The 71,888-nt window shown below is 33.8% G+C and overlaps 6 protein-coding genes across 8 annotated transcripts; 4 read left to right on the forward strand and 2 right to left on the reverse strand.

Annotated features, from left to right (window-relative positions):
• Positions 1–6,005: 6,005 nt before the first annotated feature.
• Positions 6,006–10,264, forward strand: LOC122586622 (CDPK-related kinase 5). Its single transcript, XM_043758601.1, has 11 exons — positions 6,006–6,966; positions 7,264–7,394; positions 7,478–7,519; positions 7,617–7,725; positions 7,975–8,053; positions 8,153–8,449; positions 8,543–8,658; positions 8,752–8,859; positions 8,999–9,061; positions 9,158–9,325; positions 9,720–10,264. The coding sequence occupies exons 1-11, from the start codon at positions 6,391–6,393 to the stop codon at positions 9,861–9,863; spliced, it is 1,833 nt and encodes a 610-aa protein (XP_043614536.1). The 5' UTR covers positions 6,006–6,390; the 3' UTR covers positions 9,864–10,264.
• A 3,403-nt stretch (positions 10,265–13,667) lies between these two features.
• LOC122587402 lies at positions 13,668–26,565 on the forward strand. Of its 2 annotated transcripts, XM_043759562.1 has the most exons (13): positions 13,668–13,707; positions 13,817–14,056; positions 19,364–19,481; positions 21,229–21,290; positions 21,374–21,510; positions 21,611–21,709; positions 21,788–21,905; positions 22,035–22,656; positions 23,563–23,609; positions 23,695–23,834; positions 23,940–24,038; positions 24,101–24,218; positions 25,585–26,565. In XM_043759562.1, the coding sequence occupies exons 1-13, from the start codon at positions 13,686–13,688 to the stop codon at positions 26,382–26,384; spliced, it is 2,622 nt and encodes an 873-aa protein (XP_043615497.1). In that variant the 5' UTR covers positions 13,668–13,685; the 3' UTR covers positions 26,385–26,565. The 2 variants fall into 2 exon arrangements, with proteins under 2 accessions (XP_043615497.1, XP_043615496.1); XM_043759561.1 differs by lacking the exon at positions 13,668–13,707 and having other exon boundaries at positions 13,732–14,056.
• A 2,340-nt stretch (positions 26,566–28,905) lies between these two features.
• LOC122589139 (zinc finger CCCH domain-containing protein 62-like) lies at positions 28,906–32,818 on the forward strand. Its single transcript, XM_043761381.1, has 7 exons — positions 28,906–29,106; positions 29,717–29,834; positions 31,469–31,530; positions 31,610–31,749; positions 31,861–31,959; positions 32,057–32,174; positions 32,241–32,818. Exons 1-7 carry the CDS (start codon positions 28,923–28,925, stop codon positions 32,630–32,632), a joined length of 1,113 nt encoding a protein of 370 aa, XP_043617316.1. The 5' UTR covers positions 28,906–28,922; the 3' UTR covers positions 32,633–32,818.
• A 3,771-nt stretch (positions 32,819–36,589) lies between these two features.
• On the forward strand, positions 36,590–49,046 carry LOC122586532. Of its 2 annotated transcripts, none has more exons than XM_043758520.1 (25): positions 36,590–36,703; positions 36,823–37,005; positions 38,495–38,604; positions 38,728–38,893; positions 39,102–39,202; positions 39,289–39,361; positions 39,472–39,607; positions 39,882–40,042; positions 40,865–40,989; positions 41,071–41,170; positions 41,794–41,890; positions 42,133–42,184; positions 42,786–42,887; positions 42,970–43,116; positions 43,213–43,375; positions 43,456–43,686; positions 43,767–43,921; positions 44,118–44,246; positions 44,384–44,501; positions 44,586–44,781; positions 44,863–44,974; positions 45,041–45,195; positions 45,283–46,693; positions 46,795–46,989; positions 48,232–49,046. In XM_043758520.1, the coding sequence occupies exons 2-25, from the start codon at positions 36,873–36,875 to the stop codon at positions 48,706–48,708; spliced, it is 4,845 nt and encodes a 1,614-aa protein (XP_043614455.1). In that variant the 5' UTR covers positions 36,590–36,703; positions 36,823–36,872; the 3' UTR covers positions 48,709–49,046. The 2 variants fall into 2 exon arrangements, with proteins under 2 accessions (XP_043614455.1, XP_043614456.1); XM_043758521.1 differs by having other exon boundaries at positions 36,859–37,005.
• A 1,277-nt stretch (positions 49,047–50,323) lies between these two features.
• LOC122587304 lies at positions 50,324–54,866 on the reverse strand. The gene is made up of 9 exons (XM_043759434.1): positions 54,312–54,866; positions 54,045–54,161; positions 53,296–53,793; positions 52,343–52,707; positions 52,157–52,256; positions 52,002–52,061; positions 51,720–51,803; positions 51,508–51,624; positions 50,324–50,926 (listed from the first exon to the last, which is right to left on the reverse strand). Exons 1-9 carry the CDS (start codon positions 54,399–54,401, stop codon positions 50,624–50,626), a joined length of 1,734 nt encoding a protein of 577 aa, XP_043615369.1. The 5' UTR covers positions 54,402–54,866; the 3' UTR covers positions 50,324–50,623.
• A 5,940-nt stretch (positions 54,867–60,806) lies between these two features.
• Positions 60,807–65,173, reverse strand: LOC122589801 (transmembrane protein 131 homolog). Its single transcript, XM_043762123.1, has 3 exons — positions 65,077–65,173; positions 62,977–64,606; positions 60,807–62,613 (listed from the first exon to the last, which is right to left on the reverse strand). The coding sequence occupies exons 1-3, from the start codon at positions 65,088–65,090 to the stop codon at positions 60,811–60,813; spliced, it is 3,447 nt and encodes a 1,148-aa protein (XP_043618058.1). The 5' UTR covers positions 65,091–65,173; the 3' UTR covers positions 60,807–60,810.
• Positions 65,174–71,888: the final 6,715 nt, after the last annotated feature.

The following is a 71,888-nucleotide window of genomic DNA, read 5'->3' on the forward strand; positions in this document are numbered from 1 at the left end:
ATAGTAGGGAGCTTGATATTATTTTTTTTAAATTTACAACTATAAAAAGTATAAATATAGATGGATATTTGTGAATGAACAAAAATAAATATTTTATGAACTAATAGATATTTAGAATTCCAAATATGAAGGCTGCCAATATATTTTATTAGTTTTAGCTTTTAGGTAAGGTAAAAATTTTATTAATTTTGGTTCTTTGATATATATTATTGCTGAACATAAGTTTAAATTATGAGATTATAACTTATTTTTTAAAGTAATAAAAAATATGAAAATGCCACGTAGGTCAAAATCCTATGTGGCAATGTTTAAGACTAACTTTAGGTTGGAAGAAGGCTTTAAAATGCTAAGATTTCTACTGTTTTAATATATATATATATATATACACTTCAACTAAATCAATGATGTAAACAATCGTATATTAATTCATTTACAAAAACATATGATCATTTGCGGCTTTGTGCATTATGGTTCATCAATCTAAGCTCAGTTATCTCAAAGGAATTTTCCATGAAGAAGGAATTGGAGTTTCAGAAAATCTCTGGTTAAAATTGTCTCCATCACGTCTGAATCGAAACTCACTTTACAAAAAAAATATATATGTTTGGTTAAGAATTTACAACTTTGACTTTGATAATGTAACATCATTTAAACAAACCGTTTAAACCGATTGAAAAGACAAAGGCATCAATATTGGAGTTGCGCAATTTTATCTTGTATCAGTAGGCTCTTTTTTTTTTCGGTGAGTTATGACCATAAAAGAGGCATTACTTCGACAAAATGTGTAGATACCAAAAAGACGGACAAATGACAAATCTAGCGAAAATTTCATGCTTTGAAACTTACCAAGATTCATTTGCAATGTTTGCCATCAAAATCAAGTCCTACTGCCATAGCTAGCTCATAGGCTAATTAGAATGTTTGCCACTTCCCATCATGTTCCCACTGGCACTATAATTCGTAGTTTCAAACTATATGTCTTCCAACATTATGTACATCTTACTCTTAATTTCAATTTCAAATAATTAAAAGTGCCAATTTATCTATCATCATGATTATAAGTTTTTAATTTTTAAATGAAATTATTAATAATAAATAAATTAAATATAATGGGGTTTAATCACCGACTTTTTATTACAAGTTAAAAGAGTTAGGAGGCTGATGTTAAAAATTTATAGTCGTATTTGGTGTTTTCAAGTACCAATACTGTTGGAAAGTCTTAAATAACGTTAAAATTATAGAATTTTTATGATATAAGAGCAGATTAAAAAAGAAAACTATTTAATTTCATGGTAATATAATTTCTCTTATATGTTATGTCTCTCCTCAATTGTGTGGGATGCCCTATTTGTAAACAAAAGTTATCTTTCAATAAAATACTTTGTGTTTGCAATGTGTATTTTACATATCTGTTTTTTAAAGTTAGGGTTTATATGGCTGTTAAACATCCAAGCTTGGGTATAGAACCTCTCACATCTTTTTTTTTAATCCATAAAAAGCATGAGGTCAAACATTTATAAATATATTAAAAAAATTAGTATGTGAGATGTTCCACACCAAAACTTGAGTGTCTAACAGCCGCATACTCCATTTTCTCATGTTTTTTACCCAAATTTTCAACTTTAGTAAATTATAAGAAAAAATTTGATAATCGTGCTTAGTTTTTTCCTTTTTGGTAGGATTTTAAGAATGCATAAAAAATGTAAAATCATCAATAAACTAAAAGATACGAAATCTGATTGATTATGGAACAAATTTAATACTACGATTGAATAAAGGATTAGTGCAGGCAAACCCACATGGACATCCACCGTACGTACAGCTTGGACCACATATTCGTGGTTGACCGTCAATGGCTTTCAATTAAACATTTCTTTAATTTCACATTAATCGTGTTAAGATATTATCAACAGATAATATATTCTATAACTATGGAATAGTTATAAAAAAAAAAATCCTTACACAACACAATTTTACCATACATAACAATATATACATTAACAAGTTGTACAGTACAACTGTCTGATGCATATATTGTTGTGTATGACAAAATTATGTTGGGTAGGGATCACCTAAAAAAAAAATAGAAATAAAAAACTTTGGAATAGATTTTGTAGTGGTCAATAATCATTGATCAACGATTCTTCAATGAAGTAGCTAATACTAGTAGTTAATAGCATATGTATTGTTAATTGTCTATGAAAGGGATACCCGCACAATACTGCGGGAGAGCGGTGACGACGGGTGATAGTGACATTAACGGTGTGGTTATTAATGTAAAGGTAGTTGACGTAAAAGGATAACATAGTTAATGAAAATGGACACTTATGAAATATGAGATATGTGTAAAGATGTTTGGTTTTATGTAAAGGTGTTTTAGGGTTTATGATACATGTGTTTAAAGGATAGGGGTAAAAAAAAAGTAATTTAAGAGCTGAATTGTTTAAAGAAAAAAAAAAAGAGTATATATTCTCTTTATTATATAATATAGAATATAGATAACTTAGGGATTCTGCCTTCTAACTTTGTTGTCAAGCACTATTCACCTACACCGTAACTATAAGGTTTGTTTGTTTGGTCACCACGTAATAAAATATTTGAGATTGTGTCTTGAATTTTAAAGTTCAAAATATACGAATTTATCGTTATTTAATAAGCTAATAAAATGTTGGTCTTGCTAAACGTGTCTCTAAGGGTTTTGCTCAAGATTTTTAAATAGTTATACATTTATCGAGTTTTTGATATAAAAGTTATAATTTTTTTATTCACATTAAATACACCTCAAGAGATTGTATTTATCATTTTTAAGTAGCCAAAGTTATATGGAATTTCTGTGGAAGTACTTTTGGCAAACATAGCTATGGCTGAAGTTGCGATTGAATGTTGAGATTTAAACTTGGGCTTGCTTTTTTAAGCTTTGTTTCAATAACAAAAATGTTGTGACTTATGACACCATACTTGGAAAATCCTCATAAACATCTACTCATTTTGCACTTAAAAGAGACAATGCCCACATAAGTATGCCAAACGGCCCAAACATATACCAAGTTCAAGTCTCTCTTTTTGTACACCTCCAAACATCGAATGAACATAAGTGTGGCTGAACCACACAACTTAACAGCCTCCAAAATTGTACTATCTCAGTACTGACCTGATCAATCCACTTGTGCGGATTTAGTCTACAAACAAAAATATACACCGGCTCTTAAGGAAGAAATAAAAGTGAGGACTTATGTGACAATTTTAGTCTTGTTAACTTTTGCAATCCTTTTCATCATTCTTTGATCTTGTGATACTTCGTTCATCATCGAAAATCAATTGCTTTCATGTTTTTGTATTTTTTGCTTTACACATGAAAGTGTGGTCCATTTTCACATTTGGCCTTTTCTTTTTGTTTTAGTGTAGACTTTTGTTCTCTATAATTTAGGCAAACATCATGAATTTATTTTTTTTATAATCTTGACTTCGTTTCATCTAAAGTACACCAAGTCTTAACACTCTTGATTGATATACGGTCTGTTTTAACGTGTTTTATAATATGTGTTGCGTAAGTTAAGAAGAATTTATATAATGTTGGTTAATTTGCTTCATTTCAGTTCAACTCATATTTTAAACTAGAAAAGTTCACCCGCGCGTTGACGCAGGTATTTGTTTTCTTTTTTCTTCGGGATCCGTTTTTTTAAGGGCAATACTACAATCACAAAAGCGTGCTCATAATTTTTAAAAACAAAATGTTACAAAACAAACGTATTACAAAAATTATAACAATAGCAAAAGACCTACAAAATATATGTTTAAAAAAACAAAATAGGTACAAAGTATTAATAAAATGGTAAAAAAAATAATGTTAAAATAAAAACAAAGGTTAGAAAAAAAAATGAAATAGAAAAATAAAAGAAAATTAAAATCCAAAAACCCAAAAAGAAAAACAAAAAAGGTGAGGGGCTAATTTTATAAAATCAAAAGTATATATATAAGTTGAGGGGATACAAAAAATTCAGAAACAAAAATGGAGGAGCTGGAATGAAAAAAGAAAACAAATAAGGGCCAAAATTGCAAAAGTTAAATAATATAAAAAGGAGGAAAAAAAAGCAGGTGGGCAGTTTTAAACTAAGGATCTTTTAATCTAAAGATATAGAAAGATATAGCCCTCAACTAATGAACCACTTGATATTCTTGTATTAAAATTAATAAATGTATTATTTATATCAGAAATGCATAAAAAGACAAAATAGTTACTGTTTATTATTCTAATTGTTCTAGTGTTTTAATCAAACAATTCTAACAAAGCCTTATTCTTTTTCATTCAAGTTGTTTTATTTAAATTGTTTTAATGAATCATTATATCTAATATTTCAATCAAACTTTTTATAATTAGATATTTTTTTTTAATTGTCAACTATATGTTATAAATCATGTTAAATGATTTCTACTATATTTGTATAAGGTCACAAAAATGTCTCTATCATTTTACTTCTTTCACATTTTCTTTTATCTGTATTCTCATCGAAGAAAATGTCTATCTCTTATCATTTTTCATCCTACTTTTTTTTTAATTAAAAAAAAAGCCAAAATCATATATAAAATAGTAAGAAATTTTTTCCCCAATAGTAATGACTAGAGGGGGTACACGTGCAATGCAGTAGCGGTAACAGAGGTTACGGGCGACAATGACAATGGAGGTGTCGATGCCGTTATTAATGTGATAGTGATTGATATAAATAAATATAGTTTAGTTATATTGAGGGTTCAATGATATTTTTTTTAAAAGAGCAACACGTAAATGACAAACAATTTCCACATGAGTGCACCCACACTTTAAAGGGTTTGTTTCTGACAACGCTCTAAAGGGTTTCCCATGTGTGAGATGGGTTTAATGTTGCTAAAGTCCTCTCACAAGTCACCACATTTGCATATGGCGTAATAGTTTCATTAAAGGTATATACATATATCTGATGAAGATATTTAAATTAATGAATCAAAAAATGTAATTTATGTATTCTAAAGGCTGCAAGTTAAAAATGAGAAAAAGTTAGTTTGTTTTACATAAAAGTAAAAGTAAAAATAACTCAATTTAAAGTATTATAGTTTTTTTTAATGGCCTTTTCATTAAACAATAAACCTCATTACATACACCAATTGAATCATACACACCCTTATAGCTATTTATTTACAAAAAAGAAATTTTTTTCCAGTTTTCCCATGTCATTGGGACCTTCTTCGCCCGGTTCTTGATCCAAAGGTAATCAAGAGATTGTATATTCTTGATCCAAAGATAACTAAGAGATTCTTGATCAAAAGAAAAATTATAGTTATATTAGATGGAGATGTTGAAGTTAATGAATAAGAAAAAGGTAATTTATGTATTTTAAAAACTAAAAGTTAAAAAGTAAAGAGTGATAGTTTATTTTATATAAAGTGAAAATATATCAACTTAATAAACAACTTAAAGCCTATTCATATGGGAAGGTTAATTAATTTTTTTTCTTTAATTGTTTTTTATCATAACAATATGATTGATTTGTTACGTTGCAGACAAAATTTAAACTCACTTATAAAAGAAACTGACTCTTCCTCCTTAAATTTTTAAGAACATGATATGTTTAATTTACTCTCATCTTAACTCTTAAGACATCTTTATTTATATTTTATACACTGTGATTTAAATACTCTTGAAAAAGTTTAGACTTTATTAAAATTCTTTTTGTTCGTTATTTTTTTTATTATTATCAAAAACTATTATACAAATAAAAGTTTCGATTAAATATTTAATTTAAAATTAACATTGTCCACCCAAACATTATATATTTTTCTACTGTAAAGCACGGTCACCCGTTTAATTACATAAAGTACAAATATGCACTTTCAAATTTACTTCTATAAAGTATCAAACTTTAAAATAGAAATCAAATCAAAGCGAAGTACCGTTACATGTACATTCAATCTTTTCTATAAATAAACAAATAATAAATAAATAAAATTCACAAAACTTCAACAAAAGTAGAATACACACAACACATACATACAATTCAATTCATACACTTTGAAGCTCCTCTATCTCTCTCTTTATCACCAGATCTCCATCCTCTTCTCTTCTCACACACACTCTCCCCTTTTATCCAACACAAATTTGTCTCCAAACCAAACCCTAAACACACAAACAACAACAACATATTTCAAACATCATACTTTTTAATTATAATTTTTTATTATATTAGTTTCATCATATCATATCCACTCCAATTTAATCCAAACTTTCATAATATATTACTATATATATGCGAGTTATTAATGTCTCAAACAAATTATTAAAAGTAAAACCTATAGTGATACTTATATATATTTTTTTTGTTTGGGGGTTTTTAGATTAAAAATAAAACCCCCAAACAAATGGGTGCTTGCAGCTCCAAACCAGCAACCGGATCCAAATTCTCGGGTCGATATGATATCGATATTCCGGTCAAACCAGATGATAACAATAATAATACCAATAAGCAGCTTGAAGAAAATGAAGCCGAAACCGAAACGACGTCGTATGCCAAAAAATCACCTTTTTTTCCTTTCTACAGTCCAAGTCCAGCCCGGAACTGGTTCTCCAAAAAATCATCTCCGGCGAAGTCTCCGGCGCCGACACCCAGTTCAAATTCGACACCCAGGAGGTTTTTCCGGCGACCCTTTCCGCCGCCGTCTCCGGCGAAACATATAAAGTCTGTTTTGGCAAGAAGGCATGGGGCAGTGAAGCCTAATAACAGTGGTGGGGCTATACCTGAAGGGAATGAGGTTTCGGGTTCGGATTCGGGTTCGGGTTTGGATAAAAGTTTTGGTTTTTCGAAGCATTTTGGGAGTAAATATGAAGTTGGTGAAGAAGTTGGAAGAGGGCATTTTGGGTATACTTGTAAAGCTAAGTTTAAGAAAGGTGAATTTAAAGGTCAAGATGTTGCAGTCAAAGTTATTCCCAAGTCAAAGGTTTGATTTTTTATTTATTTATTTTTATATATAGTTTTTTTTGCTCAATTCATTTGGCATTTGGAGTTGTGTGATGAAGATCTGAAGGGTGTTTTGTTATATGAATAAAGTTTGGATCTTTTTTGCTTTAATTGTGAGATTGTTGATATAAGTACTGTTACATTAAGTCGGGTTTTGTGTATGGAGTTAGACTATATAGGATGATAGTTTTAGAAAGTATGTAACAAATGGTTATGTGTGTTGATGAGATTTATAGTCGTATCGAATTCAAAGTATTTTATGGTGTTTATTGTGTAGATGACCACGGCTATAGCTATTGAAGATGTGAGAAGGGAGGTGAAGATATTGCGAGCGTTGTCGGGTCATAACAATTTAGTTAAGTTTTATGATGCATATGAAGATCATGAAAAAGTCTATGTAGTGATGGAGTAAGTGTTCCGAATCAAAAGTTTTAGTCTTTATTCTCTTTTATGTTTTTTATTATGCAACTTATATTTATTGGTTAATGTAGGTTATGTGAAGGAGGGGAACTCTTAGATAGAATTCTTTCAAGGTATCATTTTTATCCCTTTACGGTATTGAGGTTATTGTATATGTTGATCAATGCCAAGTTTTATTAAATAAATCGAGTCGAAAATATGTTTTCTCAGGGGTGGGAAATACAGCGAAGATGATGCGAAAGCTGTGTTAATTCAAATATTGAATGTTGTTGCCTTTTGTCATCTTCAAGGTGTGGTCCACCGGGACCTGAAACCAGAGGTGACAACTCTACTAGCTCAAACGTGTAGATCTCTTTTATGTCTAAATATTATCTTTTATATGAAGCGGCCCGACACCATATAGTTCTGTCGACTAAGACACTATACCCCATGAACTTCAATGTTTTACTCAGCGTACAATTTAATTGAATTGTTTTAATATTCAAAACTCACATGCTTGTGTATATTTGTGTGTGAGTATACTCTCTTTTCTTTAATATTCTTCTGATGATTCTCATATTTGCATCAGAATTTCTTGTTTACGTCCAAGGATGAAAATTCACCGCTTAAGGCCATAGATTTTGGTTTGTCAGACTTTGTGAAGCCTGGTATACTCTTGGTCTACATATAGATACATGTTTGTGTGTACATACACGTACTGTATGTATGTATTGCTCCCATTCTAATGTTGTGTACATTGTTATCAGATGAAAGGCTTAATGATATTGTGGGCAGTGCATACTATGTGGCTCCAGAAGTTCTACATAGATCATACAGTACCGAGGCAGACGTATGGAGTATTGGTGTCATAGCATATATTCTTTTATGTGGCAGTCGTCCATTCTGGGCTCGATCTGAGTCTGGGATCTTTCGAGCTGTTTTGAAAGCTGATCCCAGTTTTGATGAAGTACCTTGGCCTACACTATCATCTGAGGCAAAAGATTTTGTCAAACGCTTATTAAACAAGGACCCTAGGAAAAGAATGACTGCTGCTCAAGCCCTCGGTAAGCATTTCCCTCCATGTGCTCTCTTTTTTTTTGTTGCTTCACTATTGCTTATCTGTAATATTGATTTGTTTATTATATGACATGATGCAGTTCATCCATGGATTAGAAACACTACCAATGAATTGAAAGTGCCTCTTGATATCTCGATATTAAGACTCATGAAGGGTTATATGCGTTCTTCTGCTCTTCGTAAAGCTGCTTTACGGGTGTGTTCTTTTTCTGTGTTGATTTGACATTGTTGAGAGTTATTCATTTGTGTTTAATACTTTAATGTAGTTATTTCCATACTTGGTTTGCAGGCTTTATCGAAGACGTTGACCGTTGATGAGTTGTTTTATTTAAAGGAACAGTATTCTTTGTTGGAACCAAGCAAAAACGGATCCATAAGCATGGAAAATATCAAAGGAGTGAGTGCCAGATTCTATTATAAATCTTATGTTATCTCATGTAACTGAATAAGAAGTAGCTCTTGTATAATTGTATTATTAGAATTGGGTTAGGAAAGTCGCAATGTTTTAGTCTTATGTAATCCTTTTTATTTTCCAGGCATTGATGAAACATGCTACGGATGCCATGAAGGAGTCACGAGTTCATGATTTTCTAGCATCGGTACGTCATTGAGAAAGTGAATTGTAATCTGTCCTTTTTACATTCATATTATCGGATCATTATGTTTTTTTTTCTAATTTTTTTTTTTTATTGCAGCTTAGTGCCCTTCAATACAGAAGGATGGATTTTGAGGAGTTCTGTGCAGCTGCCATTAACATCTATCAGCTCGAGGCTCTTGATAGATGGGAACAACATGCTCGTTGCGCCTACGAACTCTTCGAGAAAGATGGCAACCGAGCCATCATGATAGAAGAACTTGCTTCCGTAAGTTAAATCTCTATTCTGTTTCAAGATATTTGCATGCAGATGGCAGAATGGATGGTTTAGGCAGGATAATGAGTTAAAATGGTTTGGATTGGGTAAATTTTGAGTATATGACCATCTTATTACTTGTTTTCTGCATTTATTTAAATTTCATTGTAGATAACTAATGTGTTAAGCATGACCAAATATCTCTATTATTATTTTCATTAATTATTATACGAGTAGTGATCTTACCTTTTTTATACATTTAAGTGGTTGTATGCATAAGAAATACAACTATTAACTCAGGCATAAGTGCATAACCCAAATCTACCTACTCATAAATATTGGGGTCAAAATTGCCACTGCCAAGTGTTTGCTCATCTTCTAATCACACAAATCTATATTTTTCCAGGAACTCGGCCTCAGCCCATCCGTCCCTGTTCATGCCGTCCTCCATGACTGGATTCGACACACTGATGGAAAGCTCAGTTTCCTCGGATTTGTGAAATTGTTGCATGGTGTCTCAAGTCGAGCCCTCACTAATAAACCTCAATAACACTTGTTTACGAGGCTCTGGCATCTGTAAAGACGGTTACTTGAATTTGTGTTTTATCTGCATTTAAAGGTGGGAACCACTTCACTTTATACATCAATTCCTGACTAGAAAAAAAGAAAAGAAAGAGGAACATGTTTGCAATTGCCATTGTCTTTTTATTGTAACATCAGATGCTTCATGTTCTAATCAAGTAATCAACTTACTACAACCTGCCACCATCCATCCTGTACTGCTAGGTTTTCGAACTGGATTGGTGTTTGTGACAACCCTGTTTGCTTTATGTTTAGGCCTCTAATATGTTGGACTAAAGTTTACCGAGTTTTGAAATGTGTACGTATATGTAGAGTACCGGGTTCAAGTTGTTGAATCTTTGCAGTTCGAACAAAAAAAAAGTTGTTGAATCTTTGACTATTGATAGAATTTCAGCTTGTAGGACATCATGCTGTACTTGTTGCTCCAGCATGTTACTTGTATCAATATAAATGACAAGCTGGTAACTTAATACGGAGTAATATTTAAACAAAGCAGACTGTTTTCATTAGGAACCACCACTTGTGGGCTGGCATAACGTCTGGCTTAAGTCTAAGACATATGATTCGCTTAGTTTATGGAAAAAAAGCCTTTCACAAAACTTGTTTTTAAAGAAGATTATACATCTTCGATAACATTTACTTTCTTCAACCTGCTTTTGATATTGTACGGAATTTACTTTTTGCATATTGGTTTGACATTATTCAACTAATATAAAGGAGATTTACGAACTTCGTTTGTTGTATACATTGATTTCCATTGTCCTTGACTTCGAGTCTAGATAAAAAAAAAAAACTGATATAAATAAACATGTGTTCGGGCCGAGATAATTGGGCTTAGCCCTGCCGGAGTGCCGGTTATCACTTTGATGTTTGCCTAATCACACGTCCTGTTATCCGATCCAACAGAAGTGGTTATGACTAGGCATACCTATTCCCCAAGACCGACCTGAACTAAATCGATTTTGGTTAACGGGGATCAAAAACCGATTTTGACTAAACCTGAACCGGTTTCAAAACCAGTTTTGGCCAAAGGCTTACCAAATTTTTTTGGTTATTTACCCAATAACTGAACCCGACCCGGTCTCAACCCATTCCTAGGACGCGAAACCATAATTGGTTTCAAATCTTCGGTTTATCCCGAACTCGAACCGGTTTCGTCAAACATGACCAGTTCAGTTTTCCGCTTTTTCCGACCCAGTTGGGAAAAAAAATTGTTTTTGGGCACCCCTAGTTACAACTCCGTCCATTTAATTCAAAATGACTAATTATTGTGTCAATGATTAAAGGTGGAAAATTCATCAGATCAAAATGATATTTCGTAAAACTTATGTAACTTAGAAAAAAGGCGAGAAATCTAGTTTAAAAAAGGAGTTGTACCAACAGAACGATTTTAACTACTTTTGAGTGGGATATGTGATTACTAAACAACCTTGCAACTCACATGAAGGGAATTTGTACCTTCCCTAATAAATATGTTTACTCAATTTTGTTGTTGATATACAGTTATATACCTATACTATAAGCTAGGAAACCATCTGTATCCAAACCCTTAATCAGAAAATTCGATCCTAACTTTGAATATCAAACTTTCAATTTCAAATAGTAATTTTTGAAATTTTCAAATATTACGAATATCTGAAAAATTATTTTTGACCTTTCTTGCAATTTTTTTTTCTTTATAAGTTAGAAAGATTTGACCGAGTCAATTATATCTAAATTTTCAAACCGTCCCTCCTAATTCACAAACTCATACATATTTATTCACATGTCAAGTTTTTTATTATGTGATGAACCTAAAAATAGTAATTTCATGAGTTTATGCTCGTATGGTTATGGCCTATACACATATTGTAATTTTTTTTCCAGTTACTAAAAAATATGTAATGATGGTATATGATTTTTATTTTCTTCCCTTTTTATGTGTAAATAATTTCAGATATTAAGGTATTCGATTTCGAATATCTGAGAATTTTGGATTATGTATGCGGATACTAAGATTCACTATCCGAAATTCAGATATCTGACTTTGAACACTCCTTTAAGCTGATGAGATTGATGTATAGTTGGTAATATCGAGGGACCTTTTTTGGGGGTTATAGGAGAGGGATGTTGGCTGAGAGACCAGGGATCAAATCTCAATTTCCCATGGTCTCGGGCATTTACCTTCTCAGACGCGTGCGGGTCGTGTTATCGCACCCTTGGTCTCCAGTAGGGGTGAGCAAAACCAAACCATAAACCACAAAAACTGCAAAAAACCAAAAAAACCAAACCACAAAACCGCCCCATAATGAAAAACCGATTTTATGGTTCTTATATTTAGAAAAACCAAATTAATGGTTCGGATTTTGGTTGCATATAAAAAACGAAACCAAAAAAACAAACCGAACCGCATTATATATTATCAATAAAATTAAATTAATTTTTAATATTAATTTAATTCATATATATTTATATATATCTCAAGATACTATACCCTAACCTTTCATACGTATATAATGGGTCAGTCTATTTACTTTCGTATTGCTCAAGATAACGTACCTTATACTTTCATACGTGTATATATATATATATATATATATATATATATATATATATATATATTGTATACCTTATTTTCTCATAATCAACAAAGTAGTCTTTTTCATTATCAGTGGTGTTTACCCATTTTTAGTGGTGCTTCTCCAACTTCCAATATCACATATAGGGCTGAGCAAAATCAAACCATAAACCACAAAAACAACAAAAAACCAAAAACCAATCCGAAAAAACAAACCGCTATAAACCATTTATAAATGGTTTGAAATTTTAAAACCCCACAATAATGGTTTGGTGTTTGGTTTTAACTAAAAACCGCACCATACTCACCCCTAGTCTCCAGGGGTGCCTTTGGGTTCCAACTTTTAGTATACTGCCCGCTTAGATGTCACTGTTAAAGTTCGAACCACTAATAAACTAACACGCCGTTCTCTCTCTCTCTCTCTCTCTCTCTCTCTATATATATATATATATATAGTGGCTATCAAATGAGAACCAAATTAAAATGAGAACAAATGAGAACACTTAAAAACTACATTTTGATGCATTAAAAGTCCATAAAACTGACATAGTGCATAACTAATTATCATTATTTAAGTGTTTAACAACACATTGATCCGTCAAAATAAAAAAAAATCACGATTTTTGTTGGATGCATCATTTTGATGAATATGCATCCAATATGGATTTACAAGTATTTAATGCATTATTGTGGTAAGTTTATTAATTTTTGTGGTACAATATTCTATGTAGCACCGAAACGGGTACGGGAACGATAAGGAACGGGGAACGGCAAAACTAAAATATCCAGGATACGGGTACGGCAATAAAAAAATATATAAATATAAATTATATCAATTTTTCATAAAGAGAGACTTGAGACTTGAGAGATTATGTATAATTATATATGTAGAAAAGTATAATACATGATTGATTAGTGATTACTCATTGAATGTTTAGTGTTTAATAATTGGGTTTGGAGTATAAAAAATTTAATGTTGATCAAATCGTATATATTACAACATGTTTGGGTTTGGGGATTAGAAAAAGTCCTTTAAAACCTTGATATTAATTAGAAAACGTATGGAAATTTCATACGTGTTTCGTACATGGAAACGTTTCCATAAAATTTCGGAAACGGGTAAGGCTAAACGTTTGGAGATTCGGTATAGACAGTATCAGTGCCTATATATAAAGGGATGATTTCAATTTTTTAATTAACAAACAATGGAGTGCATTAAATTTCTACCAAACCATGCCTTATAATAGATCACACGGTAATTCCGCGATTACGTCTGCTACTTGACTATTTCAAATTATCCTAAATTTTAGCGGCGAGTTTATCTGTCGTCAGTATGACGGCTGACATCGTTTTCATCTCTTCAGACGAAGAAGACGACGGAGATCACCTATCAAATTTGATTCTAGAAGAACAATTAGATCCTGTTTCAACAATCTCCGACGACAACGCCATCGTCGTCGGCGGCGATGAAGTAATAAATATCGACGATGAAGATTATGTTGTTGTGATTTCCGACGACGAAGACGGAGACGGCGATGGTGAACGAGAATCTGATGAACAAGTAGCAGATGCTCTACCCGATGTATTCGATTGTGTTCTTCAAGGTTTGTATCGTTTCTATTTTTTTAATATATATATAATTATGATGAAATTTGGGTCAAATTATTTTGTAGTTGATTTAGGTTTAGATATATATGTGAAATTATTAGTCTCCCGTTGGTTATAGTTTTTGTTCATTAGTGTGTCATCAAGGGCATAAATCGATGACTTTTTAGTGCGGGATAAGCAGCGATAGGTAGGCGATTTGAATTATGTTTTTATGCTGTCCAAGTAAGTTTTCTCCAAGGCATTGCCTTTAATTGACTAGAATTCCAGGTCTAAAATTCTGTGTGGGTCGAGTAACCTAGGCTCTCAGACTATCCCTTTGTGGGTAGCAATTAGTTTTTTCTAGTAACCATTACTCTCCGCAACTCCATTTTGACTAAGAGGGGGATGGGCGCAGCAGCTACATGGAAATCTAGTCTTAGCGCTAGCACCGTAGATGGAATAAGCATTCCCTTTTTGACAAAACTAAGCATCTTGCCGCTGGGTTAAGGCAATAGGAGGAGGTTTGGAACCCCAAAACAAGTCTACGTACTCAGACGCTTGTGAACCTTCGGGTACTGTTTTATTCAATGTTTGTTCAGTTACTCTTTTACCCGCAAAGGCGATGTAGGCATTGGGTTCGACAATAATGATCCCAACATACTAAAACTGATGAGGTAGTGCTGTAGTAGTTACTTTGATCTTAGCGTTAGTGCTGTAAATCTTGGCCGATATATCGGATGTCGCCCCTTTACTGATACGAAAATGTGTTATCGCCTACATATCTTAGCCTGGTCAAATATTGGTCAATCTTGGCCCATCTCAGTCCATCTCAGGGAATACTATTAAGAATTAGGGTTTCACAATTTGATATACGAAATAATAAGTCAGGGTCATATATAGCAACAATAAGAGTTTAGGGTAGCAAAGTGTAACAGTTCATAAGTTTGTTACTAGCCGTTATAGGTTAGAGTCAAAGATAGTCCAAGCGCTTACTTGGTTGTAGAAATACCCGATACTAGTGATGATATACATTTTACAAATCATTTCTTCTTCTTCTAGAAATTCTCTCTTTAATTTGGAATCAGAGCCATCGGTCTTCCGACATGTTTCTGATTCTGGAAACAACAAAATTTATCCGATCAACAATTTCGATTAGGTTTCTGGCTGTTATTTGATTCTCTCCTCCCTAAAATCGATGGCACCTGATACTCGAAATTAGGATTATGAAAGGATGCAGAAGGAATTCGCTCAAGCTCAAAAGGATCTGGCTTCACAGATTGAATCGTCATTGAATATGCGAGCTACAATTGATGAATTGACATAAGAAGTTCATAATTGGAAGAATCAACAACCGCTGACAGTCTGTCAAGACGGAGATCACGAGTACAAATAAACTTACAAAGCTTGATTTTCCGAGATTTAATGGCGATGAAGTTAAGGCTTGGCTCTATAATTGTGATCATTTTTTTACTACCGATGAAACTCTCGAAACAAGTAAGGTGCGGCATGCAGCCATATACATAGATGGAAGAGCACTACAATGGCACTTAGGATACATGAAGTCTAATGCCAGAATAATGGAGGATATTCCTTGGACAAAGTATTCCAAATCTGTCACCACTAGGTTTTCAACCACTCTGATGGAAGATCCGAAGGCTGCTACTGTGGTAGTTTATCTGAAGAATATACTGTTAGCCTCTTCATAGAAGGACTGAAGCCTGATATTAAGTGTCCAATTAGGATGTTTAAACCTAAGACACTTAGAGAAACTTATTCCTTAGAGAAAATGAGGAATTTGAGCAATAAATCCTTTAGTAAGCCTAATGCAGTTTTTCAGAGTTATGGATATAAGGGAGGGGGATCTAGAACAAACTCACACTTGAAAATTCTCACACAATTAGTAAACCAAAACTGGTACCGGTATTGAAAATCGGTACCGATAGGGATTTAGTTTCGGCTCTTGATTTGCGAAAAATTCGGTTTCGGTTCGTTACCGGTATACCGAACTTTTTATATAGCATAGAATTCTAATTGTAGACTGTAGTTTCTTCCCTTCTTATACTGCTAGTTCTTTTCCGAATTGGCATAGATTGTAAGTCTATTATCCTTACTTTGTTTCCAGCAAATCCATTTGCTGCCATTATTACTCGAACAACTAAAATTCTCTGTTAGTAACTTCAGTGAATTCTGTGCCTTCTAATGTATTAGGGCTAAAATATTATAGGAGTTTGCTCTTTAGGCTATAGATAAGACTAGTAAACTGGTGTACACTGGCAAAGTCACTACATCATAGTTTCAAGATAAAAACCAAAAGGGATTATTACTTGTGAATGTTACTAACTATGACAAAATGTCTATGTTATGTAAAGATCTCGTAAAATGTCTATGTAATGTAATGAACTTTCAAATCCCCTGGTTATTGGATGTACCCATATATATGTGTGGCAACCATATAAGCCGCCATGTGTAAGTTTTTGATTGGTCAGGTACATCCAATAATTGGGATTTGAAAGTTCATTACATGACATAGACATTTTACAAGATCTTTACATAACATAGACATTTTGTCATAGTTAGTTACATCCATATGTAATAATCCCAAAACAAAATTGTAAGATGTTCTAGCCCATGTGAAACAATACTTAGAAAAATCTAACGTTCAGTACAAAGAGTACGAATAGCAAATTCCAATATTAATATATACTTTCTTGTTAACCGCTCTATCAACTAACTTCTTTCGTGTAATCTTTTCTTCTTGTTTGGCAAATGATGTTGCGTTTCTTTATATTATACTTGACAAAAACTCGTCCCTAGGTTTCCTTCATAATACTTGGCATTCGACTTAGTATTCTCCATCATTAGCTCAACATACTTACTGTTGGGGAATCGTTCCTTTGTCACATGAATTGTAACTTGACTCATAGCAGCAAGTAGCTTAAGTCGTTGATGTTTGTCACTAGACTCTTTGTACTGAACATTAGATTTTTCTAAGTATTGTTTCACATGGACAGGAACATCTTCCAATTTTAATTTTTTTTCTTGAAACTATGATGTGGTTACTTCACGAGTTGGATATCACACATTGGCAACTCCATCCTTGTCCTTTGAGATGGCGATTGAGATCTTACCACTCTTAGACTTTGATTTCACCAGTAGTCTTTATCCACTAATATTGTACGCGGTCATATGCATTTCTATGTGTAGCTATACTCATGGAATGATGATTCAGTGTCTCATTATCGATATGAGATTGAAAGTCTTTTGTTGGAATGTTTCTCTTTGTCTAAAGGAGAAATGATTTGCATGACTAAGATATATGAATGGTTGCTTTACCATCATTATTCTCTTGCTAAGATACTTGAATGATTTGTTGAAGTTGTTATACTAATCACAAAGATTGTCATATAGCATGAGAATCGATAATGAAGGAAGAAAAACATCCTGTAGTGAACAATGTATTTTAGATTTTTTTGGGTTTAATCACTGAAATCCCAACATACTTTTCATTGTGTACATAGTAACATCATGAACTTTTATTGCACCGGTTGCCAAACAAATTTTCAAAGTTTGTTCACATGTGCACATTGTACTTTATTATTACCACCAAACTTTCAAAATTTGCTTAAAAATGGTCGGGTTCGAGTCCCACTTCCTACATATGTGAGGGTGGATTATTTGGAGGGTAGAAGGGGAGGGGTGGGGGTTGGGGTAGGGATGTTTTAAAAAGTCCTGGTATACCTAGGCATTCTTGTAGTTCAGGAGTAGGATAGTTTGCCGTTCAAAAAAAAAATTGGCCGTGAACCTTTCAAAATTGTTTACATATGGTCATCAAAATTTGAATGTTCTAGTGACCATATATGTATAGATTTCGATAGTTTAATGACCATATCCGAACAGTTGTATGATATGCATATGTGAACAAATTGTGAAAGTTCATTTGGCAACCAGTGCAATAAAAAAGTTTATGGTGCAACTATGAACAAAGGGAAAAGTACGTTGGCATATCAGCGATTAAACCTTTTTTTTTTTTAATATGAACTGTAACAATGGGACCGGTTGTAATGATTTTTCAACGATTGGCTTATTTTTGCTCTAATACCATTTGAAGACATGAGATTGCTACTATGTAGACAATCCTATCTTGCCAGATGTGTGGAAGGACTAACACCATTTATACTAACCCTTTCGCAATCATAACGAAAACCTTGCCCAGCGACTGATTTATTCTAGACAATGAAGACTAATAGGTTATGAATTAAGGAGTAATTTGAATATTTGATAAATACCAATAGTATTCTTATGAAGCTAACTCTATGGTCATAGTAGTCTACTGAAGAAACATTAAATGAAGATAATACTAATTAAAGTTAAAGACTTCCAAAAAATAATAGATTACTCATAAAACATAAAAACGCTTCCTTGCTGACCAAGTAACCGTCCATTTTATCTGGCTCAAGTTTTCTCATTTTTGTCAATAATGTTCAGTATCTAGAATCATTATTTTAGTTGATTTTAATAAGGTATGTGGTCATGCGCATTGGATTCTTGACTACTATGTCTGATCTGTTTGTTGGGCATATCCTTCTGCTATAAAGAGGTGACTGATTCAAGAAACACTTCTCTTATTATGTTACAATTCAGAGGCGAAGACAGTTACTGTTGATTGCCTTACATTCTTTGCTTCCCCTCACATTATTTGCTACAAGCATTCTTCCCGTGCTATAACGGGATTCAAAATTTTATTTTAACCAGTCTATATTTTCATAGCAATGTCATTTATTTACTCCTTGTGTTAATTAGTCATTGTGGTACATATGTTATGATTATATGTTTGACAAATACATTTTAGGTTGGGATGCGGTGGTAGAAGTCAAAAGATACTTTGTGTTGAGGTGGCTTTATATTATAGTAGGATAATAATTTTTGGCCTTAATTTGAATTATAAAAGAAGATATTTCTTTCTTATAGATCACATTATAAGTTGTTTTAGACTTGTAACTACATTAAATAGCTTAAACTTACTAACTTAGTCATTAAATTGGTAATTAAAGAGAATAAAAGATGTTACACATGGATGAACTAAAAGCGTAGGCTTTATTTGATTGTACATTTTCTTTATAGAAGATCGGGAATTGATGAAACTCACTCTTATAAAAAGAAGAGGCTAAATGCTTTATATGTAGTATAGATATAGATTGTGTTTTTGAGCTTGAATTTTGCGTGGAAAAAGAGAGATATATGGAGACTAAATAATCAGAGTACGGAAGCGAAAATTGCATTTTTGAAGCCGCAAAACGCTAGTTGACGCCATTTTGGCTTTTCAGGAAGTAAGGCTTTACAGGAGTTAAGTCTTTACGAGTGTGAATCGTACTTGCGGAAGCATGGAATTAGGGTATCTGGGACCAAAGAGGAATGCATACAGCGAATCGAAGAACATAAGAGGTTAGTTGTCAGTTGCAACTATAAACTAGTTGCACTTATCTGCTAATGGTATATATGTGTCCTTTTATTTTAAGTTTCTATATTTCTGCCGATCACTAGCTGCTATCTCAAAGAGATTGGGTAATTTGTAGATAGAGCTGACATTTTTAAATATGCTAGAATGTTATCTTATTTTTCCATTATCTAAAATTTAGGATTCTAATTCCAATCATAAATTAGAACTTGTCTTAAAATATTATTTGTTTATACTTTTGTTGTGCGATCTCTCAAAATAGTAATATTTTTAACTATATGATACTAGAACGCTCTTGTAGAATTTCCCTCCTTGAAAACTTTGGAGTGTAATTTGTAAGGCTAACGGTGTTTCAGCTTTTATAGATCATGAGACCAGGGATACTATATCGGTCCGCAAAATTTTGATATGATGAAACTAGAAACCAACTCTGTCATGGTCTATAAACATTAAATGAGTTTATGTTGATATATTATGGACTGGGTGGTACCACAAGAACCTTATGCATATACTTGGTAAAACCAAAGTAAACCACTCATCGACAGAAAGTTTCATGTGATGTATGTCCACGACAGGGATTAATCATCATGGCAAGGCTCTACTTATGCTTTTTTAGTTGTTTTGGACTTCTGCTAACAATTGATCTCAATATTCATACTTATAAAGCATGTAGCTAGGAAATGTACATCTATACTTTTGGAAGTGGTCAAAGACTGGAAAACAAGATCACGGGTATTCTCTGCCTGCAAGAAATAGTGAATGAACTTTCTTTGTTATAAAAGAATAAGAGGCCAGGCTCAAAAACTGGAAAACAAGATCACCATGAGAAGCTTTTGCATTTACTTGGTAGAATTAAAGTACACAACTCATCGACAGTAACGTTCATATGATGTCTTAGTCACACCTTACTTATAGTTGTATTGGACTTCCGCTATCAATTGATCTCATTACCCGTAAAATGGCCGTAATTATATAGCATGTAGGCATGCAGCTAGTAAATGTCCATCTATACTTTTGGAAGTGGTCAAAGACTGTAAAACAAGATCATGAGTATTCTCTGCCTGCAGTAACTAGTGAATGAATTTTTCTTATTTGTAAAAGAATAAGAGGCCAGGCTCAAAGACCAGAAAACAAGATCATCATGAGAAGCTTTTGCATTTAGTATAGACCATCGTCCACTACAGGGGTACATCATCATGATGAATTAATGAGGCTTTATTTATAGTTGTTTTGTACTTCCGCTATCAATTGGTCTCAATACCCATAATTATATAGCATGCAGCTAGGAAATGTCCATCTATACTTTTGGATGTGGTCAAAGACTAGAACACAAGATCACGAGTATTCTCTGCTTGCAGTAAATAGTGAATGAACTTTCTTCTCTATAAAAGAATAAGAAGCCAGGCTCATTAGGGTTTGCTAGTGACGTGATAATTTTATAAATCTTTTATACTCTTCCTTTTAAATTTTAGTATTCTAAGTCTAACCTTAGTTAACTAGCAAGATAAGATGCCACAAGGAAATAGTGATAGAAGAACTTGGTTTTCTTTTCTTAACATTGTAGATACTTGTATACATGATCTCTTACCATAAGAGTTTCTATCCAGATCCTAGAGAAACTTAAGTTATAAGTTTGATGCTTGTTGTGTATCATAAAAAAAAATACCATAGCTTGTTTAGCCTGTCTTGTAAGGATATCATAGCTTTGTTTTTATTGATCGTCTCACTATTCAGGTTAAAAGATGGACATGGTGAATCACTATATCCCATATCATCATTTTACATCAACTGCACAGGTAATAGCTCTCTGTTTTTCTCGTTACCTTCTTGAGTAGTTTGCTCATCAGTGTTTTCAAGGAAAGTGTTTTTCCAAATGCAGGGGATGCATGTAGAGGAGATGTTGTGTTGTTCAAGCAACACATAAAGAAGGGATTAAATATAGTGGGTAAAAGAACTGTTACAGGGAGGATACTTGAAGAAAGTTATGGTGAATTAGACCAACAGCATACATTCTCGGTTAGGCAGATAAAGATAGTGGGAACCTGAACTTGTAGTTTATTATTAGGAATCCTCTAGTTCTAACTTGGTTCATGTTATGTGTTTTTATAATTTCAAGGTTGAAGTTTTATGGAGCAAGCCATACAAAAAACTCAACCCCCTTTCCATTTTGCTGGTGAAGGGGCGCCATCTTTACGGGCTTAAGACATTGAGACAGGTAAGTCATTGATTATTGAAACAGTGACACACTAGTATTATGGTCTCCTAATCTTCTGTTCTATATGCTGGTTTTCAGCCTTGGAAGAACGAGGCAGAAAGATTAGAAGTGCTTGCAGAGAAACACTGTCGTGGGGATGCAGCTAGGCTTAAACGGAAATTGAGGCAGACGGAGTTTGGTTGCAATAACTATAAAGGTATGAGAAGCGTTTTGTAATGCATACACTTGCAGATTATATGCTGCTGAAAATCCACTTTTTGAAGGTTTGGTAAGGTTGTAAGCCAGAACAAGTATGTTCATTTTTTCCCTTTTTGACCATAATTAGGTGCTAAACGTCAAAAGTTATCACATATAGTATCATCTCAATGTAAAGAGCCTATTCAAATGGACAAACAGAAGTCTGCCAAGAAAGGGGCTGCAGCCACTTCAAAGGAGAGTACTTCAGCTCATGAGAGGAAGGGTGCTAAATGTCAAGAGATATCACATATAGTATTATCTCAATGTAAACAGTCTATTCAAATAGACAAACAGAAGTCTGCCAAGAAAGGGGCCGCGACCACTTCAAAGGAGAGTTCTTTGGCTCATGAGAGGAAGGATGCTAAACGTCAAAAGGTATCACATATAGTATCATCTCAATGTAAAGAGCCTATTCAAATAGACAAACAGAAGTCTGCCAAGAAAGGGGCCGCAGCCACTCCAAAGGAGAGTACTTCGGCTCATGAGAGGAAGGCTGTACCTGAACGGCTCCAAAAGTTGAAATTCAAAAAGGCAGCACAACTAACCTTTCCCTTTGATGCGGAGCCGAATCTAAAACGAAAGCGAAAACGAAAACAAAGCCTGAACCCGAACCTTAACGTACAATCTGATTATCACCTACAAGAAGTGTCATCATCCTTCCCCAATGATAAAAGTTACCATGATCACAACGATGAACAACGCATTCTCAGGTATTGGTTTCGTGGCTGTCAGAATGCAGAACATCTCTGCGTTGCTGACACTCTGATATTTGAAATTGTGAAAGTTTAGGTACATTTGTGTGAAACATGTGGAAAATCTTCTAACAACAGGCGTGATACAAGCTGTTGTGTTCTATGTGGTATTATTAAAATAGATTGCTGCTCTGAAAGCAGTGAAAATGATATTTGCTCTTCACGCACCAATTGTACACATGCATACGTGCACCATTTGCATGACAATTATACAAGAGTCTGATTGCAATAATTATTAATATTTTTACACTGCACTATTTGGTATATGCAACTGCATATCCAAAGGACTACATTGGTTTGCCCCTAGCTGGAGGCACTTGCTTAGAAAAGAAAATCTTGCAAGGGATTAAACGTATCATGAGAATATGTGAATATCATATGCATCATGCAAGGGTATTTGGACTCGAAAGTTTCATGTCCTAATGGTTTTATCATTTCTTCCCTTGTTGTGATGACATTGGTTCTTGGTGCTTCTATAGATTTATCCGATAGCTTTTAGTATTTTACTTATGATAAGCAAGTTATGACACCCCTTACTCCAAAAACCACAAACTAGCCCACTCACACCTGCTCCTTTGCAGTGTGGACATATGGTGCGACTATGTCAACATGCAACATTATTTCTACTTCTTTTTTACTTAGGGTGTTTCCATCCTTGTCTGGATGGAGTTTTTTTTATTTGATATGCTAATCTATTGAGTCATTTCAAGTTACATAGGAGACATACTTGATTACTTGAAGCAACCCCACTGTGTAGTCCAGTTATTAGATCTGTTCTTGCTAATGCTTTATACATCAATTGTTTATGTTTTGTCATCTTTAACCTCAACTGAGTTATATTTTTGTTCGTTTTTATCTCTTCAGGTTTAGATCACTTTATGCTAGATCATCATTTTCCATCAACTGCATGGGTATTTGTCTTTCTTTATCCCTTCATTATCATCTTGAGAAGCTTTCCCGGTAATGTGTTGAAACGTAAGGTTTCTTCAAATGCAGGTGATGCGTGCATAGGGGATGTTGTGTTGTTCAATAAAAACAAAATCAAGAGAAAAAAAACAACGGGAACGAAAGCAATTGTTGCTGGAAGGATAGTTGGGGAAAATTATGGTGCTTCAGAAAAACAAGATACATTCATGGTTAGTCGTGATTTTTGGGAACCATAATTTTGTGTATTTGGGTATGATGTAAGTATGTCATATTCAAAATGTTTAATTCATCTTATTGTCTCTTTTAATTTCAAGATTGAGGTGCTGTGGACCGAGGGATACCTAAAACTCTCTCCACTTTCGACTTTGCAAGTGAAAGCTTGGGATCTCTATAGGCCTGAGACGTTCAGACAGGTAAATCGTGGACTATAGAAAAACTGATTTTTCTTCATTATATCATATGGTTTTTTTTTTAGCCGTGGAAGGATGAACAGAAAAGATCGGAAGTGCTTAGAAGGAAACACAGTCTTGTTGAAGCAGCTCGGCATAATTGTACGTTGAGGAAGAAATGCATTGCTTCCATTGACAATAAAGGTATCAGATTGACATTTTACATACAAATTTAGTAATTTATACATCTACAACTAGTACTAATACCCGTATACGATGTACGGATTGACACATCAGATATTTATATATCATGATATACATGTGTTCAATTATATTAAACAACTGAATAATAACATAGCAATTCGGAGTAAAAATCATATTCATATATTTTTTGTTTCTTTAATAGATTGAGAAAGCGACCATACAAATAGATATTTGGATTAGTTAATGGAAAAAAATCCATGAACAAACGAATCCATGTTGACATGTCTTGGCTTGTTACAATATGAATATAAAGTTATAATTATTGATTTAAATAATTTAAATTATGAGGATGTATGTATATATATGTATAATAAATTAATAATTAAAAAAGATAAATAAAGAGCATAAAATATTATTACCTTGAAGAAGAATGCATGCGAACGATTTTGAAAGCCGCAAGTGTTTGTGACAAAAGATTTTCGAAACAATGGTATTTATAGTACATGTTAACAATTAGTTAGTATCCTAATATAGTAAGTATACATTAGTAAAGACACGTGTCCACTAAGTATTGTGCCACATGTCGCTTAAAAAAATACTCAATCCTGTTTTAGTTTATTGGTAGATGTTAGGAACGATTGCACAGTGGAAGTAATAAGCAAGAAAATAAAGAACATGAGAATTTTACGTGGTATCAAATTTAAATGCGTGTGAGCTAATTTACGGCTGCAACTAAGGTTTTTTGTTAAGCTCAGTACAGCAAGAATTACAATGCATAGGGTCATAGACTTTAATATATATAGCTAACAGGTTTAGAGTTTATCTTTTGGTGAACAAGGAAACCTAATATGGGCCTCCTAATCACTAAAACCAAGCAAAGGCTTAACTGCCTGTAAGAGCTTTACAAACCCAACATACAGATGCACCAATTATTTGCTAGTTGCACATAATCTCATTCATTTTTAATTCCTAAAACAACATTTGGATCTCAATAGTAACAGATATGATTTCAGTGTAGTGCAACTAATATAGCAGAATATCTATTTGGTCTCTGAAAATATGGGGAATTTTTAATGAGTTATGTTACTTGCTCGTTTCTTGATAATGAACCATTGTTTTTGTGAACATTCACAACAGATCACTATGGTTAGCTATGTTTAATTCTGGACATTGTGGAACTTGAAAAACAAAAATAAGCATCTTATATGGCAGCTTAATGCCAAATAGTCTTTATCTTTTCGTATTTGCAAGAACGATTGTTTGTTGAATGAACTAAAGTTATAAGGTTTGAAGACTTGATAATTAGTTTATTCATATCTGAGCCAAATTACATTCTAATATTATATTTTTCTCTGGCCATAATCAGCTGTAAAATGTCAAAAGGTTTCCCATAAAGGACTGTCTCAAAGTAAACAATCAACTCAAACTGATAAACAGAAGTATGCCAAGAAACTCGGTGCAGCCATTGTAAAGAAGAGTACAACTCACAAGAGGAAGGCTGTAGGATCTCAAAAGACAGAATTGGAAAGAGCAGCACAACTGACCTTTTACTCTGATCCAACCCCAATCTCAAACCCAAACCAAAACCCAACACCAAATCCAATTTTAAAGCCGAATTCTACACCAAACCCCAGACCAAAGCGGAACTCAAACCCAAAGACAACGCTGAAACTCAAACCCAAACCAAAACCCAACGCCAAATCCAATTTCACACTAAGCCCAAATTCAAACCGAAATACAAGCCCAAACCCAACATCAAACCCACACTCAAGCCCAAACTTAAACCATCACATGTCTTCTGATTGTCACCTACAAGAAGCATCTCCTCCGGCAACATTTTTCTATCACTCTGACAGAACTTCGTTGCCTAGTCAGCCAGCTCCAGGGTTTTCTTTCAATCAACCACACTCCATGTTCTTGCACGATCAGCTACAACACGGGTTTTCATATAACCAGCCACCCTGTGGGTTTTCGTATAACCTGCCACCCTATGGGTTTTCGTATAACCTGCCACCCTATGGGTTTTTGCTGCATAACCAGCCACCCTTAGGGTTTTTGTTGCATAACCAGCCACCCTTTGGGTTACCCTTTCAGTTCCCAGGTTACGTTCAACAATGGGTACAAAATGATGTTTGCCATGAGCCACCTGGCCACTACTCTCTATGATTTCAGATGGTCAACTTGTCAAAGGCGGATCATCTCTTGATTAGCAACTGCCTTGCTATGTGCATACTATTCTTTTACAATTGCTTTCTTTTATGTATATCATTCATTTGTTGCGAACGCATTGTAATCATTTGTTGACCCTTGAGGTTCATTATAAATACAAAGCAAATGCTTCAACGTTTTTAACGTCTTAAAAAATTTATATTGACAGATTTGTGGGTTGTATGCACCTGTGCAGTGGTTTTAGCAAAATAATTTGGATGTGTTGTTATTATTTTAGTTATCGTATGCACAACCTAAAGAACCAGACGGGTCTTGTCGTGCTTGTTTTGACTTTTCAGATGTATTGAAGTTCTTTTCTATTATTGGATATGAAGCTAACTAACGAGTAAGGTGGAGGGGCTGGTGTGGTTGAAAATTGCATCCCTTTCAAATTATACCAATCAAATACCTTCAATTTAATTTTTCTTTTCAACCCTCCCAATCAATCCTCTCAACCATTTTTAATGACATTCATCACCTTCTTAACCTTCTAAATTTTTTTTTTCTTTTACATTTAATTTAATCAAACAATTTTTATACAAAACAATATAAATAAAACATAAATCATACATACTAAAATTAAACAAAGTTCATTACATACTTAGATAAATAAAAATTAAAATGTTTGACACATGAAAATAAACGATAACTAAGTAAATAGATTAAAAACATAAAAATACGCCGTATGAAAACAACCCTCGGCCGTTTGATACCACTCATACTCTTGGCCGTGGGTAAGGGGAGGAGGATGCATTGCGCGAGAGGGAGGAGGATTCATTGCGCGAGGGGGAGGAGGATGCATTGCGCGAGAGGGAGGAGGAAAATACGCCGTATGAGATTGTGAGGCGTAATGATATTGAGGTTGAGTAGTCGGTGGTGGGTCGGGAATATAATATTGTGAGGGGTCGACTTGTTGAGGTTGATATTGAGGTCGTTCTACTCTTCGTGGTAGACGAAAGTTGCCTCGTGTCAGTGCTCGTGACCCGTTAAGATTTTCCCCCTCCTTGGATCCATGGATGGTGTATATGAAATGATATATGAAAATGGTTGTATAAAATGAAATATGTAGAAGGTATTTATAGATAAAGTTAAGGGGTATTTTTTTTTTTAAACAACTAACGGCTAGTTTAAGGGGGTAAAAAAAAAAAATTTTTTTTTTTAGGTTGAAAACGGTCAAATGAGGGTCGGACCCCACCTCCACACGCTCCCCTAACTCCTCAACGGTCACATTTTCCTCCAAACCGTGCAGGGCTTAAAGCCCGTCCAGCTCCATGCCACCTTGATGCCGTGTTAATGGCAGCGGTGTTCGTTCAGAGGGCTGGGGTGCTGGGCAAGCCGCTTGCCATGCCGTGACCACTCCTCTTTCCCTAACTTCCACTAATAGAATCTATCCTATCAATAGGTTTGATAGCACAAATACTTTTATGCTATCAAGTATCAACTATTATATGTGAACATTAAATTTGAAAGAGTCGTAAACAAGTCTGTGTATTGGGAAATGGGAACTAAATTTAGTTTTTTTTTCTGAACAATAACTAAATTTAGTTTAATGTTAAAACAAAATTGAAAATTTATTTAGAAAATTAAAAGTTCAAAATTTAAATTTTAAGATACTCGGTTTATATTATATGAGTTGTGATCATTTGAAAATTAAAATTTTTGTGAAAACTGGCCAAAGCACACTGTGATCTGAATTTAACACAATGTGTGGTTACTTTTTTTTTTAGAAAACACATTGTGTTAAGTTCATATGATGGTGTGTTTGAACATTTTTATGATTTTCACACGCTATCAAAAACATACTGTGATTTAAAACTTAACACTATGTGTTTTTAAATTACACAATAAAAACACTAACATAACTAAAACACATTATATTAGATTCAGATCATAGTGTGTTATTTTCAAGTTTTAAAATAAACATTTCACTATATTTTAAGATGGATATAATATTTTAAAAATAAGTTTTAACCGTCGTTTGGTGTTTACTGCGAATTAATTATAGGGGCTATGTTCCAACTCCTAAATTAAAAGTTAATGACTCACTAGTTAATCGGTCCGACTTCAACCCGGACATTTTTAATAAAATTTTAAAAATAATAAAAATCTAAAAAAATGTATATAGTTTTTTGTTAATTATATATTATAACTCGGCTTGAAGATATTAAATTGATTAACACAATAATTATATATATTACTACCTATTGCATTAATAAAACATAAAAAAACATTTATGATATTATATAAAAAAATATTTATTTTGTTTTATAATAAAAAAATAAATTTGTAGACATCATAAATAAAATAAAACATTTTAAAAATATTTAATTGACTATTTATGTTTAAAATTTTATTAATTAGATATTACATCATAAATAAAATAAAAAGTTTTATAGATATGTAACATAATAATTGTTTTTAAAAATAATTTAAAAAACAATCCTTCTTTATTATATAAAAAAAAAATTATCACTCCTCCTAAATTCAAGTTTTGTTATGGAATCTCTCGTCGTTCTGATATCCTCCTCTTCTTCAGACGATGAAGAAGAATCTGAAAACGACAGCGTTTATAGTGAATCAGATGATAAACAAAATGACGATAATAATGATTCCGATAGTGACTATAAGATTTCTGATAATAATCATGAACTACAACGCTATCATAATCCTCGCCATCAAGGTTAATTAATTTATCATACCCATATCATATACATACATATATATATATATATACATCATTATATTGTATATCATTTTTAATTTTAATATAGTGTGTTCTCCATTAGTTGAATTAATCAAAGTTAGTTTTCAGCCCCAAGTTTAAAATCTGTGAATCAGGTGATTTTTTTCGCCGTGAAGTGAAGATAAAAAAAAATCGGATTTTTTTCGATGGCATTAGGTCCTGAGTCTGCCAAACATTAGAGTAGTTTGTTCGTATAGCATTTGCTTATATCGAAAGGACAAGGACGAATTGCTATCTGTGTAGACCGTAGATTATTACAGCACACACTCTTTATTCGTCAATAGGGGTGCCTCGCTCGCCTGACTGTGAACATATCACAGAGTGTGAGAAGCGTTCCCATTACAAATGATTAGAAAGGAAAAAAAAAAAAGGCAAGTGCATGTGCATTTGTTAATTAGGCCCGTTATATCCTTTCCTTTTATGACATTTTCAATACTAATTAAGAACTCGTGACACTAGAAACGAGAGAGGAACATAGAACCAAGCAGGAGAAAGAAACAAAGTGCGTTTCCTAAACTATCGTAGACCTGAGTTTTTAGCTTTTCAGGAAATGATGAATTACCAGAGCTAAGTCTTAACGAGTGTAAAGAATACTTGCGGAAATATGGGTTGAGATTATCTGGGACCAAGGAGGAGTGCCTACAGCGAGTGAAAGAGCATGGGAGGTTAGTTATCAATTTAATTCTTTAACTACTTGCAGCTATCTATCGAATAGTTTCTTTGTGGTACTATATGTGAAATTGTTTTAATTTTGCCCGCTATTCTGAAAGAGATTCGGCACTTTTTTGTTCTTGTCCGTATAATGACAGATTTATCAACATTTGAGGATAGAATAGTTTATGAGTTTTCTGTTGATAAATAGCAATGTCAATGATAAAGTACTATTGCCTATATGCAAATACTTTATGACCTACATGTCGAATTCTTGTAACTTCCCTGTTTTTGTTCTAGTTCTTTCCACAAAATATTCCTATGATCTTTAAGAAGTTGAATTTCTGATATACCTACTTATATCTGAATATATATAGTATAATTATATTTTACCTATAAATCTTATTTAGTTATTTGTTCTGTCTATGAAAAGAATGACAATTTTTAATGCATATGAAACTGGAAAGTATCTTATGGCTTTTTGCTCCTGATAAACAAAATATTATTATTATTATTATTTTCTTATGAAGAATGTTTGGAAATGCAAGGGAATGGTGCTTGAAATCTATCTAATGATAATGTGAGTGTGAGACCGTCTGACTTCTGTCATAGTGTATGAAACCTTAGTGGTGTTTCAGTTTTTATATATCCAGGAATGGAGGCTACCATATTGGTCTATAATGAGGGTTCTTTATGTCCAAGTTATTGCAGTATGATGAGGCTTCACCTATAGGAGTATTATTTTGGTTTCAAAAGAGTAAGAGACATAAATATTGAATGAACATGTAGTTTCTAAAAGAGTACAAGGTCATCTATACATGTGAAATTTTTCAAGGAGGTCTCATGTTTGATTCACACTAGCTTCAACTCCTTGGTTGACCTGGCATTTCCAAAAAAAGTGTGAACAAGCCACAAGGCCAGTCTCATTTAGGCAATATAGATTGCTAGAGATGTGAGTTTCATCTTATAGGCTTTTTTCCCAAGATTCTATAGTAAAACTATTGTTTTCTTGCATAATAATCTATGATACCATTATGCCATGAAGAAATTCTAGCTACTTTTACCATAGTGCTAGTGAGGAGATTGTAGGATGCAGATACTTTGTTTTCATTACAAATACTATATTTACACTGGCAGTTAAGAAAAGAGTCCATTTCTGGTTGTTCGAAAACTTGATGCTGTAAGTTTTAAGCTGATTTTACGGAATACAATGGCTTGTCTAGTGTATTTAGCTATTTGTTTCTTATTAATTAATTAATATGTGGCTTAACTTCCATTTTATTTGTACTTTTGTTCCTTCAATACAGAAAGGCATACTTGATGTTTCAATTAGTAGCAGACTAAAACACTACCATTGAATTTAATTTGAGCATTTGGGTCTTAATGGAATTGAGAGCTTTGGTGGCAATTTGCAAAAAAAAATAAAGACAATTATAACTCCATATCATAATAAGTTAACACTCAAAGGTAACCACTGTTAAATCTTTGCTGGTTATATGGGATCCTAATTTATTAAGCTGTTTTACGTTACCTAGAATCTTAATCTAGCTATTGCACAATTCTAGCCACAACGTATGAGACAGGTTCTTGGTAAAGTTTGTCATCTTTAATATAAGACAAGCCTTTTCTCAGTACTGTCAAATTTTAGGTTAAAAGCTGGAAGGGGTGAATTACTATATCCCAGATCATCGTTTTCCATCAACTGCACTGGTAATATTTGTCTTTTGTTTTTTTCTCTGCAGAAGTTTACCCATCAATGTTATGAAGCATTATGTTTCTTTGATTTCAGGGGATGCATGCAAAGGAGATGTTGTGTTCTTCAAACAAAGGGTACACAAGAAGCAAGGATATATGGTGGGAAAAAGAAGTGTTGCTGGGAGGATAGTTAAAGAAAGTTATGGTGCATCAAAACAACAACATACATTCACGGTTAGGCAAATAGAGATAGTGGGATTAGTAAATTTTGTCGTTTGGAATTTTGCCCTAACCATGTCGTATACTGACTCAATTCATGTCATGATTTTTGTTTTTATCTGTAAGATTGAAGTCTTATGGAGCAAACCATTCAGAAACCTCCCTCCGCTTTCCACTTTGCTAGTAAAAGGCCGCAACCTCTATAAGTTTGGGACATTCCGTCAGGTAAATATATTGTTTGTGGAAACAGTTATACTTTAGTCTTAATCGTCTCTTTCACTGATGATTCTCCAATATCTTCTATTTATCCGCTGGTTTCTAGCCTTGGAGGAATGAAGCAGAAAGATCAAAAGTGCTTAGCGAGAAACACGATCGCGGGGATGAAGCTAGGCATGTACGAAAACTGAGGCAGACGGACATTGCTTCCATTAATGATAGAGGTATGATCGATGTTTGTTCCAATACCAGAATAAGCATAGAGAGAAACCAATAATTAGTTTGTTCAGGTACGAAGCGTCAAAAGCTACACCACGGAGGACCATCTACAAGTAAACACCAAACTCACATAGATAAACAGAAGTCTTCCAGGAGACGAGGTACAACCCCTGTAAAAAAGAATAAAACAGCTCAAAAGAAGGATGTACGGTTTAAAAAGACGGAATCGAGATGGCCTATACAACCCCCAGACCATGTTGTACATTCTGGTCATCACCTACAAGAACCATCATCATCTTTTTCATATGATACAACTCCATTGTCTGGTTTTCCGCCTGTTGGGTTTTCTGTCTACGGTCCTTACAACAATGGACATCCTCGACCTAATCATGTCATATATCAACCACCTCATTACCATCATCACCACTACGAGCAACCTGCTCCTAGGTATAGGTTTGGTTAAGTACTCTAAGACTATCAAAGACAAATTGTCTACCTTACCATGTACAAACCAATCATCTTTGGATCACGTTTTTAAATCAGCAAACAACATGACGTGATATAACTATGGTTGGTTTTTACTTCACCCACAGAGTTACAAACTTGATGTATCTATCATCTTGCAAATGAAAGTCGACAATTTGATGCAGTCGTGCACTATTAAGAAATGTTATTTTTCAACTAGCATTTTGCAGGTATTAAATTCATTTTCAATAGCAAAAGTTATATGTGCATTATGTTGGCAGTGAGATAATATATATGATTCGATTAACATCAAATTTGAAATGGTACTAACTGCATGTGGCAAAAATTATATAAAATGAAACTTTCGTGGCAAAAGTTAAAAAGTGAAAAGTTATAGAAAATGAAACTTTCGTGAAAAAAGTTACAAAGTTGAAAGTTATGTGGCAAAAACACAAAGTTATATGTTAAAAAGTAAAGAAAATAAAACTTTTGTAAAAAGTAAGAGAACGAAACTTTCGCGGCAAAAGTTGAAAAACTAAAAGTATAAAAAGTAAATAAAACAAAACTTTTGTGCAAAAAGTAGAAAAAACGAAAAGTGATGTGACAAAAAGTAAAAGGTGAAAACTTTAGTAATTTATGTGATAAAAAGTAAAGAGAATGGAATTTTCATGACAAAAGTTAGAAAAATAAAAGTTTAAAAAATAAATAAAACAAAAATCTCGTGCCAAAAGTAAAAGAAATAAAACTTATGTGACAAAAACTAAAAGTTTATGTGATAAAAAGTAAAAAGAATGAAAGTTTTGTGACAAAAGTTTAGAAAAACAAAAGTTTAAAAACAAAATAAAACAAAACTTTCGTGCTAAAAGTAAATGAAATTAAAGTTATATGACAAAAAATAAAAGGTTCAAAGTTTAGGTGATAAAAAGTAAGAGATTGAAACTTTTGTGGCAAAACTTAAAAAAGCAAAAGTTTAAAAACTAAATAAAACAAAATTTTCGTGCAAAAAGTAAAAGAAATTAAAGTTATGCGACAAAAAGTTAAAAGGTTAAAGTTATGTGACAAAAATTAAAAAACCTAAAATTCTAAATAAACTAAGTTTGTGTTAGAAATAAAAGATATGAAAGTTTTGTGTAAAAGTGTGAAACAATAAAAGTTATATAAAAAAAGGCACGCAAAACGATTCATGATTTTTAGAATATATAATAATAATATGACAACGAATATCCTCTTCTTGATACTACTTACGAGTGCATTTCAAGATTTTCTATTCATTTATTTGTATCTTTTCGGTTCATTGTCGTACTGGTAAAATCTAATTTAAGTTTATATTTGGTGAATAATATAGTTCATAAAATCAAATGAATCACATGGCTAAATCACATCATAATTAATAACAATGAATCACATTCATATTAAAATTTTAACATGTGTCGTCTTATAGCAAATCTTTCGCCAAGTTACACAAATAATGCCTTGAAAAGTGGTTTTGAATAATGGATATGTATATGTCTCGGAAAATGGTTAATTCTATTAAAGATTCTCATAAGAATTCTCTCAAAATCACCAAAACATGAGATGTGTAATTATCTCTTTTTTTCTAATCATATATCTTGATTTTATCACATATCATGATCTTATAGTTAGAAAATTTTTAAGGTGAATTGTTAAAAACATATATTATTTCTCGTATCTCATGAGTTCCTTTTCTACCTTATATTTTACTTTGCCGATATACTTTCCCAATATAAATGAAATGCTTCACAACTCTTTTAATAATTTTGTTTTTTTAAAATAAAATAAATATGACCTTCCTCCTATTGTAGGAGACTAGGAGTTAAGGTTGACTTAAAAAAAAATCCAAAAAACTTAAAGAAAATAAAAAATAAAAATACATACTTAAATCTTTCATTCATGAATAGCATTTAAAAATGATATAAAAACTGTACAAGTAATAAAAGTAAACAACTAATGTCGTATTCTATGGGGATGAGTTTTAATATTTCGACTGTGTATGAGGAGTTTAAAATGTAGATAGTCTTTACCTTTACCATGAAAGTATAAAATGGCTATTTCGAGGTTATATTTATCATTAAAAAAAACATCAAGCTTTTCAAAATATGAAAATAAAACATTAACAAAAATGTTAATCATTTGTCCAACCTTTCTGGTTTAAAATATCGTTAACCTAGCTAGGTAAAAAAATAATCCATAATAACATAATTTGGGGCTACCCATCTTACTTATTACTATACCTATAAGTGAGGATAAGTTCATCTTATGTGGCAGTCACTCGACCTGCCCACGTCATTGTTTAAGTGGCATGCTGAGATTACACCAATCCTACGTGTCAAGCAGATACAATGTCCTCGTCATACGCTACATGGCATTAGTAACAACATCCATCAACATAAGCCTTTAATTAATATAAAAATAAAATTATGCATACAAAGACCGTTTCGAACCCGAGACCAACAATTTCACAAAGTGCACCTAATACCACTGAACTAACGTTCTTACATTTAAATCTAAAGATAAACAATGATATAGAATAAGAGGACACTTCCATTCACATAGAATAAAGCTATATAGATTTATTTTACATTTCAATTAAAAAATAATGAATATAATATAAATAAAAAAAAGGCTTCATCATCATCATTAATATATACATGTAGCTGTTCGTAATTAAATTTTATTTATATATCTAATTTCGTAATTAGGTTTTATACGTACGTATATCCAGTTTATACAAATAACTCTTTTATGATATTCTGCAAGGATAGAAAATTGATTATCCATTCTTTTTCGCATCTATAATTCTTCAAGGATTGAATTTTTTTTTACTATGTATAAAAAACTTTTTATATATTTTTGTTATTAATATGTACATTTATTCCATTTAAATATCAATGAGTTAAAAATATATGTTTTTTGTAAAGAAAGATTAGTGTAGTTTTGATTTACTAGGTCGATTTATTTTAGTTAATTAATTTTCATTTCTAAACTTAAATGGTTATTTTGTGAAAGATTAATGTAATTAGTGAAAATTATATTAAAGATATCTTTCAAAAAATTTGTAAAAAATATGTCACATTAGTTGTACATTAGTTGTGGCCGTTGGAAATATGATGTGACGATGACAATGAAAATGGCATCGAAAATGACAATGAAAACATATTTATAGATAATTAGATATATCAAAATGTCAAATCAACTATTAATTTCGAATAGTTGTTCAAAGTATGTCATAAACCAAAGAATAAATATCGTTTTTGAATTACTAAACAACGTGTCAACTATGTTGTTCAAATTAATACTCTTCGTGTTTCTCCGCTTATATGATCCTGTTACAAACCAAAAAACAAATGTCGTTTCTAAATTACGGAACCGTGCTCGTGCGGGTTATAACCTAGTCTATAAACCTTTATAAAACATATTAAAACTCTAATTTAAGTAATTTAAACACTTTTTTCCAATATGCTCATACTACCCCTAGCTCACACATTAACTCTAATTTTATATCTTTAAAGACAAACACCCTACCATGATATAACATACAGTAATTTCTTTGTCTCCATATCAATTCTTCCCCAAGATTTTTTATTATAATCAACCGTTTAACCGCCGCAACTAGCACAAACCCTAAAAAATAAGTAACTTCCAATGCTGTCTTCCACGAGTTTTTGGTCCCAATACCGTCTTCGACAGTGTATGGGAGAGGTTGATATGTAGACAACCTTACCCTTACCAAAGATAGAGAGGCTGCTTCCAGATTTTACCATAAGTAAAAAAAAGGACCTCCAGCCTTGCTGGGAATGAAGATCGAACCTATGATTAGAGACATGAGCTCCAACCACAAGTTGGTTAACTAGCACAGACCCTAGTTACCGAGTAAGTATCTTGATGTAACAATCAATATCGGGTCGGATCATTTGCAGAAAACATAAGTCAATAAAAACAACCGGATCGAGCTCCCTGTTATAATTTTCTTTCTCACTTTATGATTCCGTGATTCACAGTTGATCTTTCTCTCACACGTCAATCATATATGCTGTATCTAACCCTTGAGGTATGCTTCTATATTCACTTTACTATAATTCTTCCATTCAATTTCAACTAGATCGTATTCTTATTATTTATTATATAATTATTATATATATGTTTCTGTATCTATATATATATATATAGAGTGTTGGAGTTATCTTACTTGAGGATCATCATCAGTAATTGAGAGATCGATGGAGTGGACGACGGTGCAGCATTTGGATCTCCGGCATGTTGGCCGCAGTTCCAAACCTTTTCAGCCACACGCTGCCACATTTCATCCCAACCAAGCGCTCGTCGCTGTCGCTGCTGGAACTTACGTTATTGGTATGTCTATGTCTCTATATATAAGGGTAACGGGGACCTTGCCTCGTACCACAATTGAATACCCATCGACTCACCCCATATGAGTCATGATGCCGGTACAATACCTCCATCTTAATCCACACATGATCTGGGTACCCTGAAAGATCAAACCCGCGTTTTAAAGGAATTGTTTTTTTTTTTGTGTGTGTCAAACGGGGATCGAACTTGGGACCTTAAGGTCATCAAGTGCTTCACTTACCACTAGGCGAACTCCTTGTTGTTATGTCTATATCTATATATGTGTAGTTTTTATTAGGGATTAGGGATAAGTATCCTGTAATGTAACATACTTTGAACGAATATCTATAATAGGAAATAACTAAAGTTGTGTGTATTGTATGTAAACAACTTTAAAAAATGTTTATTGTATGTAAGAAAACATAGGTGGCAACCAACTATAGACAATACACACATACAATACATTCATTCAAAGTTTGTTACATACAATACACACAACTTTAGTTATTTCCTACTATAGACATTCATTCAAAGTTTGTTACATTCCAAGATACTTATCCCTACGGATTAGTATCCTGAAATGTAGCCATGTAGGTAACTATGACTGAATGTTCATAGGAGGAATGAACTTGAATCCTATTCATTGTATGTTAGTAACTAGTTATTTTGTCCAATTCGTGTAATGAATCACCGGCTGAATAGTTAGTTGGTTACTTTTTGATTTTAGTTAATGAGTTCCTTGGGATTAGTGTCCCAAAATGTAAGAAGCTATACACAAATGTGCAATGTGTGTAACTAACTATGCACAAATGTTAATTGTATGTGCCGCAACCAGATTCAGCCAGTTTATTACACGAATGTGACCAGACAACAATTTACTTACATACAATGAACCAGATGTAAGTTCATTCCTACTATGAACATTCGGTCATAGTTACTACATTTCAGGATACTAATCCCTATTTAAATATTATATATCATATATTTAATTAGAAGTCAGAAATGAACTACTTAGCAAAGTAGACCAATTGATCATAGATCAACCGGTACCGCCACCATGTGACCACATGGGCCCACAGATGAAGGCTGCAAGTCACAGGTTCAAACCTTGCCAAAGGCAAGTGGAGAAACTATACCTTGTGATCCATGTGTGAGAATGGTGAGTCACCGGACATGAGATCTATGCGGTATGTGCTGTGGGTACCAAGACGGTACATATGGACCATAGGGTTCCCACCCATTTACCCTGTTTTACTTAGCATAGTAGATCTTCTATTTCGCTACGTGATCTGGCTTTGAAGCGTTAGGCTAACTTGTAGAAATATGTTTACACACACTTACATATTCTATGTATGTATTTGTATTATAGTTTAATTAGAGATAAATTTGAAGTTGTTAGCAAAATTGATCTTAACTTAGTTATTTGATGGAATGGAATGATGAAGTGTTAGGTTACCAGAAGAAATGTTAATAGCTGTTTTGATATATGCAGAGTATGATGCATATACTGGTAGCAAGATATCTTCCATTAACATTGGTGCTCCTGTTGTCCGGATGTCGTATAGTCCCACTAGTGGCCATGCTGTTGTAGCTATACTTGAGGTTAGCTTTCGTTTCTGTCTTTTATTCCCTCACACTGATGTGTAGTGTAGATAACTGTACCAGTATTTCTAAGCCTTTTGTATTAGAGAATTGGGAATGTAAAGTATGTATGACTTAATGCAGGATTGTACAATCAGATCCTGTGATTTTGATACAGAGCAAACTTGGGTTTTGCATTCTCCCGAGAAGAAGATGGAACGGATTTCAATTGATACAGAAGTTTATTTGGCTTTGACTCCTCTCCAACCAGTAGTGTTTTTTGGTTTCCATCGCAGGATGAGTGTAACAGGTTTTTACTTTGTCACTGAATGTGTACTTTTACATGTGTTTAGCCTTCGGAGGAGAATACTATGATCATCTGATAAAGCCCACCCTTCAATATCAGATTTTTGTGAATAATTCTATTAGGGACATTGTATTGTTATTGTAGTAATGATGCCAAAAGAAGATGTATTCTTTTAGTAATTTACTAGATCTTTTCATTTCAATGCATGAAGTTGTTGGGACTGTTGAAGGGGGGAGAGCTCCAACAAAAATAAAGACAGATCTGAAGAAACCCATTGTCAATCTTGCTTGCCATCCTCGTCTTGCTGTGTTGGTAAGGCCCTCCTCTATGTTCCAACCATTTCCAAAGTGTCATTTCTCTTTATACTTATATATGGCGACTAAATTTCTCGATTTCAGTATGTTGGCTATGCGGATGGCCTGATTCGAGCCTATAACATCCATACATATGCTGTTCTCTACACCTTACAACGTATGATTTGAGAGCAATTTCAGTAAATTTATACTTGCTGTATTGAAGATTACGTTCTGTAGCTTACATATACTTTCGTCTGATCAATCTTGTTTTTGGTCTGCCTGTAGTTGATCAAACTATTAAGCTTATTGGTGCTGGCGCATTTGCTTTTCATCCAACTCTGGAATGGATTTTTGTCGGCGACAGACGTGGTACACTTCTTGCTTGGGATGTCTCTACTGAGAGACCTATCATGATTGGCATGTAAGTTGTCTGCATGTTCTTTCCATAAGTAAATTTAAGTTAAGCTTCCTGTTATGTAAATGTATATATGCTCAGAGGATTGTCTTGCATCTTGCAAGTGCTGGAAATCTTTCTCGCCTTTTCAATTATCCAAAACTGATGGATGACATGTTGCCCATTAGTACATTCTGAGTTCCTCTGTGAAATGCTTCTAATCATACCATTTCCATCTTTCGCATCGGTTTTACCTCATAGTAAATCTTTACCTGAGTTCAGTTACTCTTGTAATTTGCAGTACACAAGTGGGTTCTCAACCAATTATATCGGTTGCCTGGCTCCCGGTGTTGCGCATACTTGTCACCTTGTCTAAGGATGGAACTCTTCAAGTTTGGAAAACACGAGTTGCTGTGAATTCTAACAGGCCTCCAATGCAAGCTAACTTTTTTGAGCCTGCAGGTAGTAAGGATTTATAATTTATTGATATGGTGACTGAAAAATTAACCAGGGTGAAATCCTTTTACCCCAAAAAATATGGTGACTGACAGAAACATTCTAACCCTGGTTTCTTTGTTACTGAACATAGAAATCATAATGAAAAATTTATTCAAGCTAATCCCGAAAGACAAATTGGACTACACAGAATATTTAAATATGAAGTCATAGTTTGAGCAAAAAGCACATCTTTAGTGGAAGTATGGAACATTATAACGAAATCTACTTACCAACATATTTATGCAAATTAAAAGGCAATGAAGTACTTAAAAGAACGTGCATGCATATTATACTTTCCATTTTGCTGTTATTGTTGAAATACTATCCAATTGTCAACATAGTGTATAAAGCATGACACACAAGAAAGTTGTGAATGGAAAGTTTGGAAGAGAGTCACTTTCTTGCACTATGTTAAATTATTTACTATCTCGGTCAACATAGTAAATGATTTAACATAGTGCAATTATAGGTTCAAGAGAGACCAGTTTAGTCATATGACAAATGCCAAGGGACCACCATAGTTTATATGGTGCACTTGCTCTTGTCCATTTATACTGAAATATTGTTAAGTCAACTTTTAATGATATGTTACTAAACTTCTAATATAGCGGACTTGTACATAGACTTACTTACCATACAAACACATGCAACCCCCCCCCCCCCCCCCCCCCCCCCCCCCCCCAACACACACACATGGCGCCCATACACAAATAGTTCACTCCCATACACCCTTTACAAATTGGGGATTGTTGTTAATTTGTTACTCTGTACTTTAATTTCTTGTAGCAATTGAACAAATCGATATCCCACGCATTCTATCCCAGCAAGGCGGTGAAACTGTTTATCCCCTACCAAGAATTAGAAGTTTAGAAGTCCACCCAAAGTTGAATTTAGCTGCCTTGATGTTTGCAGTTAAGCGTTGCCTTTGCTATTCCTATCCTATTCGAACAGATTGTTGATTTTAAGAGAACTGACTGGTTGTTTTCCAGCAGAATATGACAGGTGGGGAAAACGCAAAAAATAAAGCTGCCTACACCAGGGAAGGCAGGAAACAACTCTTTGCAGTCCTGCAAAGTGCAAGGGGATCATCAGGTATTTAATTATGGCTTTTTTTGGGGGAGGTTATTCTTATTCATGCTAACCATGACTGTGTTTAACAGTTTTTTAGCATCATCAGATAGTAAGATCTTCAGTTAATACTTAATTGAAATCATTATGTTTAAGTTGTTGCACTGAGTACAAAGTGGTTTGTTTTGTAAACAAATTTCAACTATATAACCATCAAGAAATTGTGAGCGTTGCATTACTCCATATCTTAGGGTGCTACTCATTTCCTAATTATGATATCGGGCAGGACGTTTTGTTTGCTTTAGACTTGTGAGCATAAAATTGACAAATACTTGATAGCTGTCATGTATAGCTTAATATAAAGTGTAAGACATCAGATGAAGGGATGAAGATTCACGAACTCGATCTTATATCATGCTTTCAAGAATTCTGATAACAATTACTGAAGCAAACTTAATCACAGAGATTTCTTGGAACTCTAAATCATATTACATAAGATTACAAAACTATCCATTCACATGCACATTTATATAATGGTAGACCAGAGCACACATGAAAATGGAGGAAGTCTTGTAAAAAGTAATGTTTAAAAAACAGTTGCTTTCTGTAAGTTTTACTTACTGTTTGGTTTGATGTGATTTCGATAGCATCTGCTTTGAAGGAGAAACTCCAAGCCCTTGGGTCATCAGGAGTTCTAGCAGATCATCAACTTCAAGCCCAGTTGCAAGAGCATCATATGAAAGGGTAAAGCTTACTTTGCTTTGTCCTCGTTACCCAAGATGATGATATTCAAAATGCTGCGCATTCAATTTTTTCATTATAATATGCTATGCGGAATTTTTAATTGAAATGTAATATACTTGAGAGCTTAATAAGTAAAAAACAACTCCCTCTCCCTCTCTCCCTCTGAAATCTGAATAAGTGGAAAACAGGGTGAAGGTTTTGTTGATTTTAAATGTGGTTTTTGTTTTGTTTTGTTTTGCCAGGCCCAGTCAGCTTACAATCTCAGATATAGCACGGAAGGCTTTTTTATTCAGTGTATGTTCTCATTCTTACCTTGTTATCTCTTCATTAAATGTAACACTTTCTCTGTTCCAATGAGGATCTAAGCTTCCATCTGGGACTAAAAGTCTTACTGTTTAAATTTATACTTGATGCGTGGATTAAAAGCTATCTGAGAAAAAAATTTCCGACTACATTAATCTTCATAGAAAATACGTGTAGAATAACATTGGTATCAGAGCCAGAACTACCTTTCGAGGTTCCAACACTCGGAGCGATGGTTTATGTAGTAGTGACTTGGACTAAAAAAAAGGTTGTCAGCCGTGACCAATGAGGACGTTGGCTCTTCAATGGGTGGGGTATTGTTACAATTTCACATCAACCAAGTATGGGATTGGTTGGTTGTTTATAAGTCTGGGTGTCCCCTCCTCTTCTAAGCTAGCTTTTTGGAGTGAGTTCTACACCTAGATTGTAGGTTGGTGGAAGCCTATTATGGGATGGCTTTGTATTAGAATGAATATTGTATTAATTTAAAGAGCTTTTGGATTGTAGTGGGTTACATGTATTATTAGGAATATAGATCAAATGTGAGTGTAATTGAGGAGATGGGATTTATTAGGTTTTTCTGGTTTTGCAGCACTTCATGGAAGGTCATGCAAAAAGTGCTCCAATATCTCGCCTGCCTCTCATCACTATCTTAGATACTAAAAATTATCTGAAAGACATTCCAGTTTGTCAGGTAATCTAGTTTTGCAGTGACTTATATTTGCACATTGCTATAGTTTGAAAATGTTTCTAATTGCAATTGGTGACTTTGACAGCCAATTCATTTGGAGCTAAACTTTTTCAGTAAAGAGAATCGGGTTCTACATTATCCTACTAGGGCTTTCTATATAGAAGGTGTAAATCTAATGGCTTACAATCTGTCTTCTGGAGCTGAAATTGTCTACAAGAAGCTTTTTGCATCGGTACTTCAACATTTTCAGTCTCCGAAAACTGTTGATTCCAAATGAGTAGTTGTATGATTGAACTCTTATGCTGAGCTGTCACTTATTTACTTTCAGATGCCTGGACACGTTGAGTTTCATGGAAGATACTTGCTCCATAGTAGAAAGCAACACTTGTTTCTTATTGTTTATGAGTTTAACGGTGCTTCCAGTGAAGTCGTTCTTTATTGGGAAAACACGAACTCTCAGTCATCAAACAGTAAAGCCAATACAATCAAAGGTCAATTGTTGACTTTTAAGTTATACTTAGATTCATTTTGCTGTTGGATTAGGAATCATGAATGTTTGGGAATGTTTCAGGTCGAGATGCTGCATTTATTGGTCTTAATGACGGCCAATTTGCGATTCTTGACGAGGATAGGATTGAACTATCCGTGTACACTTTGCCTGGAGGCTCGTCAAAACCTGCTGCTGAAAAGAATATGATAGATGAACCAAAACAGTACGAAGATCTTGATGTTTCCTCTATCAAGGGTCCACTGCAGTTTACCTTTGAAAGTGAAGTTGATCGCATTTTTTCTACTCCAGTAGGTAAGCAATAATCAATAACAGGGTGTTTGGTGGTGGGCCTAGTTTCTTGCACATTCTGATGAAGGTCTATTGTATTGTAGAATCAACCTTAATGTTTGCTTGTTTTGGGGACAAAATTGGCATGACAAAGCTTGTTCATGGATACAGCATTTCTACTTCTGATGGGCCTAATATGTACACAAAAGGTGAAGGGAAAAAGTCAATCAAGTTGAAAGCAAATGAGATTGTTTTGCAGGTTGGTAAAATTTATATTAAGCATTTATAAACAGTCCCTCCCTTCCCCTCACAAACTCACCATGCCGGAAATTGTGTATAATATAAACTGCTATTGTGTTTCTTCTACTTTCTTACCCATGCCTTCGCATTGGATTGATACAAGGATAGTAGAAATCTATAGTCTGGCTGACTTCATATTTTGTTCATTTTCTCAGGTTCAATGGCAAGAAACTCTCAGGGGATGTGTTGCTGGAATATTAACCACTCAGAGAGTACTAATTGTTTCTGCTGATTTAGAAGTTCTTGCCAGCAGTTCTATGAAGTTTGATAAAGGACTTCCTTCAATATCCTAAAATCCTTACGTTAGATCTTTAGTTTTATTTGTCCCAAGTCCCCCACACCCTTTTTTCCCCTTCTCTTTTTTTCATGATTTATCACTTCTTAAGTTGCTAAATTATGTGGGCCCTTAACTTAATATCACTTTAGATCTCTTCTTTGGGTTGGGCCAGCCCTTATGTTTTCCACCACCACTGCCATCAGTGTGCTTGGCTGGGATGGGAAAGTAAGGACCATTCTTTCCAGTAGCATGCCTAATGCTGGTGAGATCTTGTCTACGTAAATGTTCAGCTACCTGTAACTTATATATATTTTGAATAATCACAATAACTCGTCATCCTATGCAGTACTGGTTGGGACTTTGAATGACCGCTTGCTGCTTGCCAACCCGACTGAAATAAATCCAAGACAAAAGAAGGGCCTGGAGATAAAGCACTGCCTTGTAGGCCTTCTTGAACCTCTTCTTATTGGATTTGGTACCATGCAACAAAACTTTGAACAGAAGCTTGACCTGTCAGAGATATTGTACCAAATAACATCAAGGTTTTATTGACATTTATCTATTTTTTGTAAGACTGTTACTTCTCCAAACACCTGACACCATGATAATATTACATCTCGAAGGTTTGACAGCTTAAGGATTACTCCAAGATCTCTTGATATTCTTGCCTCTGGTGCTCCTGTGTGTGGTGATCTTGCAGTATCTCTATCCCAATCAGGACCTCAGTTTACTCAGGTGACTAATTACAAGACCATCAAATGACTCCTTTTTTACATCGTTTATTAATCTGTTGTGAACTAGGTACTGCGGGGAGTCTATGCTATCAAAGCTCGTCGGTTTTCAACAGCTTTATCTGTTCTGAAGGATGAGTTTCTGCGATCTAGAGATTATCCACAGTGCCCTCCAACCTCACATTTATTCCACCGGTTTCGACAGTTGGGATATGCCTGTATCAAGTGTGTTTCTATCAAACATTTGTGTTAAAGTATAGTTTTCGTGTTATATACTTTCTTAGCATGTGATTGACAATATTAAACTTGTAGGTACGGTCAATTTGACAGTGCAAAAGAGACATTCGAAGTTATTTCTGACTACGAAAGCCTGCTTGACCTATTTATTTGCCACCTTAACCCTAGTGCAATGCGGCGTCTTGCTCAGAGATTGGAAGAAGAGAGTGCTGACTCAGAGTTAAGACGTTATTGTGAAAGGATACTAAGGGTGCGTTCTAGTGGGTGGACACAGGGGATTTTTGCCAACTTTGCTGCAGAAAGTATGGTTCCTAAAGGACCCGAATGGGGTGGTGGAAATTGGGAAATCAAAACACCTTCCAGTACAAAGAGTATACCTCAGTGGGAGTTGGCTGCCGAGGTCATGCCGTATATGCGAACTGATGATGGCAGCATTCCATCATTATCTACTGACCATATAGGTGTTTACCTAGGATTAATCAAAGGAAGGGGTAATATTGTTGAGGTTGGTGATAATAGTTTGGTAAAAGCATTCAAATCTGATAGCACCAATGTTAAGTCCAATGGTGGACAAACATCTCTTATTGCCTCCACATCCAACCAGCCATCTACAAGTCTTGGTGATTCATTAATGAATCTTGAATCCCTAACGAAGACCTCTGCAGATTCGGGCACAGCAGATGAACAGGCAAAGGCTGAGGAAGAATTTAAAAAATCATTATATGGTACTGCTGGAGATGGCAGCAGTAGTGACGAGGAAGGTATTTCTAAAGCTAAAAAGTTGAGAATAAGGATAAGGGAGAAACCAGATGCTTCTGCCACCGTTGATGTTGATAAAATTAAGGAAGCCACAAAGCAGTTTAAACTTGGTGATGCATTGGGTGCTCCTATCCATAGGACTAAATCATTAACCAACCAATTCCAAGAGCTTAACTTAAATACTCCTCAACCTGCTGTTGCTACTAGTGGGCCTGCAAATCCTACCCCTGTTGATCCGTTTGCAACTGGCTCATTCACACAAACAACACCTGTCTTCCCGTCTGGTCCTATGCCTACAGGAGCTGCGGTTGGACCCCGGCCCATTCCTGAAGACTTTTTTCAGAATACTATTCCGTCTCTCCAGGTAGCAGCAGCATTGCCTCCTCCTGGAACTTACCTGTCAAGATATGATCAATATACTCAAGGGGTTGAAACCAACAAGATGCCACCAAATCAAGTGAATTCATCTGTGCCTAATGTCAGTGGAGCCCCTATTCCTCAAGTATCGATGCAGTCTGTTGCAACCGAGTCATTTGGGCTTCCAGATGGTGGAGTTCCACCACAATCCATGAGTCAACCTGTAATTATGCCACAGCCTGGTGTCCAGATGATAAATACTCCGGTCTCAAGCCAGCCCCTTGATCTAAGCTCTCTTGAAGGTCCAGGCTCCGCAAATGCACCCAAACCTACTGAGCGACCCCCTCCAACATCCGTGCGTCCTGGGCAGGTGAAAATATTTGCTTTTGTTTCCCTTTAAAAAATCTCTACTTTATACAATTCTTTGTCTGTTTTTCTTTATTTTCTATAACATAATTGGTTTTATAATAGGTTCCTCGTGGGGCAGCTGCTTCAGTTTGTTTCAAGATTGGACTTGTCCATCTTGAGCAAAACCAATTACCAGATGCCTTGTCATGTTTTGATGAAGCTTTCCTCGCATTAGCAAAGGACTATTCCCGTGGAGCTGACGTTAAAGCACAAGCTACAATCTGTGCTCAGTACAAAATCGCAGTAACTCTACTTCAGGTATTCCCTTTTCGACAACATGGTTGTTGGCAGTCTCTTGTGTTTTTTAATCAATTAAGCTTTTGTAAAAATTATGTATGGTCTTGTTGGGGGAGGCGGAGACAAGAATACAAGTTTTTTTTAGCATTGTAGTAACTTCGATGCTTAAAACTTGTCGCCTAGACCTTTTATCAGATGTTCCCATCTCATGAGTGTCTGTATGATCTTCTAGATAGGCATAACTGATTTACATGTTACAATTTTCCTCTCTTCATACACTAAAGTACTATACCACTAGATTAAGGACCCTTATTAACACACGGGCACCTTAAAATAATCACTATGCAAGTATGTTTTATATTTAGTTAACATTGTATAGTCAAAAGAAAAATTCTTTTAAAAGTATTGATCAGATGAAGACATGAAATAAGTTTTAGCATAAAGTAACTAAGTTTTCTTGTGATAACGGAAGAAATCCTATTTCCAACGGAAAATTAAACAACGTGTCTTAACATTTTGTTACTTTGGTAATAAGAAAAAGTAAATAACAAGTTTATGGATAAACTTTGTTGCTAAAATATGCATATTATTCAAGGGATTTAGTTTTCATTTGATTATAATAAATGGTTTATAAAATTTTGATTGAATAGTAACTATGGGGAGGAAAGTTAAAATTTAAGGACTAAATTGTAATCAAGGTTAAAATAGATGAGTTAAATGAATGGTTTTGTAATTAAGGTTAAAATAGATGAGTTAAATGAATGGCATGTCACTAGTTTTAAATCAATTGAAACAAAAGGATGGTTTTCTTTAATCAAGAGTAAGATAAGGTTTAGAGTAGAGATGGCTAAATGGCGTCAATTAATGGGCCAAAATGGTTAATTGTGCTACACATTGAAGAGTTGGGTTTACCTGAAACCTATTTTAGAAAGAAAAAAAATTTAAAAATTAGTTTAGGAGGTTTCATACACACACACAAAAAAAACACACGTAAAGTGACTCCTGGCACATTGCAAATAAGCTATTTTTAAAGTTTGACCTATGTGAACTGTCAGATATGACACATAAGAGTGTCAATATGGGCATCTCTGATTTTTGGCTCATCACTGGTGCAGTTAGATAAATGGTATGTACTTCCATAGTTCCATAGTAGAAGACGGTGTTCATGACCCAAAACTTGTTAGATGTAAAAGAAAAGTTCCAAGTTTTGAAGCTATAATGTGTTTTATGATATTCTAATGTTGCTACATAATCTACCCTTAGGAAATTGGTCGTCTGCAAAAGGTTCAAGGTGCGAGTGCCATCAGTGCGAAGGATGAAATGGCAAGACTGTCACGTCATCTCGGATCACTGCCTCTTCAAGCAAAACACAGGATAAATTGCATACGAACAGCTATAAAGAGAAATATGGATGTACAAAATTACGGATATGCCAAACAGATGCTTGAGTTGCTATTGTCAAAAGCACCTGCAGGCAAGCAAGATGAATTAAGAAGCCTGATCGATATATGTGTTCAAAGGGGCTTAACCAACAAGTCTATTGACCCACTTGAAGATCCATCCCAGTTCTGTGCTGCAACCCTTAGTCGTTTGTCCACCATTGGATATGATATTTGTGATCTTTGTGGGGCCAAATTTTCTGCTCTTGCATCACCTGGTTGCATCATCTGTGGCATGGGAAGTATTAAGAGGTCTGATGCACTTGCTGGACCAGCTCCTGTTCCATCACCTTTCGGTTGATCTTTTTGTATGTAGAAGTAATTTTTCGTATATTCTTTGGGCCTATTTAATTTTGCTGTTTGTTTTGTGCTTCTATGGTAAGGCCAGAGTTTATAGAAACATAATGCTTGCTGGGTTGTTTCTTTTCTTACAGGGGCAGTTTGTGTATCATGAATGTATGTTTTAGGTGTTATATCTGGCTCTTAAAAACAAATAGTCCCCAGTCCCCATGGTGCATACTTTTGATTTTTTATGTGTACAAACTCATATTGGTTCTCCAGGAGGCTTGTTGTATAAGAGATTGATAATTTGAGTTACTCTTTTCGGGGAATATATATTGAATAAAGTTATTTACTTAACAGCCTGGAATCTATTGCCGTTATTACATGACAAGGTAAAGAATATTAATGATATTGCAGTAGACTTCAACTGTTGAATAGGATCATTTTAAAACTGGAATTATGTGAAATGTTTGAGAATTCATATTGATATTGTTGAGGTAACCTGGAATCCGAACAAGACTAGCCACCAAAAATCATAGCCAGAACCAAAACCAACCAAAGCAGGCTTTGGCACATCCAATTATCCAACCAACTGATTTAAAAAAAAAAAATCAAACCAAAAAAAAAAACAATCGTCTGATAGCAAAATCAGACAAACAACGGCTACAAATTCATGCTCTACTACACTAATAGCCTGGAACAGTGAACATATTGGGTGTGTGTTTCACATCAGGTACTAGCTAGCCTATAACCTGCAGATATGGAGGGAAACACATAATCCAAATTAATACTACAATAGTTAGGGGGTGTTTGGCCTAGGTTATGAAAGAGTGCATATGCTTTTTTTCGGAAAAGCTTGAAAATCTTAGCTTTTTGCTTAAAGTGAAGAAGCCAATACAAACACTCGGAAAATGCTTTTTAGCTTTTCCAAAACAAGACAAGCTAATTTGTAGTGAAATTGTCAAGATAAGTATGGCTCATAAAGATATCAAATGACAAAAGTTAACTTAAAAAAAGTGGCCTGGCTCTTGTACTACCTGGAAATCGAGTATGAAAGTTGTAAGATAGTCATCTTCAGATTTTGTAGTCTAGTTTTCATGGATAAAACATGGTCAAGATTGTGAGACATTTTTTTCTTCTAGAGTCACCATCAAAGATTTGTTGATCCGAAAGTTGGTAACGTGGACTTAAGAAAGTATGCAATGCAAATCATCATATAATAAGGTAATCCGTTATAGTATGCAATGCACTTTTGATAAGATTTAAGAAAGTGACTATCATAATGTCTTGTGAAATGCCGCAGAGTAACTTTTATGGTGGTTGTCGCAAATGGTTTAGTCGTGGAAAAGGTTAAGCAACTTGTTATTTGAGGCAACCGTCTTTATTGAAGTTACGTATACACATTGCCTACCCAGAAATTCCCGCCATTGACTATGGTCCATGATCCTTTAAACTTTTTTTCACATTTTTGTTACAACTATTTGCATTTGCAGATTTGATCTTGGGAAATAAAATAGCCACTGTTGAAGTGTGCATGTAGTGAAATCAACATCACAGAAAACTTATACAATACCAAGAATAGGGACAACCCCTAATGTCAATAATAAGAGTATTGAAACAACACAGTCAAGGCATTATGAATTGGAAAGAAATTTTTGTTATTTTCAGAAGAATAGAACATATGACCTCAATGGTTCATCACCCCACACTAAACCACTTTCAAGACCAAAACAAAAGGACCCAAAGAAGATAAATAAATTTAATAAACCCCAGGAGAATAAAATCTCAGTTTTCTTTCTATATATTGTGCTTATATGTACTATGTACGAAACCCGACATCCTACAAGCTAATCAACCCTTTGCAGTGACAAGACCAAAAATGTGACAACCAATTGCACAATGAACAGGTAATATCTCAAAGTTCGCATTATCTCTCATCTTTGTATGAGGTATCGGAACCTGTAATCATAAGACATTACTTGAACTCTCTTGGAAATAGGCTCTCTTCCTCTCTTCTCAAGGCACATTACTGCTTGTTTCCTCAATTCACCAGGTAATTGGAGGCAAACCCAATCCACCAAAGCTTCAAAATCCTTTCCAAAATCTAGCATGTACCAATCTAACATCTTTGGTATTATTAATTTGTTGGTCTTTATTATTCCAAATGCTGCCTGGAGGTAATCCCTTGTTGCTGTTGCTAACTCATTCTCTACTTGTGTGCTTGTGTAGACTCTCACCTAAAAATATGGGAGATTTTAGTTGGAAAACATTTTTTATTCAAACACATGACCATCTTTGAACTCATATCAGCACCAACATAACACACAAGTGAACTCATATCATAAACAAGTAAATTCGAGCTTTTTGCAACAAAACATGTGATTGATGGTACATAAAAGGTTGGTTGACCCACTAATACCTTTTGTCCAAAAGTTTTTTTCTTAAATATGGTGTCAACATAATTGTGAAATTATATTAGTAATGTGATATATCTTTTATAAGAAAAACAATCTACCAGCCTAGCAGGTTTTATGCACTTACATATACTTTTGAGCATTTTTTCGACCCATGTGACATGTTTTTGTTCATGAGCATTTTTTCGACCCATGTGACATGTTTTTATTCAAGCCAATATTTCCTAATTTACTTCTATGACCCCATTATGAGTTATGACCTCTGATTGGCAAGCCTACATGAGCTCAAAACTGTCGCTTAAAGAGATAGTTCAAGGCCTACAGAAGGATAAACATATGACATTAGGTCCATTACTGGACCCTGTCTTTAAGATGCTACAATATATAGAAGATGAAGAACTTACTGCAGGTGATGACCAGCTACCACTGCACAATGCAAATGTGACCAATGGTTCAGACCACTCCAAGCCAAATCTCTCACGAATTTCAGTTCCATCTTTTTCTGGATATTTAGAGGATAGCTGGAAGAAAAGAAAAAGAAGCTTGTATGGTCAGAGCTTTGAACGGAGCGGAAAACTTTGCTAATCATAAGTGAAACTGATAGCCTGAAACTTACAAGTTTTAAGCGATTAGGAAGCCTCAAGATAAAATGCTCAATAGTGACTGCATTTAGCAAATGCCCACCCACAGTTATTGTTGCCTGGTGAAAGTGCAACCAAGTTCGAGTTAATCTTATTGTATTCGGAAATATATCAGAATGTCACTCTGATGACTATCAATGGTAGAAATAACTCAATAAGAAATTAGTTTTTAGCACAAATGTGCTCAATACATGATAAATATGATTAACACGCTCGAAAAGTTTATGAGGAAGAATAAAACAAGTAGAACTGGTTACCTTTTGCATTAGTGTTGCCATCATTTCAGGACTCTCAGGTATTCCGTGATCTAGGTATGCCTGTCATGAAGCCCAAGCATTAGTTCAAAAAGAATAGTCACTGATACGAACCATTTACTATGTAACACACAAAAGTAAATAAAAGAAACACTCACATTCATCATACAGATATTGTAAGTATTAATCCAAAAGGCAAGCTTTTGCTGATGTGTCAAACCCTCTATGCTGACAGAAGTCAACTTCTCAAGAAGGAGCCTGAACATTTAGGTAGCACATAATTCATGAAATAGTTATTATATTATGATCAAGAAATTTTAAGAAACGAATATGATCAAACTTACTTGAGCCTCCGAATCAAGAGGGATGCATTGGTTTTCTTTTTGAAATCGATTGAGCCAGCTTCAATTGCAAAAAGGTCCTTATAAGGGCCAATATCTCTCCTCTTTGATTTGAAACAAACACCATAAGGATCCTTAAAAGCAGATCCTTGGTCGCCACTAGTAAAATCCAAGGACATTAGATTGGAGAAGGCCTCTGCATCCATAGTTTTCGCCTTCAGTTTGCTCATTCTTAAGAAGATTCCAATCAAGCATTTTAAGACATTCTCAGAAACTTTGTTGCATTCACTTTCGGCTTCCAAAATTCTCTCTCCTGAAGATGAACTAGAACAGCTTTCTTGTGCCATTTCTTGGTCCGCTAACCTATTCTGTAATTATGACATAGCAATTCAGATTATGTAGGTGTCTCAAAAACTTGCTAAAGGTCAAACTCCCTTTAGCTTTGACAAGTTGACTTGTGAGATCATTCAGACTGATTTGTGGCTCAAAATTCAAAAAAAAAATGCCAGTCTTTCCTTTTTGTGGCCAAATTCATTAAGGCTTGCATCATGTAATCAACAAGTAAAATAAAACTGCATAATTTTGATCATTTAAAGATGTAACTGTAGTACCATAATTTAAAATGATGTCCTATGGTTTCTTGAATCTGGATGGAGGTGCATTATGAAAGTGATCATGCAATCCTAAATAATCAGAATTATATAATCTATGATAGTAGAACCATATTTTTATAATTCAAAGTTCTAAAGTTGTAACTTGGATGTCTGCATATATAAAACTGTAGATAAAATGATAAAATGTAAAAATTTATTTGTTAAAAAAGGTAATTATATATACATGACCCTGCTATAATGACATACAGAAGAAACAATATATTTTTATTCAAACTGTAAAAGCTCACATTAATTGATTTCAAACACTCCCCGAGTGGTGTCAAATGGATTTTTAGATGTTACCTGTGATTTAGGAAGAGTGCATTTTTCAGCAGTTTCAAACTTAACCAGAGGTTTCTTCTCCGAATTTTGCACTTCATTTGCCACCCTTGCAGGAGGGCTCTTCAGCTTAGTATTCGCAATAGAAGCCGAACGGTTTTCTTTACCTAAAACACAATCATCTCCGACTCCCAAATCAGGTTTCTTCGAATCATCTGCTTTCCCATCAACCAACCTATTCAGAAAATCACTCCCCATCCGATGTGAATAGGCCAATCTACTCGAAGCACTTCTCGAAAGTGAATTCAAAGGCTTTTGTTGTGCTAATTTGGATGGTTCAGATTCGACTTCAACCGGGGATACTAACGATTCTAATAAATTATCATCCGAATTCCCCATATTTATTCTTGATGATATACACACATTTTTTTGATATAAACCCTGCTTAAAACTAACAACTTCTTCCTCTAAACGCACAACTTCTTCTTCCAAAACAGCTACTTCAGCAAGTAGCTCCAAAGTCTGCAAATTTTTACACATTTTGAATCCAAAGTTTAAACCTTTCCCATATGGGCTAGACTAATATTATGCCAGATTCAATATCTGATCAATGTCACTTTTTTTCTCTAAATATTTTGGCCTAGTAACTAAGGGTGCTAGTAAGGCGTCCCAAAGAACTCATAAGAAAAAAGGCACAGGAATACCCATGATAATATTTATAAATACCCAATGAAAATATTTAGACAAACATAAATTAAAAAAAATAGAAAAACCTGAGGAGGTAGATAAGGAGGAAGATGAGGCAAAGTTCCTAATCTTCTACTAAAAGCTCTTTCAAGTGCTCTATGTACATTTTCTTCTTGTTTTAGCTTCTTTTTTAGCTTATCCACCTGCCATTATATAATAACTTGTATTCTTTAGAAATACATATTTTACCCAATTCATTAATAACTTTTATTCTTTAAAAAAACTAATCAAATCAAGATATAATGTGTGTGTGTGTGTAAAAAAGATAGTAATATATAAATATAATGACATACATCTTCAAGAAGGGCAAGTTTTCTTTCTCTTCTAGAGAGGCTTCTGATGATCATGGGTGGTTTTGACTTACACCCACCTTGTATATCCATCTTATTTTGCTGTCTTTTTATAAAACAAACTTGATCTATACAAAGATTTGAAACAAAATCTCATTTGGGCATTTTAACAAACACCTGGGTTGCAACAATTAAATCAAAATCAATACATACAAAGTAAGAAGTAATTTGGAAAAGAAAAAAAATGAAGTCTTGTGGGTGGTCAAGATTTGATGTTTTTCATAGGAAAAAAGATAACTTTTTTGGACAGACAGAGAGCGGGAAAAGGTGATGGAAAATGTGTAAGAAGGAAAGTGGGGTTATAATAATAATAATGGCTCATGGGGGTGATATATAGATACACAGATATATGTTGGTTATACAATGTGTCTGGACTCTGTAGTGAAAAAAGCAACAAAATTTAGTCAGTATTTTAAGAGAGTGAGCGTGGCGGAAAAGGACAAAATGGGGAGGGTGGGTTTTGAGAGGATTAAGGCTGTAGGCCACCGCCATGGATGGACAGTCACAGAGAAAACCAGCTCTGTAACGTAACAACCACTACACACACGTATATATATATTTTATTTTATTACATATACAATATACTATATTAGGACATGTTATTACAGATTTTAAGATGCAATTATAGAGTGTTTTTTTTTTTCAATTCTTCATTTTTAAGAAAATGGAAGAGTTTTTTTAATCCTTTGTTAAGTGAAATACATTAGTAGAATTTTTTTTAAATTTTATTCTTTTCAATTTTCAAGAATAATAAGATGTATACTTAAAAAACGAATCAAACGAATTTAGTTTTATGTTTAAAAAAAACAAGGACTTTTTCATCTTAAAAGTAGAAAATTTCTATGGAACTATAAAAAATGAGTTTTCCAATATATAGTTATAAGTGAAACAAAAGTATCCTCTTTTCATTGAATATTATTATTTTTTTTTAACTCACATTCAGAAAATAGTTACAAAACAATAAAAATGAATTTTTTAAGTTGTATTTTAGTATTTATAAATAAGAAAACTAAAGGTGCGTTTGGTTGTAGAAAATGTTTTCTAGTTTTTCATTTCTAATTTTCTAGAAAATTAAAGGGATTTTTGTTTTCTAGAAAACAAATAAAAGTTTTGAAAACGCGTTTCAATTAGAAAACTAGAAAACATGTTAGAGATGTGAGGAGATGGGATGGAATGAAATGGAAAATACAAAACAAGAAAAAAATATTTTCAATGAAAAAATAGAAAATCTTGTTTTTTGTTTTCTTAGAAAACTATAATTAGAACACGTTTTCTGTTTTCACGTTTTCTTAGAAAACAAAAATGAAAAACAAGACCAAACGCCCCCTAAGTTTTTTTAATTTTATATAAGCCGATTTTATTATGGTTGATCCGATTTCATAGCATTGATTGATTCTTGGTTGATTTTGGACGAATCGTATTCTTTGGTCTGTCGATCTCGATTTTGTTCTCAAGATATTAAACGATACGACTAATTTTACTCATACGATCACACCCGAGTACCTGACCAATAGGTGTGAATACCACCATGATCAAATGAGTTAGAAACATTTTAGTAACTTTGACTCAAAAACCTTGTGTTAATTCATCTCAAGTGTACAATTTGTATTATCAAACACTGCACTACTTACTTATAATTAACAAGAATTGCTTCACTTCGTTCGTGTATGCTCATATGCTTTTCAATCTTTTTGTCATACATTTTATCTGCTTATCCATATACCGACATACATTCATGATCTCACTTTATTACCCTTCAACATCAACATTGTTAATGATCTATGTTATTTATAAGGGATTTGCTAACTAGTGCCCATAATGCACCATTTAAGTAGCATTTAATAAAGTATTTAATGAAGTGCAACCTTCTTAAAATATAAAAATATGTATAATTATTCATTTAAAAATATACTCCATCCGTCCTATATTAAATGTCCAATTTTGACTTGTCAAGTCTTCAGTTTGCGACTTTGACCATAAATATCTTTGTTTATGTTATATAATAGTTGATGAAAGTTATATCAATGAAAAGTACATTGGAAACTCAATCCGTCTATATAATTTATATGAAGTTTTATATAACATAGACAAATAATTTTACGGTCAAAGTTTAAAGCATAAGACTTGACAAGTCAAAATTGGACATTTAATATAGGACGAAAGGAGTAAATTGTTAGGTTAAATTAATACACATTAAATATAATTTTTGATTAATAAGAAAATAACCTGATTATTAAATGCTTCTTAACTAGTGCAAATCCCTATTTATAATGGGTAATGATCAATCATCCTAGGTTGTTAGCCTAAAAATCTCTCTAATTAATAAGATTGTTACATGTGAAAAATCAAAGGGTGTATTTAAAAAAAAATTAGTGGTATTTAAATATCACCATCTAAAACTATTAGGAGGATTTTTAGGAGGGTAAAGCATCTTCCATTTATAATACTTAATTCATATGGGTAATATGCGAATATAGATTATATATATATATATATATTTCCACTTTTACTAGTAAATTATTATTTAAAGGCTATGGTCAGGTCGACTAGAATTTCGGGATAAAGGAATAATATTTATTAAATATTAAAACTATAAATATAATGATAGATTCACTCGTTTATATATCAGTTTAGAATTTTTAACACTCGTTTGTATCACATTCTGCATCTTGTAGCATGAAGTGATGATGTAATTATGTTTATGGTAATATAATATGTAGTTTGCCTTACTCAAATTAAGAAATTCAGATATTCTTACAAGAAAAACAAAGTAGTTTTAGAAGCACATGTAAAAGAGGTCGCTCACTACTCCCAAGTGATTATTATGTAATTAAATAACAAGGAAGTGGGATTAGGAAGACTAAAGACCAATTTGGCTAGTTAACTAATTATTAAAGAAATTTAATTTGATGACTAATAAATACAGATAAAAGTTTGGTATCGGTATATTACAGTTAAAAGTTAAGATTAAGGAAAATGTTTACTAGTTTTTACAATAAAAAGCCTAGATATGTGCCTAACAAGAAAGTGTAAATACATGACAAAATCAATGATGATTATTAAAAAAAAGAAATAAACGTATAATGTATGTGTCAAAAAATGAATGATGTGGACAGATTTTTTAGAGATATATGTCAAAGATTAATATAGAGAATAACTGAATAAGTGAAACTCATGTGATATAAGTAAATATTTAGGTATGTTTTTAAGTCCATCAAATTAATTACATATATAAGTATTATTAAAAGAAAAAAAAAGTGAATTATGTAATCAAGTAACATGTCCTTTGTCATATTAGATATGTATTTTTGAGGTAAGTACATGATCAGTACGTTGTCACATGCAATGGAGCAGTTAAAAAGGTTTGAATTTATCCATGGCAATGCATAATTTAACTAAACATGAGTTTTAGCAACTTAATAGACACAAATAGTAGTATTATGAGTGACACATAATTCTAATAACATAGATATATAACATGACCAATTATAGTTAAAATATACATGAAAATATCTTGATAGAAAACAAAATAGAAGTGCATCACAAAATATTTGTCTAATGATTCGTTTACGAGGAACATGAGAGCTAGTTGCTTTAAAAAGCTACAGATGAAAGTACAAATGAGAATAGCTTAAGGACCAAATGTACGTTTTTTTATTAATAATTTCTAGAAAGTTTGTATTTTGTTCTTTTTTTAATCATATACAAAAAATATATATACATCATAAACTTATAAACGATTTTTTTTTTTTTAAGAAAAATAGAAATTTAAGGATGACCTCTCTCTTTTTCACTTGTGATGATTGATGAGCTTGTGGGAAATTCTGACAATGATACCTTTGTCGTGCGCCCTCACTTTCCCCACCTTCTAATAAATCATTGTCCTCACCTTCTTCCCATTTTCTTTTAACTTTTTCATGCATTTGCTTAATTAATTTATTTTTAGAAAATATCCCATTTTTAGATTGGTCAGAATATTTAAATATGTGTGATATCACATGCTTAGACCATAAAAGGAAACTGTGCCAAAATTTTTTTTTTTCCTTTTTCATTTCAACTAAAAATGTTCCAAAGGAGTGCATCTTCTTAAATATGCTATGTACTTGGATGATGCATTAGAACCAGAAACCTTATAATTGTAAATAAATGATAGTCGTCGTAAATTGTTTCTCTTCGCAATCGTTCATAATGGTCTATATGAAATAGATTCTAGACATGTACCAAACGGTAGTTATTCTTTTCATTTTAGAACGACGAATTTAATTTGGGAGCCTAGATTGTCTTACAAATAATTAAGATCAGAAGTTATTAGTGTTTGAAGATAAGAAATTGACAATAAAAATTATAAATGTTTAAAAGATAATTTGTTATGATTAATTAAGTAATAACTACTATACTAATTTAGTTTATATTATTGATATGTAGTGTCTTGAGTCGAATTATATTGCTGTATATATAAGAGAGTATATATATTTTTTAATAGAAATAAATGGTCTTTTATGGGCTGGGTCAGTTTATTTCTGATCACAGCTTCAAAGATGGTGGGCTTATGGACCTTGAAGATGGCATGACATTAGGGGTCCCCTGCAAAGAGGATGAAACTTATGCCCATTAATCATGTTAAGTCATAGTCTTCAATGGCTGTTTTCCTACTATGGTCCCAATTACATAATGAAGTTGAAGCTACACTCGGGGCGATGTACAACTTTTTCTTCACAGGGTACACGTGGTAATGCATTATCGATCACAAGAAACTTTGCTAGTTTGAGAAAGTAGTAGAAAGAACAATATGACCCCCATTTCCAAAACTAAACACAACTCGTAACCAGACACACTTGATGTCCTAATTCCATCGGCTCAATATCAACTTCCAATGGACACATTACAAGCTAACGTACGTAGCATTATACTATACCATTAGTACATGTTAAAAATACGACCAAGTTACTAAAACTAAACACAATTGTCATAATAATGACCAAATTAAACACTTACGGTCGACGCAATGTGTAACTTTCAGAGCGTATGATACACGCTGTTATTACTTATCATCCCTTGACTTGTTCAAGAAGTCCAAAAGGATGAGACAAGAATATGAAATTTGGCATTTTCAGCTTTTTCGTGGGGTTAACAGAATAAAGATAGATGCAAGAAAATTTTGGTCTCTTCGCTAAGACCTTGTCAAGATTTGCTAGACCTCCACAAGACACTACTAGTCATCCCTTTTCATCGGTTGCAAGTCGACCTTATCTTCTTATGTTATCTCCTTTTCGTGTGTAAATCAAGATGACACGTACATTAAGATACGAAAGCTACAGATAATCTACCAAAATTTGTAACGCCATTTACGCAATCTGATAACACAAGAGCCCTTTAATGCAACAAGTAGTTGTGTGTGAATCAATGGCACATGAAATGCCTATGGTCCCATTTATGCCGTGATTGGTGGAGTTGAGTTTATTAATGGAAGCAGATTCAATACCTAGTCATGGCTTCTTATTTGTTATTTTGTTCATTTGGGACAACGTTTCAACTATATTCAATTTCTTGTTTTCAATTCGTTGATCTTCTGTGTCTGTTGGTGAGGTTATAAAGAATGCATATAAACAAGATACTGTCAACAGATAATACATATGAATAGGAAGTAGGTAGTATTCAAAATCACACATATACATGTTCCTGGGTACATTTGTAAATATATATATATATAGGCTTGTATATAGACGTTCACGTTACTTAAAAGGATACAATTAATTGATAATTTATCGACAACACTTTAAAAATACGTGGATGCATATTAACAAGTTCAGTCTTTGTTAGGGTTTGTCATTCAATTTGAATTCGATCAACGACTACTTCGATGAATTTTGTTTGAGTATTTCAAAGGCAGACCCAAATCTTTTTAACTTGCATATCCTCTACCATCACACAAGGAAGGTGACCCGTACTTTGCGTTATTTTTTATTTATTTAACCATACACCACTAAACAAATACTTTGAATATTTTCCCTTTGCACAAATAGAAAAGGTTGTTAGATTAGCTACGGGTAAAATAGTCAAAATATTTGTCTGGCTAAAAATAAAAGGTGCACAGATGACCTCCCATCATAAGGATGAAAGGTATAGAAACTGGGAAACCAAAAGCTCATGACTACCCTATTTGGGCTCAAATGATGTTTTGGGCTTCTGTAAAATTACAGCCCAATTGTCCTATTTCGGAGGTATTGGAGAGACAGAATTTGATATATGTTCCTGAAAAGTGAAAACTATGAATATAAGACGTCCAAGGCTTTGTATATATTCATGTTACTTGTATAGGTCACTATGAAGAAGCAGCTTCTTGTCAAATATCTGCATTTTGCGGCATGTAATTTGATATTTTATATACTTGTTAGATAATTTCAATCATATGAGGTCAAAAGAGAGACAGACACAACGTAGATTAAGTAGGTAACTTTGATTGATCATTTTCTTTAAGACTTACAATTTCTGCTTGAGATGTTTTAAAGAACTCTTGTGGAGTCATTGCAAAGAAACTACTAAAGTGATTATCTTCAGCAATGGTGGGTATACACGAGTCCTGCACCTCAAATGAACCTGGACAGCGCAGTTGAAGATGCTGACCCCATACCTTATACTCAAATCTGTCACCATTCCCAGAATTTTTCCCATGTTTAACATTTTTCCTGTTGGCCCCAGGAGCCAGCGCAAATGGGGCAGTTGTTTTAGGCGGTTTACAAGGTTTATCTATGGGTGTTGTGCAAAGTTTATCTGTGGGTGGTGTACGAATAGGTGGTGTACGAGGTTTATCTATAAATGGTGTACGAGGTTTATCTTTGTGTGGTGTACTAGGTTTATGTTTGGGTGGTGTACTAGGTTTATGTTTGGGTGGTGTACTAGGTTTATCTTTGGGTGGTGTATAAGATTTATCTTTAGGTGCAAGGACAGCATTAGCGGTGCTATGATTAAACATGTTTCTCGACCGAATGTTTTGACTAGGAGATAACTGGGGTGATCTTTTGGGTGTGGAAGACGAGGCTGGGGATAAGGGAGATGAAGGCGTAGATGTGCTGCTATGGCTACTTGATACTTCATATTGCCCTGTTAAGCCCAAACCTGAATTCCTTTTCTTCTTCCTAAGCCTTGCATTCTCTTTTCCCGTTTTAACTGTAAGATTCTTGGGTCTTGATACTTCATCCACCATAGAGGATGATAACTGAGACGGTAGTGGAACTGGTGGTGGTGATGCCACCACTACCTTCATAGTCTTCGGTTTCAAGCATGCATCAGAGGAATGTGCATTAGGAAGATTTCCACCTCTGATTATGAATGAAAAACTACAGGAACATACCAAGAAAACTGGCAGTAACAAAACAAGAGCTGCAAGAATTAATTTTTTGAATCTGGTCCAAAAAAGTGATCGTCTGCATATTGTGACTGTTGGTGTAGGAAGGCTGACTTCCATGGGTATGACTAGTATGCCGCCGGCCATAGCCAGCTCAAGTTCCCGACGTACCATTTCTGCACAAATATCAGCACGATATGATATCATAAGCTTTCGTGATTCACCGGGCTGCAAAGAAAAACCTTTACAATGACCCACCGCAAACCCATCCAACTCACATTTCGTGCCCGAAATTGTAATTCCATTGACTTTTACAGGCAAGTCTCCAGTGTTCTTTGCCAACAAAACTTTCATGGATGGTTGGCCATAGTTGTGCTTGAGCTCTATGGTATGTACGGGATCTGCCCCATCAAGTAACATCAAGGACACCAAACCTCCTGAACCACGCAAAGATAACCACTCAACACCCGAAAGATTGTTCCTCACAAGAGCTGAACTTTTCCAAGCACATCGGCTCGATGGGTGAAATACAATTGGGCCAAGAACCGCTTCTTCATGTGGATGGACATATGCCTCAGTTACTGCATTCTGTGGTATTGAATAACCAAATCTCAGAGGATTCATGTGATCATTAAGGACTAAGTAATAAGATGAAGAAGGCTGCAAGATTTCTTCTGATCCATGACACTCGTTGATGATTTCTCCCGAGTTTAAAAGCAGCTGCATGACAACTGGTTGGTCACTGGGGTTCACAACGCTGATCCACTTGGACTGATGAGTACCAATGTGAACCATGGAGAACATAACCTCGTGATCGATGAGTACAGACATCGCATCTGAAGTCCCTTGAGATATCCAGTTTCTAAGAACCGATTCATCAGCTGTTGTCATTTCTTTTGCCTTCAATACAAGCACGGTGTGTCTGAGAGTACAGTTTTTAAGATGGCAAATCCAAAAATAGTTTTCTTTTTTATCTCTATGCAAACACAAAATAAAGAAAAACACCAATATGATCACTTTATGGAGAAGTTTGGTTGTGCTTTTCAAAGTGAGAGTCACGATTCAAAGATTAAGACTTGTATAATCAGTAGCTTAAAGCTAGGACAGGTACAAATTTTATGTTTATATTAACTACCAGTTTTCTAAAAGCAAATTCTAGTCTGTTTCTCTAAATCTCATTATTTTGATCATAAATAATAGAAAACCTGGATCATAATCAAATTATAAAGATACTAGAAATTGAGTCCTGGAAAATGACAGTACCTTGATTTCCAACTGTGGTGGTAGATGGTCATTACTCAATCCTGTTTCGGCGGCATTGTCATTTTTCAACTCTCCATATCCCGCATAGGAATGTAAGCGTGAACAAAGACTGGCAATATCATTGCAATAAACCTCAAGTGCGGGAGCACTTGATTTATTTGTTTGTACAAGTAAACTGCAGTTCAAGTTCATAAAAGGATTTGAAGTATAGGTGACCATAGCCACCTGTGTCAGGGTATGTGGAAACAGTATCAACCCTTCAACATATTTAGTCTCCAAAAACATTGCATGATCACCAACTGCACTAATATTGACCACCGTCACAAGGTCAGGGCCATCATTTTTCACCAGAAGAGATACACTTGCAATTTCATTGGCATCAGTAGGCATTACGAGATTGAGTGAAACTGAAAGATGGGTTTCAGAAGTGTAAGACCGCGATTTGCTGCCCAAATTTGCTTCTAAAATACTTGTACATGAGCTATCTCTTAAATCATTATTCAGTATGTGAATGCAAAAAGAACCATATATCGTTGCTTGAAAATTATATGGGAAGTCAAGCTCTAAAATAGGTTGGATGCTGTTCGAACCAATGCTCCACGTCTTCTGTGGTCTTACTGCCATTACAGGTTGACCAACTTGACTGATTTTGACATCTAACCACTCGTTAACATCAAAATCAGAAGAACTCATATAATCCATCACACTGCAAACACCACTAACCAAATAGGAAACATTCCCAGATGAAAAAGATATCCAAGCACTTACTTCTTCCAAATGCAATACTTTATCAGAAGGATTGAACACCGAAACAACCCTAGGACCTGAACCAACAGATGATTGTATCATGTAAGGAGGCTCAACACCAAAGCCTTGAGCGCGAACCAAGAACCCACCTGAGCTTGTTTGTAATATCAGGTGACCCGAAGATAAGCCTAGGTTTTTTGGCAAAAACACAAAACATATAGATGCAACTTCACCAGGTCCAAGCTTGAATTCACTGTAATTGCAAGGGTAAAATTGTTTGTTGGTACTATATGGTTCGTAAACATTCAAAACTCTACTTTTATGTCGATTTTCAACTGTAAGAGAAGTTAACGAAGGAACATGTAAATACTTTCGGCCCCAGTCAAGTAAAGAGTGGCTAATTTGTATATCTACTGACGAAAAATCATTCACAATGCTAGATTTGATCCTAACAAATGGTGTGTCATTTTCATTACTACTATCAAAGGTATCTTGATTACTCTCTTTCACTTCAAGTGAGCAAGAAACAACATTCCCGTTTATTAATTGAAAATTCCCATGGTTTGATGACCTGATGTCACCCGTTCCTATTACTGTATCATCTGCTTTAACCCCCGATAAAGTTGAAGGAAAACAGAACAAGTCTGACCGTCTACAAATGTTTTCAAGCTTAACATCCGGTGATAAATTTCTCTTCCTACTATCATCAACTAACACATTGTCTGAACCCAAACTCGAGTCAATTCCATCATACCCATACTCACCATAGCCCGTCGGATTGAGGGTCCCAGTCATGGTACATGGTCCAAATATCAAAAGATAAAAAACGACACATAACATAATGACCTTAAAATGTAATGCTTCAACATCATGGCAAAAGCCCCTGCAGAATAGATACCATAATATGAAATTCAGCCAGCCAATAACAATCCAACAACATCCATCAATAAATCAGCAGTGTGCAAAAATCATGTAGTTAAACTTACATAACCAAAGTCTTTTTCAAAATCATAATCTTGACAATTTTTACCCAAACAAGCCAAACCCATTATTGCAGCTTCATTTTAATCATATATCCAAACACCCTTTAAAAAAAACACTAAAAATAGAAAGAAAAATAGATAACAATTCAAACGTTTATCTAAAAAAATATATCTCCATATTTATATCTATATATACATAAATATCAAATTTAATATCCAAACTTACAAATAGTAAACAGACAAAACAGATTAACTTCAACTTACTCTGCTACTTAGATAACCATGAAAGAAAGATAGAACATATGTATGCACATATACACATATATATACACATGTATAAATAATACTTGATAAATATATATATAGTTACCTATGATAAAACATGGTGGCAGAGCTGAACTGATGATGATAATCAACAAATTATTTAACTTTGACAAAGATTAAATTTTGATACAAACGATGAAACATTTTTGTATTTTCTTATTAGGGCTTAATATTATCTTGAAAATATATGTATCTGCTTAGAAAAGAAGCACAGTTTCAAGAACACATAGTTACACTTTTTTACACACACTGATATCATACATACATACATACAGCCAATGGATGGCCTCGAAGAACGAAAGGAAAAGTTGGAAATATTTGGAATTTGTTAAATGACGAAAATGCCCTTGGAGAATACTTGGGGGTTAACGATGTTGTAACTAGTAGCTTTGTTTCTAATTAAGTAATTAGTGCCCAATTAGGATGGGTTGACGTGGGAAGTTGTGGGGGTTAGATTAGTATTAATTAAGGGTGGGCTAAGATCGGTATTATTTAACCAATTGGGTTCGATCCTCATGCCCAGCAAGCTAGGCTGGAGATCATTTTCTACCTTCGTTATAACTTGGAAGCAACCTCTCTATCTTTGGTAGGGGTAAGGTTGTCTACATCTCAATCTCTCCCATACACCGTCAAAGACAGTATTCGGTCCCAAAACCCGTGAAAGACGACATTCGAAGTTACTTTTTCTAAGATTGGTATTATTTGTTGTTTTTTAAAAAAGTACAGATCGAGTTTCACAACAGAGAGTATAGACTATGTTATTTTAACCGGGTCATGCTAGAGAGTCCTCTCACCCAAAGCCTAATATGCGTTAATAGTCAGTCCAAAGACACGACACCATATTAGGAGAAAATGTACCTTTTAAGACTTAAAATTGAATCTCCCTAAATCCAAACCCTCATATGAAAGGACTTCCTTACCATTAGTCTATTAACGCAATGGTTGGTATTATTTTTCTATTTGTGATTTTTCAACTAAACAAGTTACGCCTTTAACCATTTTTGTTTGAAAAACCAAGATGTTTAAAAGCTACATTCATATATTTTGGCATCATGACGTTAATTTGCATGACTCGTTGAGTTCAGGTGTGAGAAACTCAAATGTATCAAATGCATCAATTGCAAACGATATAAATAAGTGTTGATTATCAAGACACGTCTTTTCAGTTTGACCACCTTGCATAAAAAAATTTTTTTAAAGTAGCATGACCCGCCGTGAACATACCACACCCTAAACTCACAAGAGGGAAGACCCTGTAAGATTCACACATGCATGTTTTCTTCTTATCCATTCAAAGACTAAAAAAATGTCAGCTGGTCTAAGTATTATTTTTCCTTCTGATGGGTTAGTTAAGAAACTTATTAGCGCTTCTTTCTTAAAAAAACCCGAGCATGTTTGAAAATATCAAAGAGAAAATCCTTAACCAAATTATGTCCTTTTATTTTTCATTTTTCAAAATTTAAAAACCTCAACTTATATAATTCCTTCTGCCCACGTCTCTTCTCGTGCCCGCCTTTTGCCCCGTCACTCATTTCCATAACCTAACGCACCCTAATATCTGCAAAGTATAGTTCATGCTGTATTAAAGTTGACAACACAAAGAAAATACCCATCAATTTAGCCTCGCGTTAATTAACAAAAGAAATATGTGAGATGGAATATTCAAAAGACATTTTGTATATTCTACGTACACGTTATATCAAAGAATATTCAAAAATAGTTAATATACTCGTATGAAATAAGTAGAATCTTTGTGCTAATTGGATATGTAAAAGTCAAAGAGAGGGCATCACGTTATATCTCAGTTGATACCCTTGTCAGTTGTCAACGTCTGTCATCAATCAATAACTTGCTTGGTTTCCAAAATTCAATACTAAAAATAAATTAGCTATTGCGAGATATAAAATCTGTATCGATGACTTGGCTCACATAAATGATTGGATTCAAATACGTTGTGTTTGCATGGTGGTTCGCAGGAGTAATTCGCCGAAGCAGATTAGACGATGATAATTGACGACAAACATAATTGATTTGGCGGGATGGCAATAACGAGCTGAGTGTGGTGGTGGTGGAGATAGGGAACAAGATTAGAAGGGGGAATTAAGGGAGAGGAAAAAAATTAGATCAAGGTTTTGATCTAGATATCGAAAATGAATGTTTCAGATTTTATCTTCTAGTTTTCAACATTTTTTTAATTTTAATTTGATTACAACCTGATGTGCGATACTATCCTCTCAAATAACAAACCACAACTTAACTTCCAAAAGGTTTGGGATGAGTGACACACATGTGAGAGATATGTGACGCAAATGCATGCCATAATAACAATAACGCACATATCTCAAGTGTGTCAGACATCCCGCATATGTGTCAGACAAGACCTCTTGAGCGTTTTGTCACAACCAAAGATATATACTAGAGCTGTGATAAGTAATATAGATTGCCCCGACTCTCTATATAAGAAAACCCTTCTTAATTCTTGTCTTGAGCCCTTTGTCGCAATAAAACGGCGAAGGATTTTTAAGAACAACCTTTTCTACAAAACGTGAAATCATACCATAACGCCATAACATGCACATTTATACATAAACACAATCACTTAATTACGATTTACGACCATAGATAAATCAGTTTAAACCTCTTTTACAACCACATTTATCCAAACTACTAATTTCGACTCAAATGTAACGACATTTTAACCCAAAACTATTTGCTAAATTACACATGCATGTTTAGGATGCAACTAGGGCTGTAAACGAACTGAACAGTTCACGAACAGTTCATGAACCGTTCGAACAGTTCATGAACCGTTCGGCAGGAAGTTCGTTCGTTTAGTTAAATGAACGAACATGAACAAAGCTTTCATTCGTTCATTTACGTTCGTGAACATTCGATAATCTGTTCGTGAACGTTCGTTCGTTTATGTTCATGAACCGTCGTTCGTGAACAATGCTTTGTTTATGTTCGTTATGTTCATTTACGAATATAAATATTTGCTTTATATAATATATATATTATTAATACCTAACTATTTAAGAAAAAACTTAAATAAAAATACTTAATTTATAAATATTTCATTCGTTTGTGTTCGTTCATTAGTGTTCGTTCGTTTGTGTTTGTAACCGCAGCTGCATTGTGCGGGTATCCCTCCTCTCGTATTGATAGAGTTTTTGGCATTTTGTTATATACTGTACAAAACAATGAGAGCTTTCCAAGAGTTTGAATTAGTGCTTAATTTATATCAATCTATTAAATACCGTTATTATCAATCTTTATATAAAAAAGATTTGTTATAATTTAATAAAAATAACCAAAGTACAATTATAATACATTTAAAAATAATATCAAATAAGTATTTCATAACAATATATAAGTTTTAAAGATTTAAGTCATAAAAAGTAACATCAAAATATCATAAAAATCATTTTAAAAAAAATCAAAAACAATAATAAAATGAAAAAATCGGTTTTACAATATCAGAAAATACCGGAAAAGTAGCGGTGGTGATGAATAGTGAAATACAGGACAAAATAACGGGGCTATTTGTACCGGAATACCATCCGTTACCGTATTACCGATAATATGGACCGGTATATACTGGTATTTAAAACTAATCAATGAGGATTTTTTTTTCCCCAACACGTGGTTTTAACATATGTAAGATTGAATATCATAAACACATGATTTGTTTTCAACGACAATGGAATAGGAATTGAAAAAACTTGAAATTGTACCTAGCTAAATAATTGTGACTTATTCAAGATCCAAGAGATTTCAGGTTAAACTATGTTACGATTTACGAGTTAAGACATCGAATGCTCGTTGCGTACTTGATTGAGTTAACTTGATTCATCAAAACGAAAGTTTGTGTTCTAATGTGTATTGGTCGATGTCCTTTTGTTAATTCGATTCATGTCATGTTCTATATCGATCCCAAACATCATGGAAACATGAAAAGAAAGAGATGTAAGTCGGTGGTCGACAAAAGTATATGTCCAAATAAAAGACGTTGCTCAACTTCAAATAACCAAACACACAAACGCAACTTCAAATGTTTTGTTCCATTTCTCCAAACAAACGCAGCATCATTATTGTTTCAATGCAACTTTGCTCTTTTTCTTTTTTATCTTCACGTCTTTATCGAATTGAAGTTTTCTACCACTTTCTTCGCAATTACCATCTTTTTTATTTATAATAAGTAGCATCATCAATAAGTCGAATGAGTTGGGTAACCTTTAACGAGTTCAGGGCAAACAACATTGTTTTTAAATATTTCTGCAACATGCCATATTTAGTTGATCCACTATCACATATTTTTGTCCGGCCAATCTCCAAAATTTTATAACATCACAAAAGTTGTAATGTATGTGTATAACATTATTCTCCATTTCATATATAAGAATTATATTTATAATTAAAAGATTTTGCTAAACGAAGCACTAAGAACTTTTGTTAAGGTGCATGTACACTTACCATAAAATTCAAAGATAGACTTTTGATTAAGTGCATTTAAAGGATCTCATTTAACATTTTCCGTATTTATATTAACATGCTTTGTCATTGAGAAGAAAGAAAAAAGAACCTTAGGCCGGGATGGGATCTAATTTGTTAGAATATAAAATGTGGTGTTAAATACTAATCTTCTAACATTGTAAGGGTATTATTGTTAACTAGGGAAAGTGCCTGCGCATTGCGGCAGTGAGATGGTAAGGGTGATAGGTCATACGAGGTGATAGGTCATAGAGTGTGATAGCCAAATGCTTTATCCGTACGGGCTTCGCCCTCACATTTAAAAATTCGTCGAAAGTATATTGAATGACATCTCTAATGAAAGAGCATGAAATTTTAAGAACACCCATACAATTTTTATAATTTATCGATATACGCTTTTTGAGATATAAAATTTTGAATGAATTAGATAAATAAAATAAGAGAAAATTCCATAAAAAGGTAACCTATTTACACGAAATTCCTATTAAAGGTAACCTATTTTGTTTTCGTCTTTTTAAAGGATCTTATTTTCAAAAAATTTCTAATAAAGGGTATATCGTTAGTTTTTGACAGACGAAGCACGTCACCGATGCCACGTCATCAGTTTTTTATATGAGTCGGTAAAACTGATGACGTGGCATCGGTGATGTGGCACTTAACGAGCTTCGTCTGTCAAAAACTAACGATATACCCTTTAGTAGAAATTTTTTGAAAATAAGATCCTTTAAATAGACAAAAATAAAATAGGTTACCTTTGATAGGAATTTCGTGTAAATATGTTACCTTTTTATGGAATAAACCCATAAAATAATTTATGCAGGAAAGAAAAAAATGAATGGTTGAGATTTGCGAAGAGAGAAGAAAATGAGTGATTGAGATTTAAAGTATTATAGGTATATATAATAGCTAAGGATGTTTAAATTAGTTAATAAAGAAGAGAGGTATTTTAGATACTTCGAATCATGAATTGAGATTTTCAAAAAGGACAAAATGCTTTATAAGATAGTATAGATATAGATATATAAGTATAGATAGGTTAAATATATAAATACTCATTACCAACACATCTTTAGTACATTATAAAGCATTTGTTTCCTCTAAAATTTTTCAGGTTTTCAACTTTTCAACAATGTATACCTATTAATATATAATATACAATACAACTATATACATCTCAACCACTCATTTTTTCCCTCTCTTGAAATGTCAACCACTCATTTTTCTTTCTACTCCATAAATTATTTTATTCCACCAATTCATTCAAAATCTTTTATCTCAAAAATCGTACACTGATAAATTATAAAAATTATATGGGTGTTCTTAAAATTTCACGCTCTTTCATTAGAGATGTTATTCGATATACTTTCGACGATATTTTAAATCCGCTGGCGGAGGCTGTACGGATAAGGCATTTGACTATCACACTCTATGACATATCACTTCCTATGACCTATCACACTCTATGACTTATCACCCCACCATCTTACCGCCACAATGCACGGGTACTTTGTTTCGTATTGTAATAGGAGTTTTCACACGGTAAATTCTAAATTTAATATTCTCTACCCTATCCTTCATTACACACAAACACACTTTACACATATTAGATCTAAATTACACATCAAAAGTTCAAATTAATTCTTTACAATTTGCTAATTTTGCAACGCAATATGAGGCCAAATCTACTGGTCGCTAGCCTATTATCGAATCACAATAAAAAATAATGTAAAATAATGTAAAATACAGGCCAAGTTTGTGATTCAAGAGAATTAAAAAATGGGGGTATGTTGGCTACTATTTTTTAACGAAATATAATTCTACTCCTATACAATGTAGCTGATTTGATTCTTAATTTGATTCATACATACATTTCATGAAAACAATATCCTTGCCGACTATGTGCAAATGGGAACACTTAGACCAGGGTAAGAGGGTATGGATATAGATATAGATTTAAAGGGCGATTTTGTATTGATTGTGGAAGAAGGGAGGAAGGAGGAGAGAGAGTACAAAAAAAGGTAGGTTTTAGAAAAGGGTAATGTAGTTATTTCATGGTGTGAGTTATAAAGATAATTATAAAAATAAAAGTATTTTTGTCTTTTTAAAAGTAGAAAGTTTAAAGAGAAAAAAATAATGAATTTGCTTTATAAGGTATATAGATAACGTTGCATAAAATAAGAATCAGATGTAGACTCCAAAAACTTAACTAAAAAATGAACCATGAATCAAAAGGGCGCAATGGCATGTCCGCTTCGAGCAACCAGCGACTCAACTGCATTCATGGGTTAAAATGCGTCCAGTGAGGAAGAGGAGTGCACCCCCTTATACTGAAGGTAACAACTCCTTCAACTGATGTGGGATGACTTG

The sequence above is a fragment of the Erigeron canadensis genome, chromosome 2 (genome assembly GCF_010389155.1).
Source record: "Erigeron canadensis isolate Cc75 chromosome 2, C_canadensis_v1, whole genome shotgun sequence".
In the NCBI taxonomy this organism is placed as follows: Eukaryota; Viridiplantae; Streptophyta; class Magnoliopsida; order Asterales; family Asteraceae; genus Erigeron; species Erigeron canadensis.

Bases quoted from the DNA above. Each gene is read 5' to 3' on its own strand.
- LOC122586622 (XM_043758601.1), top strand. From the start codon at position 6,391: ATGGGTGCTTGCAGCTCCAAACCAGCAACCGGATCCAAATTCTCGGGT. The intron at 8,860-8,998 runs GTGAGTGCCAGA...TTTATTTTCCAG, and splicing joins GCATGGAAAATATCAAAGGA to GCATTGATGAAACATGCTAC. The intron at 9,326-9,719 runs GTAAGTTAAATC...ATATTTTTCCAG, and splicing joins TGATAGAAGAACTTGCTTCC to GAACTCGGCCTCAGCCCATC.
- LOC122587402 (XM_043759561.1), top strand. From the start codon at position 13,786: ATGACGGCTGACATCGTTTTCATCTCTTCAGACGAAGAAGACGACGGA. The intron at 21,906-22,034 runs GTATGAGAAGCG...GACCATAATTAG, and splicing joins TGGTTGCAATAACTATAAAG to GTGCTAAACGTCAAAAGTTA. The intron at 23,610-23,694 runs GTATTTGTCTTT...CTTCAAATGCAG, and splicing joins ATTTTCCATCAACTGCATGG to GTGATGCGTGCATAGGGGAT.
- LOC122589139 (XM_043761381.1), top strand. From the start codon at position 28,923: ATGGAATCTCTCGTCGTTCTGATATCCTCCTCTTCTTCAGACGATGAA. The intron at 29,835-31,468 runs GTTAGTTATCAA...GTCAAATTTTAG, and splicing joins CGAGTGAAAGAGCATGGGAG to GTTAAAAGCTGGAAGGGGTG. The intron at 31,531-31,609 runs GTAATATTTGTC...CTTTGATTTCAG, and splicing joins GTTTTCCATCAACTGCACTG to GGGATGCATGCAAAGGAGAT.
- LOC122586532 (XM_043758520.1), top strand. From the start codon at position 36,873: ATGGAGTGGACGACGGTGCAGCATTTGGATCTCCGGCATGTTGGCCGC. The intron at 40,990-41,070 runs GTTAAGCGTTGC...GTTTTCCAGCAG, and splicing joins TAGCTGCCTTGATGTTTGCA to AATATGACAGGTGGGGAAAA. The intron at 41,891-42,132 runs GTAAAGCTTACT...TTGTTTTGCCAG, and splicing joins CAAGAGCATCATATGAAAGG to GCCCAGTCAGCTTACAATCT.
- LOC122587304 (XM_043759434.1), bottom strand. From the start codon at position 54,401: ATGGATATACAAGGTGGGTGTAAGTCAAAACCACCCATGATCATCAGA. The intron at 53,794-54,044 runs GTTTTTCTATTT...AAAAATTTGCAG, and splicing joins CTCCTTATCTACCTCCTCAG to ACTTTGGAGCTACTTGCTGA. The intron at 51,804-52,001 runs GTAACCAGTTCT...CACTTTCACCAG, and splicing joins TGGCAACACTAATGCAAAAG to GCAACAATAACTGTGGGTGG.
- LOC122589801 (XM_043762123.1), bottom strand. The intron at 62,614-62,976 runs GTACTGTCATTT...CTTGTATTGAAG, and splicing joins CACCACAGTTGGAAATCAAG to GCAAAAGAAATGACAACAGC.